At 39.4% G+C, this 72089-nt stretch overlaps 2 protein-coding genes across 2 annotated transcripts; one reads left to right on the top strand and one right to left on the bottom strand.

Moving 5' to 3' along the window:
• Window positions 1-36372: 36372 nt before the first annotated feature.
• LOC137260107 (uncharacterized) lies at window positions 36373-41709 on the bottom strand. The gene is made up of 5 exons (XM_067797811.1): window positions 41514-41709; window positions 40770-40820; window positions 39321-39695; window positions 38774-38870; window positions 36373-38613 (listed from the first exon to the last, which is right to left on the bottom strand). The coding sequence occupies exons 2-5, from the start codon at window positions 40810-40812 to the stop codon at window positions 38352-38354; spliced, it is 777 nt and encodes a 258-aa protein (XP_067653912.1). The 5' UTR covers window positions 40813-40820; window positions 41514-41709; the 3' UTR covers window positions 36373-38351.
• Window positions 41710-48123: 6414 nt separating this feature from the next.
• Window positions 48124-51609, top strand: LOC137259700 (uncharacterized). The gene is made up of 5 exons (XM_067797291.1): window positions 48124-48451; window positions 50195-50388; window positions 50621-50712; window positions 51024-51222; window positions 51484-51609. Exons 1-5 carry the CDS (start codon window positions 48124-48126, stop codon window positions 51607-51609), a joined length of 939 nt encoding a protein of 312 aa, XP_067653392.1.
• The last annotated feature ends 20480 nt before the right edge of the window (window positions 51610-72089 follow it).

Here is a 72089-nt window from a genome sequence, read left to right as displayed (position 1 = left end):
TTCACGCGATTTCGGAATACATTTCTAGTTTTAAATGATCACACAGAAAATAAGCATCTAATTCGCACGGTACATTCTTTTCAGCCTTAGAACGAGACAGTGGTCGGATGCAGGTCGAGGCAAGTGCTTTATATTCATTCTTGATGATAAATATATTAAAATATATTAAAAGTGAAAATAAAATGTTTACAAATCAGAGATGAAGGAACTACGTACGCCTGTGCTTATATTGGTTGAGATCACACAGCTTCTGTGTAATTAGTGTATGTATGTATGTATGTGTGTGAATAATGAAACAAATGAAAAGTGTGTATAGATGCATACACACACATACACACATGAGTATAACGTTAAAGTCACAGTATGTACTTGCGCACACACATACACACATGAGTATAACGTTAAAGTTACAGTATGTACTTGCGCACACACATACACACATGATTATAACGTTAAAGTTACAGTAGGTATTTGCGCACACATATACACACATGAGTATAACGTTAAAGTTACAGTAGGTATTTGCGCACACACATACACACATGAGTATAACGTTAAAGTCACAGTATGTACTTGCGCACACACATACACACATGAGTATAACGTTAAAGTTACAGTATGCACTTGCGCACACACATACACACATGAGTATAACGTTAAAGTTACAGTATGTACTTGCGCACACACATACACACATGAGTATAACGTTAAAGGTACAGTATGTACTTGCGCACACACATACACACATGAGTATAACGTTAAAGTTACAGTAGGTACTTGCGCACACACATACACACATGCGTATAACGTTAAAGTTACAGTATGTACTTGCGCACACACATACACACATGCGTATAACGTCAAAGTTACAGTATGTACTTGCGCACACACATACACACATGGGTATAACGTTAAAGTTACAGTAGGTACTTGCGCACACACATACACACATGAGTATAACGTTAAAGTTACAGTATGTAATTGCGCACACACATACACACATGGGGATAACGTTAAAGTTACAGTATGTACTTGCGCACACACATACACACATGAGTATAACGTTAAAGTTACAGTAGGTACTTGCGCACACACATACACACATGGGTATAACGTTAAAGTTACAGTATGTACTTGCGCACACACATACACACATGAGTATAACGTTAAAGTTACAGTATGTACTTGCGCACACACATACACACATGAGTATAACGTTAAAGTTACAGTAGGTACTTGCGCACACACATACACACATGAGTATAACGTCAAAGTTACAGTAGGTACTTGCGCACACACATACACACATGAGTATAACGTTTAAGTTACAGTATGTACTTGCGCACACACATACATACATGAGTATAACGTTAAAGTTACAGTACGTACTTGCGCACACACATACACACATGAGTACAACGTTAAAGTTACAGTAGGTACTTGCACACACACATACACACATGAGTATAACGTTAAAGTTACAGTAGGTATTTGTGCACACACATACACACATGAGTATAACGTTGAAGTTACAGTATGTATTTGCGCACACACATACACACATGAGTATAACGTTAAAGTTACAGTATGTACTTGCGCACACACATACACACATGAGTATAACGTTAAAGTTACAGTAGGTATTTGCGCACACACATACACACATGAGTATAACGTTAAAGTTACAGTATGTACTTGCGCACACACATACACACATGAGTATAACGTTAAAGTTACAGTAGGTACTTGCGCACACACATACACACATGAGTATAACGTTAAAGTTACAGTATGTACTTGCGCACACACATACACACATGAGTATAACGTTAAAGTTACACTACGTACTTGCACACACACATACACACATGAGTATAACGTTAAAGTTACAGTATGTATTTGCGCACACACATACACACATGAGTATAACGTTGAAGTTGCAGTTGGTATTTGCGCACACACATACACACATGGGTATAACGTTAAAGTTGCAGTATGTACTTGCGCACACACATACACACATGAGTACAACGTTAAAGTTACAGTATGTACTTGCGCACACACATACACACATGAGTATAACGTTAAAGTTACAGTAGGTACTTGCGCACACACATACACACATGAGTATAACGTTAAAGTTACAGTATGTACTTGCGCACACACATACACACATGAGTGTAACGTTAAAGTTACATTAGGTACTTGCGCACACGCAAACACACATGAGTATAACGTTAAAGTTACAGTATGTACTTGCGCACACGCATACACACATGTGTATAACGTTAAAGTTACAGTAGGTACTTGCGCACACGCATACACACATGAGTATAACGTTGAAGTTACAGTATGTATTTGCGCACACGCATACACACATGAGTATAACGTTAAAGTTGCAGTATGTATTTGCGCACACACATACACACATGAGTATAACGTTAAAGTTACAGTAGGTATTTGCGCACACACATACACACATGAGTATAACGTTAAAGTTACAGTAGGTATTTGCGCACACACATACACACATGAGTATAACGTTAAAGTTACAGTACTAGGTATTTGCGCACACACATACACACATGAGTATAACGTTAAAGTTACAGTAGGTATTTGCGCACACACATACACACATGAGTATAACGTTAAAGTTACAGTATGTATTTGCGCACACACATACACACATGAGTATAACGTTAAAGTTACAGTATGTATTTGCGCACACACATACACACATGAGTATAACGTTAAAGTTACAGTAGGTACTTGCGCACACACATACACACATGAGTATAACGTTAAAGTTACAGTAGGTACTTGCACACACACATACACACATGAGTATAACGTTAAAGTTACAGTATGTATTTGCGCACACACATACACACATGAGTATAACGTTAAAGTTACAGTATGTATTTGCGCACACACATACACACATGAGTATAAAGTTAAAGTTACAGTATGTATTTGCGCACACACATACACACATGAGTATAACGTTAAAGTTACAGTACTAGGTATTTGCGCACACACATACACACATGAGTATAACGTTAAAGTTACAGTAGGTATTTGCGCACACACATACACACATGAGTATAACGTTAAAGTTACAGTATGTATTTGCGCACACACATACACACATGAGTATAACGTTAAAGTTACAGTATGTATTTGCGCACACACATACACACATGAGTATAACGTTAAAGTTACAGTAGGTATTTGCGCACACACATACACACATGAGTATAACGTTAAAGTTGCAGTATGTATTTGCGCACACACATACACACATGAGTATAACGTTAAAGTTACAGTATGTATTTGCGCACACACATACACACATGAGTATAACGTTAAAGTTACAGTAGGTATTTGCGCACACACATACACACATGAGTATAACGTTAAAGTTACAGTATGTACTTGCGCACACACATACACACATGAGTTTAACGTTAAAGTTACAGTAGGTATTTGCGCACACACATACACACATGAGTATAACGTTAAAGTTACAGTAGGTATTTGCGCACACACATACACACATGAGTATAACGTTAAAGTTACAGTAGGTATTTGCGCACGGAAACCATAATGTTCACCACTGTTGTTCCAAACTATGACGTCTCCCGCTATTGTCACCAACTGTAACGTCATATCCATTTAAGATATAAACACTTCTTCTTATGAGTATGTGATTATTTCTCTTGATAAGTATGCAATAGAAAGTACAAAGAGATCGCAGTTAAGTATGGAATTTACAATATGGACGTAAGTTTTGGCCAAATAAAAACACATTACTTGGTTATATATTTTTAAACACTTTTCGTTTAATATTGTCTAAATATGTTTTAATCGAATTTGAATTGACGTTATTATCGAAAACAATGATCATGAATCATGAATCGTTTTTGGCAAACGCGCACCTGGTCAGTCAATTGTCATAACTGTTTTCTCTATAAAAAGACACAAACCAATGCAATGAACAAGACCATTCCTTTAAATATGTGTGCCTATATATTTCATAACATGTACAAATCATTTTCATTAATGCCATCAGTTTTACTTATAAGGTTGAATTAAATCGCTGTTTATTTTAATATGAAACTGCAAAAATTGCCCCAAAGTATTGAATGTTGTACATCACAGGAACTAAAGCACCTTCCAGTAACGGCTGCGGGTGATCTTTGATCTTCTAACACGTGTGTTGAGGCTTAAAATGTGGTATGATACAGTTACTGGGTCATTTGCCAATGTAAATATCATTCAAACAATTTAAAGCTTCCATAGAATAGCAACGCAAACACTATATCTACATATGGTATGATTTTGAACAAGGATATATGTAGATACTGAAATTATCTTCATGAAAGAATATCTGACGGACACGCAAAATATACACCACTATACTGAAAGTGCAATGGGAATGATACGGCCGTTGTGTTTACTCTTGTTCACCCGACATTCACCTCAAAGAAACTGCCTATTGTATGCAACAATGTTGACATGTGACATCACTACTGATGACCGATTTGTTTCAAAATGACGGTTTCGCTGACAAGTGTACACGGGATTTTGCGAGGACTCTTTGTTCGTAAATGTGAGATGCAAATAAACAGAATTATTCTGACTATCTATGCATTGTTATATGTTTTCATCGTTTACGTTGTAAATGACGGATGAATCCAGAAAAGCAACGATAAGTACCGTTGACGTGCTGTGTGATTTTGCGTCGGTCATGGCGTGACTCTGCACGGAAACTTTGACAGTTTCTTATGAATTATCAAACGGCTGCTTTGTATATATTTTTAATCTGCTATTTCTTGCTACGATACTCTCCCCATGAATGTTCTAAGCGTATTATGCCATTGTAAGCAATGATTAGATAGCTGGATGGCGGAAACTGTCCAAAAATGCTACGCAATGTAACATCGGAATTTCAAACGAGCGCAGTCTTTCGAGCACACCGTTCGTTGTCATGCCCAGTACCTTTCGTTTTGTTTTACCTAGACAGCTGGTATTGGTGAGGAGACCATTTGCAATGTGATTCTAAGATGTGTGAGGAATTCAAGGATGCATTTGTCGCGGCTGACCATGAAATATACATGATGTAATAGGCGTCTCAATTCCGGCCTTCTCGAAACATGATTTTGTAAACACTATCCAATATGGCGGAAAGCGCACTTCGGCGTTCGTGTAAGTATATTTTCGAAGACATCCCAACCGATTCCGGGTTCATCAGCGACGTTTCAGACTTATCATCACTGTTACATGAAAACGTTGTATTATGTGAAAAATGACAACATTTACGATGAAGCATATTGGACGATGTAACGTATGACTAATTGTCACTAATTGTAACAATCTCGTGACAGATAGAGGAAGAAATAGAGCGGTCGGTGAAGATGAAGGAAAAGAGTCAATTCGTACTGGAAATGTTGGCGGCCAAGAAGGAAAGAGAACTGCGTAAGCACATATAGCGGAATATATTAGGAATAGTGAGAATAATATATACTTTAAATGTGCGTCTCACTTATGATTCCCCTCACTTAATATAATACTGTCATGTACATAAGTCATTTGAAATGTAGCTATTCAAAGGATTCCACAGCTTTCATAAATATGTATTTTTCTTGAGAATATTCAATCTGTTTCCCGAGAACTTTTTATATTTGTGCGCAGTGTCTTCATTCACAAAGTTTGTTCCTGAAAGTAGAATATTAAACATTGCTGCTTTTTCTTCTTGTCTTGGAAGGTGACAGTTTGAAGTTTTACATTCACTCATGCATTCCCTTAACATATTCAGTAATCACACTGAACATTTAAAAACTGTCCACTCTGAAAAAATGCCGTCGACATTCCAACTCCTGTTTATGTTTATCACATTCAGTTGCACGTTCTCGAGGAACAAGATCATACTGAACCTGAGAAACAAAGGATACACACATTTTTTTCCTAAAGACAAACAATCAACATAAAATGATAACACAATGTCTATTCTCAAAGGCTTCAAAGATCATTTGCGTTGAAAGTGAACGCACATACACACTTTCGATATATACTTGTGTCCTATGATAAATTCACTAAACATGTTTTTGTCACTTTAAAGACAATAAGTACACATTTCCCGATTTCAAATATAAAACATTCTTCATTACATCTTATGGTTATCAAATTATATCACACATGCATATTTCCAGAAGAAGAACTCGAACGTAAACTCGAGCGTGAACGGCAACAAGAGGAAGCTGAGGTAAGCAGTTTTCGGCCATTTTGATGTTGTTTACATTTAATCAAAACATGACATATTCATGGACTTGATTTGGCGAAAACAAATTTCTTCAATGTACGTATATTTATTTGTCGCATTGGGGAAACTTTATTCTGCTATGTTTAGATGTTATCTTTACAATCGCGCTGTTGTTTGTACTCAGACACCTAAGTCAGTAAGACGATGATTTCGTTGTCAGGAAAATGTAACACTCATATAAACAGACTGGTGCGACTGCAATATCTGATTCATTCTTTATGAAATGAACGAGACACACATTCTAGAATAATAGTGGGAATTCTCCACAGAAATGAGTTCACAATTCAAACGTTCATGAATTACTTTCACACAACTATGATGCACGCTCTTCTATTCTCCTAATTAAAGCCCCTATATATTAGTTCTAGCTATTGGGGAGGTGGGATATCCTATTTGTTACAGTGAGTAAGTGAGTGAGTGAGTTTAGTTTTACGCCGCACTCAGCAATATTCCAGCTATATGACGGCGGTCTGTAAATAATCGAGTCTGGACCAGACAATCCAGTGATCAGCAACATGAGCATCGATCTGCGCAATTGGGAACCGATGACATGTGCCAACCAAGTCAGCGAGCCTGACCACCCGATCCCGTTAGTCGCCTCTTACGACAAGCATAGTCGCCTTTTATGGCAAGCATGGGTTGCTGAAGGCGTATTCTACCCCGGACCTTCACGGGTCATTTGTTACAGCATCAGGATAGACACCCGACTTCGATTCCTCACATGGTTACAACGTGTGGGGCAGTGATACCGCGGAAATATTGCTAAAAGCAAAATCACTCACCCGCTACTACAAACAAGCTGTGCAGAAGCACTTATCTGTAAAAATTACAATAAAATAACAGTGCAACACGCTCGCGTTTGGTGTCAGTTCGAAGAAGATGCTTATCACGAGGTTGTGATTTTCCTGACTTCATTCACTGTGTGAGTATGAAATCACAATGCAATGTCTTCAGCCCTCGGAGCTTTAACTAACTATTGGCACGGGGAGGACTCACAAAGGTTAGGGTGCAGTGATCAATTTCTTCAGTGTTTCACCGGGTACTGAACAGGCACCAACAAACCGAAATGTTGATGATCAATCCCGATCAGGTGTTTCATAGTGAAAAAACAGCAGGTAGCATTGACTGCCGATTTCCCGAAATGTAGCTAAGCATACTGTAAGTACCTCAAATGGAATTGAGATAAAACACGCCGCCAGTGAAAAAGAATCCTGATTAATCTTAAAAACAATATCAAGCTTGTCACTAAAATGGTCAAAACGCACGGACAAGATTCAGTGTAAACATAACACAGTGTGAATGGATCATTTAAAAAGTGGAGTACAATGTTAAGATTTTGTTCCCAATTGATATTACCCGGAAATTTAATTAGTGGAGATACACATCATGTGTTGGCCAATTTCTGGCTGACGCCCGTGGTTCCAAATTTATTCTCGTGTCTCAAATACTCAACAACACCCGGAAATTGGCCAACCAAATGACGTTTGTCGACATTGTAAACAAAAGAGTAAACCAGAAGGGTTTTACTGTCTGCACTCTTTTACATCAAGTACGGGTACAGCTGTAAAGTGTCATCAGCTGGCCGTTTCAGCTGGTCCGAATAGTAGCATCTGGAGCATGACGTCACAATATGATTTGAACGATGTCACCACTGTTGATGACACAACAAAACAATTGTTTGTGATGTATTTACGTGTCAACACCCAGCGAATAATTGCAGGAATCAAATACCTTTTGATCATGATTTTCAACCAATCAGCTCCCAGTGGTATGAAACTTTAATAAAGCTTTATTATCGTTAATTATCGCTAATTATACTATGATTAGTTAATCATTAGTTAATAGTTTATCATCATGGCAGACACAATTTTGTCATATTGGCATAAACATATTGGCCCATTTTGTCTTGATTTCTTTGGACGTTATTGCTTATCCCTAGGCTATTGATCTCGGACGTTATTTTGTCCCATATCTGGCTCTTTATCTTATTAGGAACAATGAAGATAGTTAGTTTGTTGTTTAACACGCAGATGGGATCTTCAACTAGGACTGTTAGAAATTGTATTTCACAACTTTCAAACATTTTACTACGATTTCTGACGACAGCCATCAAGATTACCCGCAATGCATCATGGATAATAATTAGGGGATTCCCCTAAGTTAATGATGGTTTAATGATGAGACTCTCATTTGGGGCATGGTTAGTTATTGGGTGTTTAAATAAGGGTTTATACAACCGTATTCAATCACTTCATTAACTAATCAAACATTAGGAAATTAATCAATGATTAGTGTTTAATTGATAACTACATAATTACACATTGATACAACCGGGTCTTGGTTACAAAACACAGTGACTTTTGGTTTACAACATGCTTTGTATACTCATAAAGAAGGAACACATGCTGGGTAACGGTAAAGCATGTTTCTTTAATTACAGAGGCAGAAAAGGCTTGAAGAACAGCGACGAGAGGGTAAGCGCTGCAGTGAAATGCTAACAAACACATCATGGAGACGCATTATTAGGAAAACTGAAAAAGTTCAAATGCAAAGAACACCATAGTCCCGTTTATACTGACGCATATTCCATATTAACTTCAATATGAACGTATTTTCCTATGTTCACAAATCACATGGAACGTTTAGAAGCTGTCCACTCCAACAAAACATTATGACAACTTTCCAACTTGTATTAATGTTTTCCACTTTCAAATGCGCGTTCTGGAAGAAAAACCGAACCTAAGAAACAAACCATACGCAATTATTTATCAATACAAACATGCAGCACAAAATGTGCTTTCAGAGCGAACGTTCCTATATGTCTCCGATGATATATTCATTGTGTATGCATTTGCCACTACACAGACAGTGAGTAGATATTATACAATTATTGACTTCTAGTGAGGTTGATTCAAAGATTTATCGACCTTGGATATGTGATAATCTCCGAGGTGAAGTCGATGCGAATATCATATATACAAGGTCGATAAATCATTAGATCAATCAAACTGAAATCAGTAACTGTTTTTGTATATGACATAAGAAGTGACACAGTCATGAGTCTTTGTGGTGTCGTGTCGTTTGCCATTTTTACACAGATGGGAAGTAACTCTAAACCAACATAGTCACAGGGAAGAAGCGATGCCTGTTGTTTTTTTATCTAGCATGACACACAGGGCACGGAGTTCCCAGCAAGAACGACCCAAACCTATTTTTAGCCACGGGAGGTGCTTGGATTGTTACATCAACCTCTCGCGACGTAGTGAAGTTGACATTGCTTTGCTTCAAAACTGTCATGTGACAGAGTGAACCAAACAAAAAGGTGGAAATCTATTCAACATATAATAATTCCCCATATCAAATATAAAACATTCTTCATTATATTTCATGGTTATCAAATTATATCACACATGCATATTTTCAGAAGAACTTGAACGTGAACGTGAACGTGAGCTTGAACGTAAACGTGAGCGTGAGCGTGAACGTAAACGTGAACGTGAACGTGAACGTGAACGTGAGCGTGAACTCGAACGTGAACGTGAACTTCGACGGAAGGAAGCGGAGGTAAGCAGTTTTCGGCCGTTTTGATGTTGTTTACATTTAGTCCAAACAAGACAATCTAAGACATTAATATTAAATGAAATCTTGTCCTAGTTTCTTCAACAGCCTATACGCAATGATGTTTTATGATTGTTAGGAAATTGTAAAGCTGACTAAATAGACTGGTGCAACTGCAGAATATGATTCATTCTTTATGAAATAAAAGAGACACACATTTTAGAATAGTTGTGGAAATTCTCCACAGAAAAGAGTTCACTGTTCGCATGTTCATGAACTATTATTATTCTACAACTATGATGCACGTCCTAATAAAAACCAAAACACTGTGTTCAATTCTCGACGTGTGGAACACTTTTCTGGTAAACCAATAAACAAATCTGATCCAGCATGTTTATCACGAGGTTGTAATAAAAAAAGGAAAAAGAAAACAAACAAATAAGACAACACAGTTCACTCAAGCCCCGCCTGTACTCTATCACGCTTTATCCGATTGTATAGTGAACGTATTTTTTAAGCATTGTATGATGGTTGTGGATTACCGTTAAGGGCACTCGTGAACAGCAGCCCTCTCATGATAACACAAAGAGTTCTTTGCTTGCGTGGACCAGGGGTAAAATAGGTGTACGGCAACCCATTGCTGTTTGCAAGATGCGACCATATTGTGACTAAAACAAGTTGTAAATCCGCCACAAAATGCATGTAAATTATACAAAATTAATATCTGCCAACGAAGGACAATAAAACAAGTTAGCACATTACAGTAATTAATAAGTAAAACTAGCGTCTGTCCCTAATACTTGAGTTAAAATGCAGACAAGACAGTGTTAGAATGGGCCATGGAGTGTCAACAACTGGAGATTGATCACCATACTAGGTACCATGCATACATATATGCTACGATTACAAGCAGTAAAAATCTTGAATGTACATATTCTTTATGTTTAGGATGATATTAAATATATTTGAGAGCTGTCAATATGACGATCGCTTCAGCTGTAAAGATACAGCTGCTATCTGGTATTCTAGAACATATTGTTCTGGATCCAATGACACGTTGCACAAGCTACTGCGCCCTTGACCCATCTCAAAATATTTACCTTTTGATTATAATCTTACTGATATTGTAATTCATTCGTGCCTGACCTTTTAAATGTGGTCAACGTTTGGTCGACTTGTCGTCTACGTAATTGCTAGGGGGAAGAAAAGGAAAACGAGAAGAATGTCCAGCTTAATGAAAGGTTTGTTTCTGATCCCAAGAGGCGGAAGAAGAGAAGGTTTCTAATTACATAGATCCTCATAGAAGGGATCAAAGACACATTAAATGCAAGATGAGATTTGTTAGAGAATAGTTTTTCAGCATATTGTAAAGAAAATTTTCCAGGAGTGGGAGATGGCTCATCTGCCTCGACGAAGAGACTGTCAACAGGAGAAGTTGGAAAGGATCCAAGACATAATCTTAGACCTTGGTGATGGATAGCATCTAACAGTTTCAGGCTGCTTTTACAGGCTCCACCATATACAAGGAACCGTAGTCAAGTTTGGAGCGAATGTGTGACCTGTATAAGTGAAGTAAGGTGGTTTCATCCCCTTTCCAGTTTGAGTTGGAAACAAGTTTTAACAAGTGGAGTGCCTTCACACATTTAACCTTATGGGATTTAATATGCGGTAAAACACGTCAAGTGGGAGTCAAATATAAGGCCCAGAAACCTGCCCCCCTATACAACTTTAATAGGTGTGTCGGTTAGAAATAATTCAGGTCCGTATGTGGTTTGTATTGAGGGCAGAAATATATACAGTTAGTTTTTGACTTGGAAACTTCAAAGCAGTTTCTAGACACCATTTATTTATTTTATTTAAACACAACTGCATTTGCCGTTCGATAGTATGTATAATTGTGCAGCAACATGAAATATTAAAATCATCCACAAAAAGTGATCCATCAATTGAATCGTTTGAAACCTTTGACAGACTGTTTATTTTGATGCTAAACATTGTGACAGACATGATACGGCTTGTGGGACACCTTGATCCCGATTGTAATGGCCAGTCAGGGTTGAACCCTGTCGGACGTAAATTGCCTTTCTTTTAAAAAAGAAAAATGTGATATAAAAAGAGGCAAACGGCCTCTTAAATGAAAATCATGTAGATCCTTCAAAATGTGATGCTTCCAGGTTGTATCATACGCTTTCTCAAGATCAAAGAAAATTGATAGAGTATGTTGCATGTTTACTTTTAACAAAGGATTCTAAACGGACCAGATGATCGATGGTACTACAATATATTTTACAATCACATTGAATATTTGTTAAAAGGTTGTTGGTTTCAAGATACCACATTATTCACCAAACGTTCCATGGTTTTACAGACACAGCTAGTTAGAGATATCGGTCTGTAATTTGATCGGTATGATACCTGTCAGGTTTTGGTAGAGGCACTACAATGGCATTACGCCATGAAGGAGGAAATTCTCCTGACGTTCATACTTGATCAAATATATCTAAATGTGTCATCAGACATGGTTCAGGTAAGTATTTCAGAAGCTGGTAATGGATATTATCATCACCAGTTGCAGTGTCATGATCTTGCTCAAGAGCAGTATGCAGCTCATATAATGAAAACACTTCATTATAATCCTCACCGTTATTTGCGTCGAAATTTAGTTTTGTCTTTTCCTGTTGTTTCTGATATATCTGATACTTAGTGACACAATTCGCCGATGATGAATTTTTGGTTAGAGTTTCGCCAGTTGACAATTTTATACTAGTCAGCAATCAGATTATCACTATCTTCTAAATGGTGAACAGCAGACTTTGAACCTTTGCCTTTAATTCTTTTTACCATGTTCCATATCTTGGATATTGGCGTACGGTAACTAATTTGTTCCTCCATGATTGACGACTGTTTTGTTCATGCTGGGAATAATCATCTGTCCTATTCCTCGCTCTCGTGGTTTGCCTTCAATCGGTTTTAAACCATGGCTTCCGAACATGTGAAGTTGTAGAGGATGTTAGTGTGCACTCATCAGCAATTTCATTTTAAACGTCAGAAAAGAAACTGAATAGGATCACTAAACACTGAAACATTCGGGTCTTAGTTTAGAATTGCATAAAGTTTGAAAGGCGGACCAGTCTGCCTTGAAAAAGTTCAATCTAGTATAAGATAAAGAATCAGAAATTGCTTGAAAGTGGCAAGTGATCACTTCCGCAAAGGTCACTGTGGACTGACGAATCAAATTAATTAAGTAGAGTGGAGTCTGCTAGAGGATAAGAAGAGTTGGTTCCGGTTGGAGGATGCATATAGGTTCTCGAATTATTATTGTACATACACATATCATTATTGGGGATAATATCTTCTAGTGTTTTACCTTGAATCTTAACATTTGTACCACCCCTGAGTAGATTGTGGGTATTAGGATCACCCATTAAAATGCAGGATTTCGGAAGTTGATCATAGAGAGCTTGCAGATGAATTGGTGAAGAAGGCAGAATATACAGCGAGCATATTGTGAAGGCAAAATGAAGAGCAAGTCTCACTGCAACGGCTTGAAGATTAGCTGTAAGTGAGACAGAGCTCTGCTTAACAAGAATTGATGATTCTCCAGTGGCCCTATAACCTGGATTGGAAAAAGAATGATATCCAGTGAACTAACATAAGTTACAATTGTCTGTCTGCTTTAGGTAACATTCCTATAAGCAGAAAGCTGATGGTCGTGAATCCTGAATTAACATTTGTAATTCAATGAATTTGGTAATTATTCCTGTACAATTCCAATATATGGCGAAACTATTTCTATGTGGGGTTTATTCGGGGTCTACACCTTATCTTCTTTTGTGGGCGAGCTGCGAGCCCTACATTGGATGTTTTCAAAGACATCCATTTCTTCGAGAGATCCAAACTTATTATAAATTGGATTTTCTTTTCTGCCGTTTTTGAGGCTCTGCTATTATGGTATTTTTGCAGATTCGTTTATTGGTTTGGTTGTTTTAGTAGTTGCTTCCCATTATGCCCACAGGAAAGTTTGGAGGTGGGCTGTGATGATGGTTGTCCTAGGAAGATGGACGATGTTGAACTTCTGCTCTATCAGTTGCCATTGAGGTTGATACAACAGTTTGCGTTGATTGGTCAGGAGAGTAGACTTCGGATGCAACAGTGTCAAACCATGTGAAATTAGTTTGGCATTGCGTTGATGAAGTGGAGACAGTTGAAGTTACAGTTTGATTTGTTCCTGTTCTCGTAACTGAAACATATGACTCGTTTCGTTCTGGCGTGCGAACAACACGTTTTTTGGCATCAACTAAACTACAAGTTCCTTGCGAATTTAGTTTTATTAATTTCCATTTGCTGTTTCCAGATTAGAGATTCTTTCGAAAAAGGTGAACGAGTTCCAGAGCAGTCGGTGCATTTTTTTAAGTTACCATCACGACCTTCAGTAACATGCTGCAGTGAGCACATGTATTAGAATTGGTGCAGTTGTTCACATCATGACCATACCTTTGGCATTTAAAACATCTGAATGGGTTGGGAATATAAGTATGAACGCTGAAATGACAATACCCTGCTTTAATTGATCTTGTAGCTGTTGAGTGAAAAATAAACAGAACAGATAGGTGTTTGTTGGTTGAGTTTCAGAGTTTTTCTGGGTTGTGAATCCTTTCCCAAAAGTCACTCATTGTTCTTTCATTTCTATGACTGTATCTAACTCACTCATGTGTCCAAATAGGTGATCCCAGCCTCTGACAATTCCTTTGCTAGTGTTCAAAGTTATTTTGGAGATACAGAAACAGGCATTCCAACAAACAGCTGAGTTGACATCAAATTTGTTGATTTTTGTTTCCTGTTACATTCGATGTAGCCCAAGCGCAATCCATATTTCGGATCTCACCTGCAATACCTTGCACTTATTTTGACACTTCAAACAGGTTTATTTTCGAAGGTGACTTGACAAGTGTCTCGAGTACGAACCATCAGTTCAGTTAGAAGTTCTTTGGTTGTCATGGTCACTGTCCAGTTGATGTTTGGTGCTTTTTGGATGTGTTTGTATTCCATAAGTAAGTTTAGAACATTCATCATCAGAGCTCCCGAACCGCCACGGTGCATTACAAGGACAATGCAGCACCAAGGATACACCAAGGAGAGAGAGAGGGTAGATTGAATCGGGCCAATTTAACCACTCAGATAGGTGAAGTCAGTTCCAGGCTGGGCTCAATCCCCACAACTGCCACTGTCTATCGGCTGGTCGAATCGATACACGATACTTCAGGACACTATACAGCACCAAGGATACACCAAGGAGAGAGAGAGGGTAGATTGAATCGGGCCAATTTAACCACTCAGATAGGTGAAGTCAGTTCCAGGCTGGACTCAATCCCCACAACTGCCACTGTCTATCGGCTGGTCGAATCGATACACGATACTTCAGGACACTATACAGCACCAAGGATACACCAAGGAGAGAGAGAGGGTAGATTGAATCAGGCCAATTTAACCACTCACCTAGGTGAAGTCAGTTCCAGGCTGGACTCAATCCCCACAACTGCCACTGTCTATCGGCTGGTCGAATCGATACACGATACTTCAGGACACTATACAGCACCAAGGACACACCAAGGAGAGAGAGAGGGTAGATTGAATCAGGCCAATTTAACCACTCACCTAGGTGAAGTCAGTTCCAGGCTGGACTCAATCCCCACAACTGCCACTGTCTATCGGCTGGTCGAATCGATACACGATACTTCAGGACACTATACAGCACCAAGGATACACCAAGGAGAGAGAGAGGGTAGATTGAATCAGGCCAATTTAACCACTCACCTAGGTGAAGTCAGTTCCAGGCTGGACTCAATCCCCACAACTGCCACTGTCTATCGGCTGGTCGAATCGATACACGATACTTCAGGACACTATACAGCACCAAGGATACACCAAGGAGAGAGAGAGGGTAGATTGAATCAGGCCAATTTAACCACTCACCTAGGTGAAGTCAGTTCCAGGCTGGACTCAATCCCCACAACTGCCACTGTCTATCGGCTGGTCGAATCGATACACGATACTTCAGGACACTATACAGCACCAAGGACACACCAAGGAGAGAGAGAGGGTAGATTGAATCAGGCCAATTTAACCACTCACCTAGGTGAAGTCAGTTCCAGGCTGGACTCAATCCCCACAACTGCCACTGTCTATCGGCTGGTCGAATCGATACACGATACTTCAGGACACTATACAGCACCAAGGATACACCAAGGAGAGAGAGAGGGTAGATTGAATCAGGCCAATTTAACCACTCACCTAGGTGAAGTCAGTTCCAGGCTGGACTCAATCCCCACAACTGCCACTGTCTATCGGCTGGTCGAATCGATACACGATACTTCAGGACACTATACAGCACCAAGGATACACCAAGGAGAGAGAGAGTAGATTGAATCAGGCCAATTTAACCACTCACCTAGGTGAAGTCAGTTCCAGGCTGGACTCAATCCCCACAACTGCCACTGTCTATCGGCTGGTCGAATCGATACACGATACTTCAGGACACTATACAGCACCAAGGATACACCAAGGAGAGAGAGAGGGTAGATTGAATCAGGCCAATTTAACCACTCACCTAGGTGAAGTCAGTTCCAGGCTGGACTCAATCCCCACAACTGCCACTGTCTATCGGCTGGTCGAATCGATACACGATACTTCAGGACACTATACACAGTTGTTGTGTGAACTTATTTCTTAATCATTGTACGATGTTTCTGAATGACTGTAATGTTATTATTTCCACCTTTATCATTGACATGCTCACAGAGTCCGCATGGCTTTTACCGCATCTCACAAGTCAGTATTTTGTTTAGTACGCTGTTTAACATCAAGATCAACAGCTTAACAAAGCATGTAAATGATTCAATCATTGGCTTACCTTTTGCGGATGGTTTTATTACTTCTTGACGTGGTTGAGCATATGCATACCATATTAACTGTCTTGTGAGATTCTTCTGGAATTAAATTCTACTTTTCTATATGGAAACTCATGGCGTACATTTGTGCCGTAAACACAAGTCGCCTGAAGACCCTGATCTAGGCGTCATTGATAAAGGGTCAAGTGATATATAACACATTAAAGCAAGTATTTTTCAGAAATAACACACCAAGACGTGTTATGATAACGTTTAATGTGCCGACAAGAGTGATATACCGATAAAAGTTCAATCAGCATAAAGAAACATCAGTTGTACAGACAAGAAGATGACAAACATGAAACACTCGGTAATTCAGTATCTTGTGTACACTCCTCCGGCGACCACGATGAAAACAAAACACGACAACTGGTACTGACAAAGTGAAATCCCAAATATGACATATGTTGCATTTGACCACTTTCTAAAATGGCATCTGTAATCATAGCTAGTGACAAGCTAGACAATTTACATCTTGAAGGCTGTAACATTAAAACTGTACCTTTTCATAAACATCTTGGCGTAACATTATCCTCAAATGGAGGCTGGTCTCATCACATTAATGATATTTGAAAGAAAACCTCCAAAATGATAAAATCCGTGAGAAAGTTAAACTTTGATCCTGATCCTTTGAACATACATTATCAACTCCTGAAACATTTACCAGAATCCTGCCTAGAAACTCTCCTGAATATTTTTTATCCTAGTTGGACATCGGGTGACTTTCCTCCCTCATGGCGTGACGCCATAGTAGTACCAACACCTAAACCTGCACGTGATCATACGGATCCATCCAATTATCGTCCGATTTCATTAACTAGCTGTGTTTGCAAGACCATGGAACGCATGATAAATAATCGACTTGTTTGGTACTTGGAAGCAAATAATCTCACAACAGATATACAATGTGGTTTCCGTAAAAACAGAAGTACTGTTGATCACCTCGTGCGACTGGAATCATTTGTTAAAAACGCACAAATTAACAAACAACATGCTGTGTCTATCTTTTTTTAACTTGAAAAAGCATATGACACTACTTGGAAATATGGCATTTTAAGAGATTTACATGACTTCGGGTTGCGAGGTCGTTTGCCTGAATTTATAGCCAAGTTTTTATATAACAGACAATTTCAGGTCCGTGTGGGTTCTACCCTGTCTGATCATTACAATCAAGATCAGGGTGTTCCACAAGACAGTATTTTGTCTGTCACTCTTTTTAGAATCAAGATCAACAGTTTATCTAAAGTTTTAAACGATTCAATTGATGGATCGTTATTTGTGGATGATTTTAATATTTCTTGTCGTGGTAAAAATATGCACACCATTGAACGGTAATTGCAGTTGTGTTTAAACAAAATAAATAAATGGTGTCTTGAAAACGACTTTAAATTTTCTAAATCCAAAACTAACTGCATACATATTTGTCGTAAATACAAACTACATAAAGACCCTGAACTGTCTCTAGATGGCTCGCCGATTAAAGTTGTAAAGGAGGCCAAGTTCTTGGATCTAATCTTTGATTCACACTTAACGTTTTTACCGCATATTTAAATCACTTAAAACTAAATGCCTGAAAGCACTTGACTTATTGAAAGTGGTGTGAAATTCTAAATGGGGAGGGGATCAGGCTACCCTTCTCCATCTATATCGATCACTAGTACGTTCTAAACTTGATTATGGCTCCATCGTATATGGTGGAGCCTGCAAAAGCAACCTGAAACTTCTTGATTCTGTCCACCACCAAGGTCTAAGACTTCGTCTTGGGTCTTTCCGAACTTCACCTATTGACAGTCTTTACACTGAGGCCGATGAACCATCTCTTGCACAACGCCGTATCAACTTATCTTTATAATATATCACAAAACTATACTCTAACGAATCTAACCCTGCATATAACTGTGTCTTCAATCCCCTTCATGGGGATTTGTATAGGAAAAAGTCTTCTCTTTTTCCGCCTCTTGGGTTCAGAATAAAGCGGTTTGTTGCTGCTGCTGGTATTGAGCTGGAGTGAGTGAGTGAGTTTAGTTTTACGCCGCACTCAGCAATATTACAGCTATATGGCGGCGGTCTGTAAATAATCGAGTCTGGACCAGACAATCAAGTGATCAACAACATGAGCATCGATCTGCGCAATTGGGAACCGATGACATGCGTCAACCAAGTCAGCGAGTCTGACCACCCGATCCCGTTAGTCGCCTCTTCCGACAAGCTGAGGCGCCTTTTATGGCAAACATGGGTTGCTGAAGGCCTATTCTACCCCGGGAGCTTCACGGGTCCATTGAGCTGGACAATATAGCTCCGTTCCCTCTTCTTTCTTCTCCTCCTTGGCAGTTGATTAGGCCACAAGTTGACCTAACATTAACGACATTTAAAAAATCAGAAACGGATGAATTACAGTATAAACAAGAATATAATCAACTGAAACATAAATATAGCAATTATAAATCCTTATTTACAGATGCGTCCAAGGATGGTGGCGCAGTGACTTGTGCCACTGTCATTGGATCCAGAACAATATCTTCTAGATTACCAGATAATAGTTCTATTTTTACAGCTGAAGCTAACGCCATATTAACAGCTCTTAAATATATTCAAAGACACCCTAAACGTAAACAATATATAATTTATTCCGACTCTCTTTCTTGCCCTGAGACTATTAAAAATATTTCTTGTAAACATCCACTTTTAATTGAAATCATTGAATTGTATAATAATCTTGCCACTGGCCAGTACTTTTGTTTTTTGTTGGTTACCTAGCCACGTAGGTATTTCCGGTAACGCAATGGCCGATCTTGCTGCCAAGGCAGCACTCAACAAATCTGTGACGCCACTTCTTATTCCATACTCTGATTATAAAGTTAGCATTAGAATTTACATCCGTGATCTGATGCAGAAGATGTGGGACACCCAAGTAGGTATTGTTACGGTTAAGAATTTACCGTGACAACAATGAAAGAAATCCCCTTGTAAACCAGCAAAACAGAACAAAGACAAGTTGTTTACGTTCATATTCTGTGATTATTACACCACCAGAGTAAGGTATACAATGTCACAAGTCAATATAACAATGCAGATTTTAGGTACAATTCAGGAGAGACAAAATCTCAGTCAATGGGTCACAAAATACAATATAGCAAACTCACCAAAGTCTTTTTTAGAGAGAATCAACCATGGCAGAATGTAAACTCAGCGATCGGTGCGACAGCAGGTACTGTATGTAGATTCAGGCGTTGACGGGATTTCAAGCTTGAAACAAATGTGAGTGTCACCCTCTGCCCGGCAACTATTACATGACCCATAATATTTACTATGCAAAACACTTAACATTTTGACTCAATAGGAATCATTACTGAATTAATAACAAAATATATGGAAAATACATACACGTAAAAGTATAAATAAATTACATGAAATAAAACCGTATATTGGTTACACCTACTTGGGCTGTCAGTCCAGATGTGAAGAGGTCATACTAGATACACCCATGCGCACCTGTTAAAAGGTGAGGATACTCCGTTTTGTATCCCTTGTGATGACTTGATTGTGTTGAGTATTCCATCACAAGGGATCAGTATTTTAATTCACGAACTCTGAAGGATCTAACACAAGCTCTCATTTAATCATTGCGTATTTAAAAGAATTAGATTTATTGACTGAATTGTAAATAGATAAATATGTTATTATTGGAAGTTTACATTCATAACTGTGCTTGTTAGTGGCTGTATCCTCAAAGGGGGTTGAAGTACTGTAAAACTATTGTCCCCCTGAGAGGGTACGTAAGCCCACAAACATTCAAAGTAAATTCAAGCTTTCCACGTGTTTAATCGTATCATAAGTGTCGTTTGATTTGCGTAGCTAGATTTCTATATATAATCTATAGCCCATTTTTATCTTGTATTGTCCTCTGTAGCTAAATTGTTTTAGGTATAGTTACTAGTTTTATATTCTCATCTGTGATATTCTAGTTGTTTTACTGTCCTTCGTTGACAGGTTTTATAATAGGCATATATTTCATTTCAGTATTAAATGTTCTCGTCACGATATGGCTGAGATATTGCCGATGGGACGTTAAATATTAACTCACTCACTCACTTATTCTTGGATATGTTATTGCCACAAATCCCTGTCGTTACCGTTTTCATGTTGTAAATATGACATATGCAACGTCTTGGATAGGGCATTCCTAAGTTGGATAACTTGTGCCCAATCCATTTCATGTTCGAATAAAATATGTTTAAAACAAAACAACCTGAGATGTATCCAGGCCAAAAATCTGGTCTTGCCGTTTTAGCCAAATTCACTTAATTGCAAGTTACCTCCTACATTTTTTACTAAAATGTAAAAAAATAAGAGAGGCACTTGGGGTAATTAGTAACTCATGTTCATATACTTTCAGAATCAATATGGATTGATTGGTAAGTACTGCTGAAAAATAAATAAATAAAGGAAGCACATCACCGGGCGTTGGCCTTCACACTATTAGCATCTTTTATCGAGCATGTCTAAAATATCTGATGAGATTGATGCAGTGACACATTTCTCATTTCCCTCGGGTATGTAAGCAGGATCTCATTAGCCAGGTTGCCGTAAGATCTGTTGTTGTTTCAGGAGTCTGGTCATTATAGAACCAGCTTGAAATCAGTGCACAATTAATTACTGACCAATATTTAAAACACACCGTACAATTAGGATATGTCTGTTTCCAATGTTATTAAAGGAGTGAGCATTTTCTAATTTTACAAATACCAAATTCGTATGTAGTCAGAAAGTATGCACATTCAATACTCATCAATCCCAAATATATCCCCATATATGACTCACTATATAAACCATATATACACGAAACACCGTCGGCAAAGGGGATCAGATCGAATGAAGCTCAAGTTGAGACTTTGTCCAATCTACAGTATTTGCGCGTTGTCACAAAAATCTACCGAGACTTCAGTGAATACTGGATTGAGATTGGTTAAACCATGTCATTCAGAGGTATATAATCACGTTATATACCTCCGATTCTCCAACACATTATGTATTTGTTTAAAATCGGAATAAAGCTGTTATGGTAGAATGGAGATAAACGTAATGTGTTGGAAAATCAGAGGTATATAACGAAATTATAAGAGCTCTACATTTTGTATATATTATTTCACGCCACGCGTTTGGTTTGAAATCAAATTTAGAGCTATTATTATTTCGTTATATACCTCTAATTTTCCATGACAGTATGTTTTTACTTACACATCACAAAAAATGAAACGTACGCGATTAGTTTCAAGTTAGGAAACACAGCAAACATTTTTCAGTGATGATGTAACACAAATAAGTGAATTAACTGTGTGAGTGTTTTGGTTCTTTCAGGTGCTGTACTGAGTTACGTATGGGGATCTAATCAGTGACAAAAAATGGCCACCCAAGATGGCAGGTCCACTCACTGACCGTATCTATTGAGTTGACATTTGTTGTTGATGAGTATTTGTCCCCATTGTGAATTTACACACACATTTAGTAATATACTGAAAGGCAAAGGAAAAGTCACCTGAGATTGTAAGGACGTCCAGTGTCCCGTCTTTGGAAATAAGTGAACGATTGCCAGTTCATGCCTAAATGCACGCTTGACATCCGGCGTGTATGTTTTTTCCCAAACTGTTAAAATACTCCAGTGCTACTTGTCGCCGTTTCCTTCTCCTTTCAGTATATTCTAAGAAACCTAATGCCCGGATAAGATGTCAGTAGTAACGTGATTAATAATTTTATGAGAATTTGCAGTGGCAGTCATTATTTTTTATTTCAGTAGTTTTTGATTAACATTCTAGTTTAACATTTGTGATGGTTCGATTGTTTTTATTGCCTTTCATCAACAGATGTTACAATACACCTATATGTATTATTCACGACTGCCTTGGTTTAGTCAGAGGCTGAAATATTGCTCATGTGTATGCAAATCCTAAATTAGCCACTCACTCACTCACTCATTCCTGACGTTTGTACATTGGGTTAGTTGTGACATGATCCGTGATCGCAGTTTGCAAAGTCAGTCATTTCTGTTGTTGCAAATAATTGATTCTCTTCATGACAGGTGGACATTGCTCTAAGATTACACAGTTTCGATGAAGGGTAAGAAGTAAACATAGCAATATCGTATTATTTAGAGCATTATATAATGTGTTATTTAGGATTACACTGTCCCAGTTATCTACAGGTTCGGATGCTTCATGTCGGGTTGTGTTTCGAGATTTTCTTGTAAGATTCGACCAACACCCTCCGAGTCATGCACCCATCGCCAGTACACAAGTCCGCCAGCTAAACCACGCAGCCTTCAAGTGTAACACCTTGTCGTCATTACCCTGTTGCTTTCCTTCCCAAGTGCCCTTCATCTTTCACAGTAACGATAGTTACAACGGCATATTCGTCGTTTACTATGCATGGCATGGTTCACATTCACTGAATAGGATTAGTAGCCTTGTCATTTAGAGGGTGTGTGTTGCTATATACCATGTAGTAGAGATAGTATCCCCATGCTAAGAAAACTATATCTTGTGACCTGGAAACCCATTCAGCTTCAGTTTGACATCATATATTTGAGACCGACGGTTCCATCTAATGATTTTACGTATGCATCACCAAGTTAAAATTACAAGACCTAAGATCTTTATTTGATACAACACTAACAACATGTCACTGTCACAGTTTTGGCAAATATGCAAGTATTCATTTTTTAACGGAAGGGTTTTGAACATTGTCGGCACGTTTTACGGCTTCGGAAATGAAGCGTGACTATACTACGTTCATAGTATTTCATTTGCTGGTCACATTCAGTGTCTATAGTGGTGGTAAATGGTTCTTACTTATTGATTTCACAACATTAATGATAGAAAAGAGACCGGCTTAGATCATTCCTAATGTTTTTCAACGAAACTTGGAGCAGAACATTTTTAACGGAAAATATGTGTACTATATATATATATATATGTGTGTGTGTGTGTGTGTGTGTGTGTGTGTGTGTGTGTGTGTGTGTGTAGAGGCAAATATGTATAGAAACGTGTCGTTAAAAAGTAGCGTACCTTCATTGCTTTTTTATTTACGATTCAAATATTTAGGAGATTTATCTGAGTCAATCAATGTTGATATGATTTTATTGAATGTTCTGAGAATACATCACCATTTGTAAGTCCTTTCAACCATAGTCATGTGGAATGTAGTCGCTTTTGAAAGGTGATTGTAGTATGGCATGTAATTTGCATGTTTTCATTTTAAAACTAAGTGACTAGAAACAAACACTAACAAATGTGTGATGCAAAGTGAGTGTCAAAATTCATGTTCTTAGAATTGGACGCCATGCACGTGTATGGAGCATTGTGCATGTGCATATCATGCGTTGTGTTTAGGGGTGGTAACAGAGGGAAATGGCGGTGCTACCATAAGATGTCTGTCCTTGAAACCTTTATCAACGTTTACACTTCCTATCCAAATTGAAAGTTCAGGTTCCCCTATTTGTTTTGAAGAGTATAATACAATGGTATTAGTATACGTGTAGGAAAATTTGAATTTGGCTGAAAAAGAACAATTGGCTATTTTCCAAGTGATAAATGTAAAGTTGACCAATATCGAAAAAAGATAATTGCTTATTTCCCGTTGATACATATCCTAACATATCATAGTGACGGCCAATTTTATGTCTTATATATTCTAACTTTGGTCTGACACCGTTTGCAGTGCATCTGTAAATATAATGTTTAACCACTGATATTATTAATCAGATTGTTGTTTCTTCCCATTATTCCCAATACTTGTTAGCTCCAACTGTAACTGTACTGAGTTCAGCCATAGTTCTATTTCTTTCCATAATTTAAATGCAAATTCATGATCACATTACTATAAAATATGGTTGATAGATTCTCTTTCTGTTCCACAAAATGGACACATTGTGAAGATGTATATCCAATTTTTCAAAGAAATTGTCTTGCTTGGGGGACATTGTGGATAATTATATGCTGCAGCCAGTCTATGCATCGTTGGTAGAGATGAGAATAGGTGGTGGTTAAACTTAGGTAGTAGAAGTGGTTCAAGAACAGTATTTCTTCCGTTCGGGGTTAAGGTACCAACTGACCATATGTTTATTTGTCTTTCAGTATGAGATAGTATGGCTGAAATAAACTACGAGACTATCAAGATCATTGTCGAAATGTATTCCCAAAAGCGTGAAGTCTGTTTGTGACCAGTCAACATTCTATTCATTACACATCTTCTATCGGGCAGATAGTGTTAAAGTATACAAAACTGCATAACGACATTTCCCTGATCCGTCTAATGTAAGTGTTGTATCATCTGCAAACTGAGATGGGAGATATGCTGTATTTCCAAGTTTAATACCTTTTATATTTTTATTGTTTCGTGACATGATACCCAGAATGTCTGCACACACCACAAAAATGGAGGGTGCTTACGGATCCCCCTGGCGGAAGCCCCGATCTATTTTAAAAGGGCTTGACTCAAATCCATTTACCAAGACTCTTGATTCAATATTATTATAGAACGATTCTACTCAATGTGAGATACTAGGTTCAAAATTTAAAGAACACAAAGCCCATAAAGCATAAATACCTTGATAAGGTAGTGTCTATCTACTGAATCGAAGGTTTATGTTAGAAATAATTGAGAAGTAGGCCTGGTATCAGGTAGGCTTCCTTGTATTCTGTTAGGTCAAACATAAATCTAATTACCTTGCCAATATATGTCTTTCCGTGATGAAAACCCTTTGATCGTCATTGCTAGACAGTACCATTTTAATTCTGTTTGCAATTGCTGCGGCTCCAGCTTTGGATGAGGTATATTGTAGGGAGACATTTCTGTCAGGTTTATTAGCTTCAGGTATACATGTTCGCAATCCTTGTTTGTTTGTTTTTTGCGAAATGGATAACGTTCCATTTTCATAACCACAGTTTAGTGAATTAAGAAGAAATGCTCATAAATCATTGCAAAAGAATTTATCAGCTAGGTCCTGGACTTTTTTTCATTTTTCATGTTTTTTTAAAGGCGTGCGATAGCGCGTTCATTGTTTATTTACACAGAAATAGTTTGTTTCTTGAAGTAATTGTTTATTTTCGTCATTCTTTTCCAGAAGGGTTATAGACATAATTTGAAAGTTTCTTGACTTTAAAATGTGTTAGATCTTTAGAGCATTCCGTATATTTTGTAGTTGGCTATTTCATATAGCCCATGTTTTAAGCATTTATTGTAGTCCTTTGTGTCACCATTCTCATAAAGGTCTAGTTTCTTTCTAGTTCATCTAGTCTAGTTTCTTTTCTCCTTCAATTACAATTTTCTCTTTATTGGAAGTGTGGTAAATTGTTTAACCTCTGATCATGAGGAGTAACGTTTCCCACAGTAGTTGGTCATCAATACAGTATTTATTTGGCTCATTAATATAAACAATGCTGTATACCTCTGTATAATACTGGCGAGATTATGGTCACTGCAATAAACCCATACGTGGTTAGCTGGAAGACTGTCAAGAAGTAACACATCCTTACTTGCAGTGTCTAGTACATTCATATTCTGCGTGTATTGTTTCCGGTTTGAATAAAATGTTATATACGATGGTTTCAATATTTTATTCTATCATAAGGTGACACCATGGTTTTGATTCAATACTCATCGTATACTGGCATCCTCACAATTATTCTTCCAAGTCTTATATCCGAACTTGCTTTCTCTTCCCAGCATCATCTGTGTCCAATTCAGCAACGGTGTATTTAACAAAAGCAATCACGTAATCAATACAACAGATTCGTGTTTACAGATATACAGCTTTCAGAAATCTGTTTTGCTCTCGAACACTGTGTCTTTTAGTAATGTTGCTAGGATTAGGAAATTACTAGCATAAAAGGTCCCTTTTCAACTGTATATTACATAAATCATGAATTTACTTAAACTGAATGTACAAGAGGGGTTAAGCAGGTTATGTTCATACAAACAAGCAAATATGAAACCCCTTTCAAACTTCAGTCAGTCAAAAAAAACACTCATTGACTAAAGCTATGAACAAGTTTGCAAAAAATTGTGTAAGGCATATCATAGTTTACAGCACCCTTTGCTGACAGGACCCATGGAAATCCTTGGTTTCAGCAACCCATGCTTCTTGTTAGAGGTGATTGGTGTTCATCATGTTGATCACTCGCTTGTCTGGTCCCGACCTGATTATTTAAAGATCAACAGTGTAAATGATGTTGAGTGCTTCGTTAGAAACAAACTTGATAATACTGAGCGATATTTGCAAAGTATAAAGTAAACCGCTCTCATGTAAGACAAGTCCATCGGTTTTAATCAACGCAGACCGAACAGCAGGTGAGCACAACAAAAGTGTGAGCACATAGGCAGCAGATCAAACAGCAGGTAAGCACAACAAAAGTGTGAGCACATAGGCAGCAGATCAAACAGCAAGTAATCACAACGACAGTGTGATTACACAGGCAGCAGATAAATCAGCAGGCAAGCACAAGATCCGTGTGAGTACATAGGCAGCAGATCAAACAGCATGAAACAGAACATCAGTGTGAGTACATAGGCAGCAGATCAAACAGCATGAAACAGAACATCAGTGTGAGTACACAGGCAGCAGATCAAACAGCATGAAACAGAACATCAGTGTGAGTACATAGGCAGCAGATCAAACAGCATGAAACAGAACATCAGTGTGAGTACACAGGCAGCAGATCAAACAACATGAAACAGAACATCAGTGTGAGTACATAGGCAGCAGATCAAACAACATGAAACAGAACATCAGTGTGAGTGCATAGGCAGCAGATCAAACAGCATGAAACAGAACATCAGTGTGAGTACATAGGCAGCAGATCAAACAGCATGAAACAGAACATCAGTGTGAGTACGCAGGCAGCAGATCAAACAGCATGAAACAGAACATCCGTGTGAGTACATAGGCAGCAGATCAAACAGCATGAAACAGAACATCAGTGTGAGTACATAGGCAGCAGATCAAACAGCATGAAACAGAACATCAGTGTGAGTACACAGGCAGCAGATCAAACAGCATGAAACAGAACATCCGTGTGAGTACATAGGCAGCAGATCAAACAGCATGAAACAGAACATCAGTGTGAGTACATAGGCAGCAGATCAAACAGCATGAAACAGAACATCAGTGTGAGTACACAGGCAGCAGATCAAACAGCATGAAACAGAACATCCGTGTGAGTACATAGGCAGCAGATCAAACAGCATGAAACAGAACATCAGTGTGAGTACGCAGGCAGCAGATCAAACAGCATGAAACAGAACATCCGTGTGAGTACATAGGCAGCAGATCAAACAGCATGAAACAGAACATCAGTGTGAGTACATAGGCAGCAGATCAAACAGCATGAAACAGAACATCAGTGTGAGTACGCAGGCAGCAGATCAAACAGCATGAAACAGAACATCCGTGTGAGTACATAGGCAGCAGATCAAACAGCATGAAACAGAACATCAGTGTGAGTACATAGGCAGCAGATCAAACAGCATGAAACAGAACATCAGTGTGAGTACACAGGCAGCAGATCAAACAGCATGAAACAGAACATCCGTGTGAGTACATAGGCAGCAGATCAAACAGCATGAAACAGAACATCAGTGTGAGTACATAGGCAGCAGATCAAACAGCATGAAACAGAACATCAGTGTGAGTACGCAGGCAGCAGATCAAACAGCATGAAACAGAACATCCGTGTGAGTACATAGGCAGCAGATCAAACAGCATGAAACAGAACATCAGTGTGAGTACATAGGCAGCAGATCAAACAGCATGAAACAGAACATCAGTGTGAGTACACAGGCAGCAGATCAAACAGCATGAAACAGAACATCAGTGTGAGTACACAGGCAGCAGATAAAACAGCATGAAACAGAACATCAGTGTGAGTACACAGGCAGCAGATCAAACAGCATGAAACAGAACATCAGTGTGAGTACACAGGCAGCAGATCAAACAGCATGAAACAGAACATCAGTGTGAGTACATAGGCAGCAGATCAAACAACATGAAACAGAACATCAGTGTGAGTACATAGGCAGCAGATCAAACAACATGAAACAGAACATCAGTATGAGTACATAGGCAGCAGATCAAACAGCATGAAACAGAACATCAGTGTGAGTACATAGGCAGCAGATCAAACAGCATGAAACAGAACATCAGTGTGAGTACATAGGCAGCAGATCAAACAGCATGAAACAGAACATCAGTATGAGTACATAGGCAGCAGATCAAACAGCATGAAACAGAACATCAGTGTGAGTACACAGGCAGCAGATCAAACAGCATGAAACAGAACATCAGTGTGAGTACACAGGCAGCAGATCAAACAGCATGAAACAGAACATCAGTGTGAGTACATAGGCAGCAGATCAAACAACATGAAACAGAACATCAGTGTGAGTACATAGGCAGCAGATCAAACAACATGAAACAGAACATCAGTATGAGTACATAGGCAGCAGATCAAACAGCATGAAACAGAACATCAGTGTGAGTACATAGGCAGCAGATCAAACAGCATGAAACAGAACATCAGTGTGAGTACGCAGGCAGCAGATCAAACAGCATGAAACAGAACATCAGTGTGAGTACATAGACAGCAGATCAAACAGCATGAAACAGAACATCAGTGTGAGTACATAGGCAGCAGATCAAACAGCATGAAACAGAACATCAGTGTGAGTACATAGGCAGCAGATCAAACAGCATGAAACAGAACATCAGTATGAGTACATAGGCAGCAGATCAAACAACATGAAACAGAACATCAGTGTGAGTACACAGGCAGCAGATCAAACAGCATGAAACAGAACATCAGTATGAGTACATAGGCAGCAGATCAAACAGCATGAAACAGAACATCAGTGTGAGTACATAGGCAGCAGATCAAACAGCATGAAACAGAACATCAGTGTGAGTACATAGGCAGCAGATCAAACAGCATGAAACAGAACATCAGTGTGAGTACATAGGCAGCAGATCAAACAGCATGAAACAGAACATCAGTGAGAGTACATAGGCAGCAGATCAAACAGCATGAAACAGAACATCAGTGTGAGTACACAGGCAGCAGATCAAACAACATGAAACAGAACATCAGTGTGAGTACATAGGCAGCAGATCAAACAGCATGAAACAGAACATCAGTGTGAGTACATAGGCAGCAGATCAAACAGCATGAAACAGAACATAAGTGTGAGTACACAGGCAGCAGATGAAACAACATGAAACAGAACATCAGTGTGAGTACATAGGCAGCAGATCAAACAGCATGAAACAGAACATCAGTGTGAGTACATAGGCAGCAGATCAAACAGCATGAAACAGAACATCAGTGTGAGTACACAGGCAGCAGATCAAAAAACATGAAACAGAACATCAGTGTGAGTACACAGGCAGCAGATCAAACAGCATGAAACAGAACATCAGTGTGAGTACATAGGCAGCAGATCAAACAGCATGAAACAGAACATCAGTGTGAGTACGCAGGCAGCAGATCAAACAGCATGAAACAGAACATCAGTGTGAGTACATAGGCAGCAGATCAAACAGCATGAAACAGAACATCAGTGTGAGTACACAGGCAGCAGATCAAACATCATGAAACAGAACATCAGTGTGAGTACATAGGCAACAGATCAAACAGCATGAAACAGAACATCAGTGTGAGTACATAGGCAGCAGATCAAACAGCATGAAACAGAACATCAGTGTGAGTACGCAGGCAGCAGATCAAACAGCATGAAACAGAACATCAGTGTGAGTGCATAGGCAGCAGATCAAACAGCATGAAACAGAACATCAGTGTGAGTACACAGGCAGCAGATCAAACAGCATGAAACAGAACATCAGTGTGAGTACATAGGCAGCAGATCAAACAGCATGAAACAGAACATCAGTGTGGGTACATAGGCAGCAGATCAAACAACATGAAACAGAACATCAGTGTGAGTACATAGGCAGCAGATCAAACAGCATGAAACAGAACATCAGTGTGAGTACATAGGCAGCAGATCAAACAGCATGAAACAGAACATCAGTATGAGTACACAGGCAGCAGATCAAACAGCATGAAACAGAACATCAGTGTGAGTACGCAGGCAGCAGGGAGGAATTGGAACGATACAGTTAAATATGTGCCGTATTGATTTTATTAGTTCCTTCTCACACGGACGATGGAAACAGTAGCATGAAAAGAGAGGAAACAGTAGTCTGCTATTGTTGGATGCACTAACACGGGACACAGATATTGTGCAGGCATGAACATTACACATAGTGTACTTGTACTGAGTCTTATGGGAAACTGTGAATTATCTGCAGGACATACCGACGATGCTGGCGCCTCATGCGTTGCTTTAGATGCAGGATCCTCCTCTCATAATCACCAAATTATTATTTTTGTGTTTCAAAACCACGCAACCACATCCGTGTTAGAGCGTTTGCTCGGAGAGCGGAAGGCCGGGGTTCGATCCCCGGGTGGGTCATACCAAAGTATATTAAAGCAAGGCACTTCTTGGTGCCTGCCTGGCGCTCGGTATTAATAGGTACAGCAGAAAGTGGTCGACACGGAGTCAGTAAATTGTGTCTGAGGTGTCTAGTCGTGATTAACCGTGGTATCTAAGTACGCTACCACTACAAAACCAGCCTAAGTGTTGGCTAGCACAAGAAGCCACGCATAGACAGACGCATGAAAGTCGTCATATCAGCGATAAATACGTTAAACCTTATTACACACGACCTCAAAGCCAAGCTCAAATATAAATGTTTTGTTTCATGCACATGGCTGTTGGGAGAATTAATGCATATGCAGACAGTGTTATTTTGTCACAATCGGTAGGTTTTCGTCGTATCAGGGGCGTTAAATCCAGACAATACAGACACACCCCAATCCAACCTCATACCACACCCGGATTCAAGATAAGTCACAAGAATACACCCCTATGCACTTGTATACTGCATCGCATGTCAGCTGATGACGAACTTTATAAATCTGTTAATATGTTACTGGTGGTCACGTGCAGGAAATAGAAACACGTATCTCAGTATAAATGTCATCCCATTATAGACCGATCTTATATGTAGTATTCAGTGGCGAAACCACGGGTCACGTGACTGCGACTGCATGTGTTTACTTGCTTTGTCAAACAACCGAACTGTTAAATCAGTGATGTGAGCACACGGGGCAAAACAGTACAGCACGACGAAAGAGGAAAAACATAATATATGTGCTAACTCCTGTTTCAGTTGTGTCGCTAATTGTTGGTTTGCAGTGACGTCGGTTGCATGCTTTACCACCATGGTGAAATACCAGCTGACAGGTGTTCTACCCTCGTCACAAGGATTATGACTGACTGAGTGTGGTATTTTTCACTCCGCTTCCTGTAATAGTCAAGATATATCACGACAGGGGGATTGGAAATGGGCTTCATGCATGTTAACCATGTGGGGATTCACACTTTGGCACCATGGTGAAGTACGATCTGATGCCCACATTACAAGGGTTACGAAGACCGATGCATTAGTGTTCGCCAACACATCGGCTTCCCACTCTCCACTGCCAGTCTTTCATTCTCCACACTCTCGCTCCCGATTCCCACCCCCACCCCATAAGCTCAACGCATTTCCCAGCTCTGGGAAGTCAGAACAGTCAGTAGAGGCAGGTTGTCCTTCACAAGGAGCCCACCTTACATCCTTGCTTCATCAACGACATCGTACTGAGAATCTTCTCCTACATCTGGTGGCACCTCCATGTCCTGGGTAGGAGTGATGTACAGCTGGAACCTGCAACATATTTTATATGAATGTTATAGAAATTTATGGTCGACGAATATTACCAAGAGCAAGTTCTCCGATAACTTGCATAAAAAAGTTGTTATCTGTAAGCTGTGGCAGACGATATGCTTGTTTAGACTACATATGTGATCAGGATCGAATATTTTATTTTTGTTTTTATCACTGCAGATACAAAAATATACGTACTATCTTTTGTTAACTGGAAGTTGTGTCTAAATATTATGAATATGTGTACGTGTATGCCTACAGTGGTGAGTCGACGTCCACAGAAACAGATTTGGCACTTGTGTCGACCCCCTTGCGGCCACCCGCCACTAACGACCCAACGTAAAACTGATGGATTCGAATCAAAAACTTCTGGTACAGGTTCCAACCAGTATTTTCTACAGCCTGTACAATTCCTGTCAACAGAAGTGTGTCTGTGAGAGCGACTTCTACACATGTCTTATATCTGTGCAAAAAGCCAAAATTTTCTTGAGATGAGGTGGGATTTCGCTTCTATGGAATCTGTGAAGATGCCAGATGTCGTGTAGATTGATGGGATCTTGTCGGCAACAAGGGCTTCAATGATTGTGATTGAGACAAGATTTTTTCTATGGCGGCTCTATTGTTCTCAACAGAAAGCAGCAAGGGATTCGGTGATTGCGATTGAGGCAGGATTTTGTCTACGGCTGCTCAATTGTTCTCCTCAACAGAACGCCATTGGAGTGACATTTCACAATATACATTATGTTTGAACCTCCTTCGCAATCCTGATGTTGTAGGTGTAGAAAAGGTCCTAGTGAGTCCCGTAATTCAGATAACAAAACAAATGTCTGACTCTGGTAGGTCACCCGTTGACCTCTGCATCTCATAAGGGGTCCTAAGCGACGTTGGCCAAGCTGAAGAGGATCTCCCAGAGGTCTTTGGAGGGGTGCTGTTGCAAACATTTGGTCCTCGACAGATGGAAGAAGAAGATTCGGGTGAGAAGGTATCTTCTGTAAACCATCGGTCGACTAACGTGATTAGGAGATCACGCTAACTGACGTGAATGAACCATGTAATCGTATCCTAACTGCGTAGATCGATGATCAAGCTTGTAATCACATGATTCATTTACATTCATAGATTCCCTTACTCACCTTCCTGTTCTCAGACGTTGACAGTAACAGCAGCGCACGGCCAGGAGGACCATCACACTACAAAGGAGAGAAGCTGCGGCTAGCCCTGTAGACAGTATTGTAGCCAGTTCCACGACACGAACCAAAAAACAAGTCAAAACAATATGGAAAAGGCTACACCTGGCCTTGTAGATAGTGATATAGCCAGTTCTACGTTGATGCCTGCCATGTAACGGGGATGACGAGTTACTGCCAAAGGTTGTAGCTTTACTAATAATACAAACAATCATAGGATAATACAAACCTGACTTATAATTACATATCCCTTTCATCCTGTGTCAGGATTTACATCGACTGGAACACGAAACTACCAGACTTCTCATTCCATGATGCTACAGACCTGTTGCATGTCCTACATCCGCCATTCTATGATAAAACAATAACTAAGTTGTACCTACCACCTGCACAGTCAGTCCCGTAATGGGTGTCTACACATCCAGACACACAGGATGTGACCAGCTGACAATATCCTCCATCACAACCTCCTGGACATGCTGTACAGTTATCTCCTGGACATGCTGTACAGTTATCTCCTGGACATGCTGTACAGTTATCTCCTGGACATGCTGTACAGTTATCTCCTGGACATGCTGTACAGTTATCTCCTGGACATGCTGTACAGTTATCTCCGGGACTGTCACATGGTATGTTGCAGCCAATGCCATAATATCCTAGTACACATCCCTCAGTACAGTTACCGCTACCGTATTCTGAGAGAACACACTTGTTATTCATACAGTTCACGCTGCAGTTAGACTTACACTGTCGATCATAATACCCAGTGTCACAGTCAGTGAGGCAGTCCTCCGTCTCTCTGTCACAGTCTGAACAGTGATGGGTGTAATGACATGGGACGGCTGAAAACAATTATGGGGATATTATATTATTGTTTCCTGAATGAAAATACAGTGTTGTTTCCTTATCAAAAACACAAGATACGCAACCGCTGTAAACGAACAATGAGTTTTATCCATACACAATTTCTTTATAAGCAATATGATTGACATTTTAAAGAAGGTGCATATCCCTAGAATTATCCCCGTTGTTTATCTCATCAGCTTTTAAATGACACACAGAAGTTATACAAACCTATAATGCCTACATTAAAACCAAAAGGGAAAGTTATGTCCTGTCCTCTTGGAAGTGTTCTTTTAGCATAACTTGATTACCTGCCCTAAAGCAACTATTTCTATTTAGAAACTTCCTCATCATGCCTAACATATTACATACGTATTGCATAGGCATGATGTAGTGTAAAACGTTTAACACCCTCGCTACGGTAGTTATTAAAATAACCTCTGCTCGGGGAAATAACTACCTTGTAAGGGTGAAGAACCTGCACATTTGCAGAGACACAGTGTGGGCTGTAGTGAAATGAGTTTTACTTTAATCATCCCCACATTTGCACACTCACTGATACGTCGACGTCAATGTCTTGTTCACAGTTATCTTGACTCAGGTTTGAATATTAACAAATGGAATTACGAGATAAACAATATGAACGATGTACATTCGTTGATAAGTCAATGACTCAGGTGTGAATATTAACACGTGAAAATAACAATATTAACAATGCAATGTTCAACCTTCTGTAGCCATTACCAGGCATGTTATCCACATAATAACTAGACATCCATTCTGTTCTCAGGGATTTGGTCTGAAAACATTTCCTGTTTAGATTCAAAATGAAATAATGAGATTGGAGTGAGCTGAGAGTACTTCAATGAACCTACACAAATTGAAAAGTCAAAGTCAAACTATATACTAGTATTCCCCAAGAAGGTGAGAATAGCATAATGACTAAATGTGGACTCAGGCGATCTGGTAATATTTGTTTTTATATGCACAAAGTGTAAATCTGAACTTCACAAGACATTGCTTATTGAGTGGCATGAAGGAAGCTCGAAGGTTCTTAACTCTCCCATGTTCTGCGAAGGTTCTTACTCCAAGGAAAGTCAGTTAATTTTCCTTTAATACCATGTAGGGTACTTACATTTTGGTGGAACTTCTACATGGAATCCTGTTTATAGTGTATGAAGACACGAATCATATCTATCACGGATATTCGATGAAGATGGTGTGTATCTAAGAACATCTTGTGCAATAACAGCATGTTTTGCGTCTAGCTCCTACATGTTAGTAAAACAAACCACTTCCTCCTCACAGCCGAATTGTCCCTCACCAGGAAGGTGAAAATCTCCACACGAAAGGGTATGTGGCAAATCTAGATTCCCCTAGTATCAGGTCTGAAAACGAAGGAAGTGTCAGGGCTCCATTTCATTATTTATTTTTGTTTACCCTGAACCTTTGTCAATAAAATATGTTCAGTTCACAGACTAGTTGTTATTCTACCCTATAGCAATTATTTCTATTTAAAGACAATAAAATTGTACTTATTTTGAAAATCCTCATCATACCGAACCCATTACACACGTGTTACATAAGCATGCTGTTGTGATGTAAGCTACGGTAGTTATTTAAAAAAACCTCTTCTCGGGCAAATAACTGCCTTGTAAGGGTGACGAACTTGTACATTTACAGAGACAGAGTGGGTGCTGTGGTGAAATAAGTTTTACTTTAATCATGCCCACATTTGTACATTCATTGATACGTCAATGTCTTTTTCCCAATTATCTTGACTCAGGTGTGTACCTGCGTCTGTGTTTCTGTCTGTGCCTGTGTCTATCTGTACCTGCGGCTGTGCTTTTGTCTGTGCTTATGTCTGTACATGTGCCCGTGTCTTTGTCTGTGCTTGCGTCTGTGGCTCTGAATTTGCCCGTGTCTTCCCGTACCTGCGTCTGTGTCTCTGCCTGCGATTGTTCCTGTGGCCTTGCCTGTGTTTGTATCTGGGTCTATACCTGATGTTTGATACGTTGTGTCAATTGCAAAGATTACACACATGATTCAACTGTGATGTTATTCATTGTTTGAGTAAAACAGAAAAGAATCCTGCAACTGGCATGCTGGGAACTTGAACAAGTCACAATTTCATTATACAACATATTCCGGCACAACCAAACATGTGACGTTCGAGTCGTTCAAGGCATCCAGATCGACACGGGTACCGATTCCCAAAGCCATACACTACGCTACCGAACTCAACAAACTCATCAGACTATTGGTGAAGGAGTGACGAATCATGGACATATCTCATCTCCTTGCTTGATGGCAAATGGGCTGCATCCATATCATTTTGTCGTGTACACGTCTCAACCGAGGTAATCGTCGCTGGTCACATGTCATGTTTCCAGGTGTCTTGATTATGACTGGACTTACCTGATCGGCAAGTATGGCAAGGAACTAACTTCTCGCCACGCACAAATCATCAGTTCTCACCTAGGCAGCACGTAATCAAAGAGTTAAGACATTTTTCAACATTGGGAATGACTCAACGTCAAAGGGCGTCGACAGGGAGACAGCAGATTCAAAATCCACGTGCGTCGACAGGGACACGTCAGGGTCAACCTCACAGGGTACCGACAAGCTGATCGAGCTTGGCTTGACGCTGTTAGAAGAATCGAACCGACCATGTGTCAGTGTGACTGGAGAAAGTTTGACGTTTCACCACTATTGATCCAAAAACGTCAAAGGCCAAAGGTCCATTATTAACCCTATTGTCCGTAAAAATCGACGGCGTTAATACCATCTACAGGTATATTTATCAGCCGTTCATGTTCTCAGTTCGTTGATTTTTAACTGCTACGTTGCGTCATCTACATACAGGGAATCAAAGCCACGTTTTCCAAACTCTAGAAATACAAACACAGGGAAAATGATAACTTATTAATTATTTAAGCCGTTCACTAAGATTTCCCTGTGACACAATGTTACACAGGACGGAAATTATCCAGTAGTATTGGACATACTAAAGGCAACGCAGCTATATTCCAGCTGTATGGCGGTGGTCTGTAAATGATCGAGTCTGGACCATATAGTCCAGTGATCAACGCTTTAGCATCGATCTACGCTATTGGGATATGATGACAAGCGTCATCAAAGGCAGAAAGCCTGACCATCCGATCCGACAAGCATGAGATACTGAAGACTAGTTGTAGATCTTCACGGGCTGCGTAGGAAGAAAACTACGAAATAGTATAGAAAATATGAAAAAAAGAAGAACATGTATTTGCCGCTTAACACACCGCGTGTAGTATGATCAATTACTGTGAGTTTATAAACATCACTGACAAAATTCATATCCTGAATACTCGACAGTCTTATGTTGGATTTCTTTCAACTCATGCTCAATCTCACTACGTCACCTTCGTCACGTGGCTCAAGCACAAATCTCACGTGCAAAACACCTACGCTGCAGTAGGCAAGCTCTACCGTATTAAACCCAAAATAAATTCATTTAACTAATGTATTGTAGAAGAAATATGTAGCGTTGAGAAGGCTATTGTCGCGTGACTAATACAGAAATAAAAATCGGAGAAAACTGGGGATTGGAAGTATACAGTAACTATGTGCCGGCAAGTCGACCTTCCCTTCAATGTGTGGGTTCAGAGTCCATTTCACGGGGCAAAAGAGCTTTTTCAAACTAATCTGTTTTTAAGCATGGAGTATGTGTTGTGAACAGCAACAACTAATCCCTGTTGTCTTCCATCTGCAACGTCATACACGTCATTCGCTACGGCAGCAACTTCTCCTCCAGCCTCGCAGTTGCCCCCAGGTGACCTTGGCTCGGTTGCCATGGTTATGTCTGTGTCTGGAATCTCGGCGTACCATTCCAGCTCCTGAACAGTAGCATCGTCCACCTCGGCAACGTTGTTGCACATCTCTGCTGAGTTGGTGACACTGTGAAGTAAGAGTGATTGAGTGAGTGAGTTTAGTTTTTGTCGTCGGTAGGCCCCATTTTGCAGTCATTACCTACGACATTCACGTTAGTGTGAGTCCTTGCGACAAACAATGCGAGGGCACGCATGCACGTACTCAAGCACGCGCATCATTCTCTCACCTGTTCTGCTTCAACCGTTGACAATACTTGCACCACAGGACCATGAAGACGATTAGGAAAGCTCCTGACAGCCCTGCAGAAAGTTCCAGTATTGAACCTGACAAAACAAGTTCATCAATATAAATATCTCGTTCAGTAGAATCAGATGGTCGTACTTAAAATTCCTACTTTCATTTACGCAAAAGTAAAACAAACAACGAACAATCATAAACATTTTCTGCTGCGAATGAAAGATAACATTACATTTCAGGGTAAACTTTGGTCATCTGTTCGGCAGCGAGCCAGGAATAGTCTCAAGAGGGCGTTCGCTCAGTCTTACGCGTCATGTAGAGTGATCAAGTTATATTGGATAAATTCTGCTGTTGTGTTTAGTTAATACCTTCATATACCGATAGTAAAATATGCAAGTTCTAAATGACATATCTAGGTTTGCAGACTTAAGGATGGCGCTGCTATAATTATGTCTATCAGACTTCTCATTCCATGCTGGCAGACCCGTTGCATGTGCTACATCCGCCATTCTATGATAAAACAAAGTTTTACTTACCAGCTTCACAGCCAGTCCCGTAGTAGGAGTCTATACATCCAGACACACAGGTTGACCCCAGCTGACAATATCCTCCATCACAACCACCTGGACATGGTGTACAACCACCTCCGGGACTGTCACATGGTATGTTGCAGCCAATGCCAGAATATCCCGGTACACAACCCTCAGTACAGTTACCGCTAGCATGTTCAGAAAGCACACACTTGTTATTCCTACAGTTGTTGCTGCAGTTAGACTTACACTTTCGATCATAATACCCAGTGTCACAGTCAGTGAGGCAGTCCCACGTCTCTCTGTCACAGTCTGAACAGTGATGGGTGTCATGACATGGGACGGCAGAAACAAAGTGTGGAAATATTATTTGGTTGTTTCCTGAAATGGAAATACAAAGTTTGTTAAAAAACTCAAAATACAGAAATGAGATATGATTTACTTACAATACCTGAACATGTTCATGGTGGAGGTTATTCCTTAGAAATATAATCAGTGCTTTCAAGATGTATTGCCACTATCTGATTTTGAAAGCTATACAAAAGTGATGTACCTGTACATTGCCCGTTATATTGCAGCTCACCCTGATACCCGACAAATATGTTTTTTTCTCTTTCAAAATAAACTTAACATTTGGAAAATATGTTGGCATCATGTACACTGTTCTGTTACTGATATTCAAAACACGCTGCATTTTCTTTCTTGAAAAAGACAACAATCTAGCAACTATGTACTTTTTGAGTTATTGTCAACAAGTCAGTGAGGATAGCGTAATGCGGGAAATCTGACACGGTTGACTTGAGTGGACACACACATCGAATACACACAGACCTATATGTATATATAGTACACAGAACAGTATATATATATATACAATATTAGTTTGCAACAAAGTACATGTATAGCAACAGGCAGGCATGATTTTTTATAGTTCGAGATCAGGTGGCATGTAAGATGACGATGATGATGATGATGATGATGATGATGATGATGATGATGATGATGATGATGATGGTGATGATGATGATGATGATGATGATGATGATGATGATCAGAAGACACAAGGGTGCGATTCTTTACATCGCCAAAAATCACTCTTCATTTGTTTTCAATGAAAAATATTTATCTCTGCACACTGCATTGCAATAAGATTTGCAATGCATCGATGTCGTAGCATTGTGAAGTCATCAACCTTGTGCCGTCATAGCATTGTTAGTCGTGTAATTAATGATTTCAGGGCATTGTACAAATCTATCTATGATATATCGTTTGATCTCACACATGCAATGTCTCTAGTGGAACACAGTTTTGCATGATAAAATAATTACTTCCCCTCCCCGCATTCGCCATTAGCTCTTTCATTGCTACTGCAATGTCCTGGTCCCAATTATCTGCTCTAAAATATGATTACTTACAAATTTATGTAAACACAATAGTAAACATGCAACGCTTTACCTTCTATAGCAATCATCATGCATGCTGTCACCCAGGCAGTCATTCTGTTCTCTAAAACAAAACAAAACAATTAAGTCACTAACAGTATGACATGGGCACTCATATAACATCCTCTATGTATGACATGGGTACTCATATGACAACCTATATGTATGACATGGACATATATAATGTCCTCGACGTGGGCACTCATATAACATCCTCTATGTATGACACGGGCACTGATATAATATCCTTTATTTATTACATACAGCGACTGCGGGTAGCCAACCCGTGTTTGAAAGTAAATTTGGGTATGTTTTCCTCAATTTGTTATGAGGGCGAACACATGGGGGTTCATAATTTTTATGCAATGCCCTAAGGCCAAATATCAATTTGTCATGGTGACGTGACGTCATGAACAATACCACGGTTGTTATGTGACGTTGCATTCTCACTGTAGCCAGCCCATGTTTGAAAGTAGACTTAACGACTTCGGTAATAAAGAGAAGCAACATCGGGTGTCTGAGTGGTCTCCGCTTGCATACTCCTCAGGAAGCTCAGAACGTAATAATGACGGCACTGAATACGCTGCATATTATGGAATCTAGTGATCCATTTTTTTTCAAAAGTTGCATTATGTAAATAAGGCACGTCCAAAGTATAGTTAGAAGCAAGCTTCATTGTTCACAGCAAATCTGGGTCCCCTTGTAAACAAATTTCAAGATAAATAGTTAGTCAGGTTTTGAAACAGCAGGTACTTACGTTATAATCCCGGACTTTTATATGGAATCCTGTTAATAGTGAATGGAGACGCGATGCTTCCGAGCTAGATTACATATGTGCGGTTGAGTTGGTGTACAAATGTCACCTACTACTGCAATCACATCATGCTATGCAGCTAGTACTCTTCTCAGTTACATTAATCGTCCGCTCCAGGCCCATTTGCACTCAGGAAGATAAAAGTTTCAACTCTCACGAGAATCCAAACAGGCGTGACGTTTAAGTAGTGACGTTTACGAAACCACACATTGCATATTCTTAGAATCACATTAATCAGGTTTTTCGAAGCAACAACCTGCAATAACTTTGTAATATCTCTGTTAAAATGTGACCGGTGTGAGTGACATGATCCACAAACAACGGCAAGTGAGGGGCACTAGAGCTGACTGTCTGAGCTTCCGAACCCTCATAATGTGACGTTTCCTGTTGAAGATGTACTGGTTTGGCAATGTACTCTTGGATGTTTACATGAGATGGTAACTAAAGCTTGAACTCTATCTGCAGATACCAGGTTGTCAACATATCGTGGTGAACGGACCGGTTGGTGTTGGGGTGGTGGGGGTGAGGTATCTAAGCGCACAGGGTGGCCAGTGTATGTTGGGCACAAGGTTTTCAATGTATCAATGTGCAAATATCGTTCACTGTATCTAAAAGCACATGGTTAGTGCTGTATCCGGGGGCATAAGGTTTTGGATGTATCTAGGGAACAGGGTTTTTGTTGCATCTTGGCGCACAAGGTTATCAATGTATGTAGGGAACATGGTTGTCACTGTATCTAGGAAACGGGGTTGTCACTGTATCTAGGGAACGGGGTTGTCACTGTATCTAGGGAACGGGGTTGTCACTGTATCTAGGAGCACAATGTTGTCACTGTCACAGTGTTACCGCTCTCTATAAGGCACATGTTTATCAATATAAGGCACAGTCTTATCAGACTGTCATCCTTACCTGATGGTATTGTCGAGATGTTACTCTGCGTCATAATGGAAAAAACGTATTTATTTAGCCGAACGTTCAATTTTACCCATGTCAACTGCTTTGAGGCAGACGCATTAGAACATTTGTGTCCCGAGATTCGTGGAGCTACATTTTGCTATATATTATGTTTCAGTAACAGACTTGGGATCTTTACAGGAAGGTTTCATAACCATGAAGGTTCTGAACAATAACAGATGTCCTCATAAACATTGTTAATGTGAAACCAAATACACGGACACTGAAAGTAGATGTAATATGTTAAGTCACGTCTTCCTTTCTCACACAACGAGAACTTAAAGGTCGGTTGATTGTTGTCTGGCCCTCCATTCATAAGTATTCAAGCTATCTCAAGACTATTGTCTGAGTGAGTGAGTGGGTGAGTGGGTGAGTGGGTGTCTGGGTGAGTGGGCGAGTGAGCGAGTGAGCAAGTGAGTGAGTGAGTGAGTGAGTGGACGGGTGAGTGAGTGAGATGAATCGGACCCCCGTGACACCGTGAGAGGGAGACTCTATGTGGGTGAGTGAGTCAGACGAATCGGGCCCCCCTGCCACCTTGAGTAGGAGAGTCTGTATGGGTGAGTGGCCGTTTGCTTTCCCTCAATATATATATATATATATATATATATATATATATATATATATATATATATATATATATATATATATATATATATATATATATATATATATATATATATATATATATACATATACATATACACCTGGAAATTAATCAAGCAACACCCCAATTTTTTCTATTGGAGCAACTTTGAAGTGTTCTGACAATCAAAATATGCCGGGTTGATATAGTTTGACACTTTTTTATTCAACAGACGATCTCTGACAAACAACTTAAAGGGAAAAAGTATCAAGACTTTGCTTTATTGCAACGAAATCCAAATTCTTAAAACTGTCTTAAATTCATGAAAAAATGGACACAATTTACTATTCATCCACAGACGTTGTTGTCAGGTGTATTAACACAAATTCACATGGAAAGAAAGAACAGTCATCTGAGAGTCTGCACACCGACTTTCATCAATATCTAGTGTGTCCTCCCTGCGCACGCACCACCGATTCCAGACGCCTCCTCATTCCTTGGATGAGTCTCCGGATCTGATTCTGGGGGATCCTGTTCCACTCCTCATGCAGGGCAGCCGTCAATTCGTTGAGATTATGGACTGGTGGGTCTCTCTGCCTCACACGACGGCCAATAAAGTCCCACAAATGTTCAATGGGGTTGAGGTCAGGGCTCATGGCAGGCCATGGAATTCTGTCAATTGCATTTTGCCGCAAAAAATCATTTACAGCATGCGCCCTGTGAGGTCTAGCATTGTCGTCCATAAATATGGGTCTCGTTGCCAGAGGATGGTTCTCAAAATGAGGTACCACAGCCCTGTCAAGAACCTCCTGTTGGTAACGAACACCGTTAAGGTTGCCACGGATGGTAATGATATCCAACTTGCAGTTCATGGAAATGCACCCCCATACCATAACGGAACCTCCCCCAAAGGCCACAGTCTCCTGGATGTTCCGTGGAGCCATTGCTGTGTTCCTCTGCCTCCAGACCCGAGTACGACCGTCCACCATGTGCAGCAAGAACCGGCTCTCATCTGAGAAATGGACCTTCCTCCAAGAGGCAATGTTCCAGTGCAAACGGTCATTACACCAGGCCAGTCGGGCTGCCTTATGGGCTGGAGACAGTCTGGGTCGCTTGATTGGCCTCCTTGCCCGGTATCCTGCAGCTTTCAGACGATTCCGAACAGTCCTGTTCGAGATGGGTCTCCCTGGAAGCCACTCCTGTCTCAACCGAGAGCTCGAGTCGAAGGACCTGCGCCGTACAAGTCTCAGTAAAGCTCTGTCCTCCCGGACTGTGGTCTTCCTGGGTCTTCCTGGTCTAGGCAGGTCTTTAACTTCATTAGTGGCCCGGTATTTTTTCAAAAGTTTTGAAATTATGGAATGATGTCGTCCGATTTGAGACCCGATTTGTCTTAGAGACATACCAGCATTCCTCATGCCGATTATTTGCCAACGAGTGGCCTCTGATAATTTCCTACGTGCCATGACATTGAAATGAATGAAAAACCGAATGCAATCGACAACCTGCGCTTGTAAACACCCCAGGGAAAAAGTGCATTTTTCGAAAGTTGAGGTTAAAGCAATGCACGTGCGCTGTGCAAGCTTCACGCGCGTCATATCAACCCATGAAAAGCTCATGCTGTATGTCAATACATCAAAATTGAATAATCAATCATCAAAATTACTTCGTTAAACTTTGTTAAGTTTTTATGTGTCTTTGAATTTGGTGTTGCTTAATTAATTTCCATATGTATATATATATATATATATATATATATACATATATATATATATATATATATATATACACATATATTACCTTTTCTTCTACAACACCATGAACACTGGCGTGTTCTTGTTGGAGAAGGTGAAAAGTTTCTCAGGCATCAGCACGTCACTTTTTTTGTGCGCGTAACATTTAAAGAAAATGGACTTTGCCAGCTGTCCACTATAAGGATGTGCGTCTGTAATAACATGTCATCAACATGTCCTAGGCTTTCCAAGCCGTAGAGAGGTACAACTTAACAAAACAATGTGTTACTCCCTCGTCCCTTTTTTCTTCTATCATTTTTTTTTTTAAAAAAAGGACTACCTCCCTCGTCTCTTTTGAAAAATATGTGCCCAAGAAACATTAACCTTTTCTTGTTGCCTAAGTCCAGCGGATCTCCCATGTCTTGCTTGGTGCAAGCAATGAAGCTGCGCTTGGTGCTGGCAACTGGCACATAAGCACGGTCCGAACAAGGCAGGAGTATATTCTACATGAAACGCATTACATTGATGAAGGCTTGGTGCGATTCTTTTTATTTAAGCTAATGCTTGAAATGTCTGCAAGTCGAATGCAATATACGTGTGCAAAGATTATAGGCATTTTACCCCAACAGGTAGCTATTGCCACTATATACTGCGCGATACGAGGAGATGTCAATAAGTTTTGAGCCTTGCATAGAAAAAAACAAAATATTGGTATGAACCACATGTATTTTTCAACATAGTCCCCTTGTGAGTCAAGACACTTGTTCCATCTTTTCTGCCAGTCGCTGATGTCATCTCTGTAGAAGGCGCCATTTTGGTCCTCAAACCAAGCCTCAGTAGCAGCAATACGCTCATTATCATCCTGAAATCTACGACCCTGCAAGTGTTTCTTGAGATCTGGGAACAGATGGTAATCACTTGGTGCCAGGTCTGGAGTGTAGTGGGGATGCGGCATGATTTCGTACCCGCATTCCTGGACAGCAGCGGCTGCAACGCGAGAGGTGTGTACTGGAGCATTGTCTTGATGTAGAAGAATACCACGTCTGATCTTGCTCCGGCGCTTCTCCTTGATTGACTGTCGCACTTGCCTCAACAAGTTAGTGTAATATTCCCCATTCATTGTTCTTCCTTTTGGTAAGTAATCTATGTCGATGATGCCTTTTCTATCCCAGAAGACTGTCGCCATTACCTTCTACACTGATCTGGAGGCTTTGAACTTTTTGGTCCTGGGAGAAGTGACATGTTTCCATTCCATGGATTCTTGTTTGCTCTCAGGATCATAGTGGTAGATCCAGGTTTCATCACAGGTTACTAGCCTAAAGTGAAAATCTTCTGGATTCTTGTTGATTCTGGTTAGCATGGAGTTGCTTATGGTGACCCTTGTTTGCTTCATTTCATCTGTAAGCATTCTTGGCACCCATCTTGCGCACACCTTAGACATGACGAGATGTTCATGAAGAATTGTCTCGATGGATCCGTGTGAAATGCCTGTGGTCTCCTCTAACTCGTGGAGTGTGATTCGACGATCTTCCAGCACAAGTCTATGCACTCTGTCAATGTTTTCCTGACTAGTGCTTGCTGTTGGGCGACGTGGACGGGGGTCATCTTCAAGACTCTCTCTACCATGCTTAAATTCATTCACCCATCGTTTGATGATAGCAGATGAAGGGGAAGACTTCTGATAAACTGCTAAAAGCCTTTCTTCAATGTTCTTCGCCGAGTTTCCTTCAAGAACTAAAGACTTAATTACTGCTCTTTACTCAATTTAATTCATTTTCACTGCCGTGAGGGGGGTCTCTTTCTGTCAGTGTGAGCTGTTCAATAACTTCTGAGAGTAGGATACCAAAACTTATATATCACATCAGCTACACCCCAAGGTTCAATGTCGTACCATAGGCTGTGACACCTGGGTATGAAAAATGCTCAAGGCTCAAAACTTATTGATATCCCTTCGTACGTAATTTTAAAGTTGTTGCTTAATACTGCCATATTCCAGCTTGAGTGAGTGAGTGACTTTAGTGTTACGCCGCACTCAGCAATATTCCAGCTATATGGTGGCGGTCTGTAAATAATCGAGTCTGGACCAGACAATACAGTGATCAACAACATGAGCATCGATCTGAACAAACTGGGAACCGACGACATGTGTCAACCAAGTCAGTGAGCCTGACCATCCGATCCCGTTAGTCGCCTCTTAGGACAAGCATAATCACCTTTTATGGCAAGCATGGGTTGCTGAAGACTGAAAGCTGAAAAGTCATTCCTGAAGCAGAACATACTTTGATCGTCACTGTAAGCAATTGGGTTAAGATGACAGGATCAGATGATCACGCCCAGCAAATACATTCCACATGAATAATTACCAAAATAGTATTGATACTTGACTGTTAGACTTCCAACTTTATCCATTTTCTATACATGCTGGCGGAACTCTTTGTTTGATGAGTTTCCTGAGAGTCATTTCGAAGTTGGTAGATTAATTAAAAAGCACATATTTTTGATGACAGCTTCTTTTCTGCATGTCACAACTCTTCTGGGCTATTCCATGCTCCTTCATCAGGTGAATTGAAACGAACGAGATACATAATGAGTATATGCACTAATTGTACAAGAACGTAGTGCCGTATGCATAGACATTAAATTGCATAAGAAACATGAGATCGACGAATGAGATAAGCAGCCAACATGCATATTGTTCACACAAGGGAAGAGTTATACAAGTAGTTAGCACTCTGTATAAGCCATTAATGTCCTAATGCACTTCCCATTCTCTGGGGAGGAACACTACTTGCTCCCTCTTCAGCTGCCGCTGTTATTGTCTCATCGTTAACGACTCTGTTAGTTCTCGCTGGATTCATTCATTGACATAAGTGGGTAATACGGCTCATTGTTGCCAGTCGTTGGCGTGAGAGGAATTTTTTTTATGATGTGCTGTGAGAGAGCTACTTTTTGGTCCTGTTTGTACAGATGCTCCCACATGCAGTGTGGAGTGTTGCTGTGAACATCGCATACAAGACGCTGCTCCTACAAGTCATATATACATGTGCTGTGTATGATGTGTACATACACACAAGATGTACAGTAGGGACGAGCAAGTGTGTAACACGCAATCAATCTGCCAGACTGAGATTTCTTAAGGCGCATTAAGTGCACATGATTCAGTTTCGAAGTAATGCTTATTTCTAAAGAGATATGGCTTATCTCACAGAACTACCAACGGCAGGACAGGAGATGTGTTACACTGAATGAAACACTGGGTTGAGAGCCTAGTCGTGATCAGAAAACAATGTTACCTAAACACCCTACCAGGATCGTTTTTCGAACGGCTAACATTTTGTCGTTAATCGTCAAGTTAGTTTTATCACAGTCAGTCAACAATATAGACACTTGCAAGACGGTTGTATTCTACAGGAGACCTGAGATGGATGATGTGGTGTTTACCGGGAGCCTGATAGAAGAGGTGAAGCAGGTGGACATGAGGGCTGACTGTTTCTCCCAATGTCATCGACAGAAGTTATGTAACCTTGTCTTGTACAACCAAGTCACAAGCAATTGTAGATTGTACTCTCACGCCTTGGGCTCGAGCAATGAAGCTGGATGGCAATATTATGGAAGTGAGTATTGATGAATATTTAGTGAGTGAGATTAGTTTTACTCCTCACGCAGCAATATTCCAGCTATGTGGCGGCAGTCTGTAAATAATAGAGTCTATTATGTGATCAACAACATGACCATCGATCTGCGCAATTTGGAACCGATGATATGAGTCAGCCAAGTCAGCGAGCCTGACCACCCTACCCAATTAATCGCCTCTAACGACAAGCATAGTCGCATTTTATGGCAAGCATGGGTTGCTGAAGGTCTATTCTACACTGGACCTTCACGGGTCTTACGAATAATTAGAAAATACCTATTTGTATTTAATGTGATGTGTGGAGTTACCATTTTAGGCAACCACACAATTCCTTTTTTCAGGTTACTACTAAGTTCCACTTGTTTTCATATTACATATATAACAGTCTTTCATAATATATTTCAAGGAAAACACTGTCTGTTGTCAACGAAATGTTATGTTAGTCAAGCAGATGTTTTGGTGGTGAACTGTTCCAAATGATCTCGATTCGATATTAGTGCAGGTTTTGTAATTATTTTTACTTTTGCTTAAACGGTATGTTTGACTTGGAATCGGTATTGCTCGTTTTATTTCTGAATTATATTCTTTTCATTCCATGAATGTAACAAAATAGCATTTCTAAATGTGACATATGAGAATTTTGTCCAAATGTTCGTTACACAGATAATCCGATGATAAACGCACGTAAACGGTTCAACACATTGACGTTGAATGAATTTTCAGATCAAGAGTCCTTCATTGATTGAAATTAAACATGCAGGACCATCTTGCCTCAATCATGTCTAAAAGAAATGTACTCTCTCCTCGTTAAAGAAAATGTCAGATGTGTTGCAAGAAGCAAAGGAGAGTCATGAAGACGCAAGTCAATGATCTGATTCCTTGTTTGATGGTCGTAATTCGTTTAGTTTAAGCATGGAAAATATATTTTCGAGCAAAACACTGTTACGGTTAAGTATTTACCGTAACAAACGATGTAAGAAATCCCCCCTGAACCAGCAAAAGAGAACAAGGACAAGTGGTAAACATTAAAAAAGTGCATTATTGTGCAACGAGAGCAAGGTATACAAGGTCACAAGTCAATTTCACCAGGCTGATTACAAATTCAATACAAGTGAGACAAAATCTAAGGCGATGGGTCACAAATATAATGTTGTAAACACACCAAGTCTTAGTGCGAGAGAGAATCAACTATGCAGAATGCAAACACAGCGATCGGTCTGACAGCGGTTAATGTAGGTCAGGCGTTGATGATCGTTGGCGACTCCAGTAAATATGAATGAGTGTCCCCCGCAACACGACAAGCAGCCTTTTTATATATACTAAGCCATTTCCCGAAAGTTCGGGCACTTATGAACATCATATCTGTAGAATGGTCTCGAAGTCTCCCGGAAGAAAACACATAGAAAACTAGAAGCAGATAAATTCCGGAAAACCAGAATCCTAAAAGTGTTGACCATCTATTAAAATGAAATGTGCCCATCACAATAATTATTCCAAACACTAAATGTTGTGATCAAATAATAATTATTACTTCGTCAATAACAAAATACACAGAAAATACACACTCGTAACAACACATACTTGTCAAAACTGGATTACAAGGCATTTGTGTGATCAACTTCACAACTGAAATGCTGCCCACTCGCAACAAGGGACATACAAATTCTTGAAACTAAGATGCCTGCGTTGGTGATGTTTACGTGTGTCCCTATTTCGTTTCCAGTTTCATGTGACAACTTTAGACTTGACAATGCAAATGCAGACGTTGACGTCATCAACACTGTCCCTCAAGATGTCTGCAACTCCAACTTCATTGCCTCAGACGACAGAACATCTTCCTGTTACAAAGGTGCTTCATGGGAAGTGGTGCCAGTCAAGTGTGTGTCATGTTACATTGGACTACCAAGACAATACACAGTAGGTTGAGGATTATACATAATGTATACATCAGAATGAAATGGTGCCACACGGGGCAACACTGATAACTAAACTAAGATATTAACGAATATTTAAGCTAAGGTTATATATCTGAGAAAACACATTAGCTGTGGATTTGGTATGCTACGGTGTTGTTAGGAGACCTTGCTTTACGTTCATTTTTTGCTAATGACTGAATTTATTCTTTAGACATTCTTTCTTTTTCAAACAGTATCCGAACTGGGACCATGAAGAAACACTGACCTTTGACCTTGCTGCAGGGATGAAACTAAAGATGGAAGTATCTGGAGCCACAACTAAACAGTAAAGTGACGTGTTATAATGAACTATAACATTTTTTGTGTGAGGATAGACCACTTCAATAAGATATTTGCTACACGTACACAACGCTGACATACACAAGCAAACAATTGGTGGCAGCAAGAGCCATACCATGAAGATAGTGATTAACGCTCCTGGACCAAACTGAATGTTGGGGTTCATTCACAACCAAGCCATTTACAACAGTTTTAGATGCGACTAAACGTCCAATTTGTTTTCACAGATACTTGTATATGGCATAAATCGTATTCTATTACAAGTACATGGATACATGTCTATGTCGTCTGTTGCAGCAACAGTGTATGGATTGCGAACCTAACCGAAGACCTTGTGTATGTGTTGTCGCTGAGATGGAGCTACAACCCAACTGTAGCCATCTTCAATACTCGGCAAGGTGGAGTATTTGGTGCAGAGGAAAGAGTGTATGGTCTGTCAGTGACCACCATCAGCAACTATAGTATTGAAATTCACTTCGGTCAGTCCGCATTCGAGGTATGCAACACAAGCATTTTAAGGTGTATGTAGATAGATAACAATTGACTTATTGTTGCAAACACTGCAACAAAAAATATAAAAACAAAAAAGTGTTCCACTGTTGGTGCAATAGACGTTCATCACAAGCTCATAAAATCTTAGATTTACTCTTTTGTTGAAAATAGAGGTTTGCAAAGAGTTTGAAAGCAGTAAACTGGTAGCACACATACGACTTTCTAAATTTACGGATATCAGGTTTTATGTTGTGCCTCTTTTCAGACCTATGTAGATGGAATTCTTTGGATGACCAACCAGATGCGTCTCCCGTTTGTTGGTATCCGACGTGTAGGCGCTGACGGTTTCACCGCACTTCACAGTTTCCGCGTTGGCTATGAGACGTGCTGATGCCTTTCACTTTAACTAAACACAGTTTTCACATTGACTATGAGACGTGCTGATCCCTTTCACATGTTACTTCTGCTCAGAGATGTATGCTCGCTGGTTTCGTGTTTGGCTGATATCAACTTTAACAGACGTTCAAACATTAGTGTGAGATCGATTTCTGAGCCCGTGATTGGCTACTCCAAACCTAAGGTCAAGTTATGACGGATTACTTTCTTGATTAAAATTTCACTGATAAGTTACTTGTCCTTCAACTGAACAACGAACACAATCTTCTGATGACGACAACCACGAAGCGTTTACAATGACGTCACATGTTCAAATATTTTATGCCTGCAAGAATTAAAATGATCCACCTTTACATGGTAATCATCAGAGTGTTTAATTAATTTTCTTGGATCTGGCTGCATTATCACTATTGCCTTGATGACGCAAATATGTGGAACACGTCACAATTTAATTCTGGACTCACAAAAGTCCAGAAACTCTCAGCACTGTGGCCACTCTCGCACAAGCGATTTCGCAAAATTAAACAGGCAGCTGTTATGTATGTGTGCTAAGGATGAAAAAATGAAAAAATTTTTTTTCGAAAACTCAAAATTTAAACTCGCTCGCCCATGGGCACGCCCATGGGCGAACAGTGGCCAATGGGTAGGCCCATGGGCAGGCCCATGGGCGAAAGTGTTTCATTTCATCCAGAATGAATGTTTTGGAGGTTGTAAATGAATGAAAAAATGTTAATAAGTATCATGACACAAATTTCAGCTTGTTGTGACTTGACTCTGCTAACTGACAGCGATTTTGAAAAATCTCGCCCATGGGTGAAAAACATATTGGCCCATGGACGAGAATAATTAATTTCATTGAAACTACATGTTGTTTTTTTTCCAGGCTGTGCAGTTTTTCAATAAATGAACGTGTATTTATTATTGTCTTGACACGAAATTAAGCTTATTTTGACTTAATTCGGCTAATTAAGAGCGATTTTTCAAAAAGACTCGCCCATGGGCGAAAACCATTTGGCCCATGGGTGAGAATATTTACTTTTACTCAAAATACACCTTTTCCCATGTTTTGGAGGTTGTGAATGGATGAAAGTATGTTCATAAGTATCATGTCACAAAATTCAACTCATTTTGAATTAATTCCGTTAATTTAGAGCTATTTAACAAAATCTCAGCCATGGGTGAAAAACATTTTGGCCCATGGGCGAGAATATTTCCTTTTACCCCAAACACATCTTTTCCAATATTTGGAGGATGTAAATGAATAAAAGTACATTTATGAGTATCATGACAGAAATTTCAACTCACTTTGACTTAATTCCTCTAAATGAGAGCAATTTTGAAAACTCTCGCCCATGGGAGAAAGACATTTTGGCCCATGGACGAGAATATTTGCCTTCACTCAAAATACATCTTTTCCTGTGGTTTGGAGGTGTAAATGAATGAGGATATATATATGAGTATCATGGCACAAAATCCAACTCATTATGACTTAATTCTGCTTATTGAGACCGATTTTCAAAAACATCTCGCCCATGGGCGAAAAACATTGGGCCCATGAGCGAAAATCTTTCCTTTTCACTCCAAATACATCTTTCCTAATGTTTTAGAGGATGTAAATGTATGAAAGTGCCATTATGAGTATCATGACACAAAATTCAACTGATTTTGACTTAATTTTGCGAATTCAGGAAGATTTTTAAAAATATGCCAGAATAATCACTTTTACTCAAAATACATCTTTTCCCGTGTTTTGGATTTTGTAAATGAATGAGGATATATTTATATGTATCATGGCACAAAATCCAACTCATTTTGTCTTAATTCTGCTAATTTGTAACAAGTACAAGAATCTGGACTTCCACTTAAATTTTCATAGCTTTTTTTATTGTCTTGGAGGTTGTAAATATATGAATGAAAGTGTGTTTATAAGTATCACGACAAAAAAAAATGAAATCATTCCGGTCTTAATTCGACTAATCTCTCTCGTGGACGAAAATATATTCGTTTGCTCGTTTTCTTTATTTTGCAAACATATGGTTTAAAAATAGATGAAATTCTAATGACAATTCAGTTTAATTTCGTGAGTTTAGTTTTATGTTGCACTCAGTAATATCCCAGCAATATGGCGGCAGTTTGTAGATAATCGAGTTTGGATCAGACAATCCAGTGATCAACAGCATGAGCATCGACCTGCACAATTGGGAACTGATGACATGTGTCAACCAAGTCAGCGAGCCTGACCACCCGATCCCGTTAGTCACCTCTTACGACAAGCATAGTCGCCTTTTATGGCAAGCATGGGTTGTTGAGGCCCTCTTCTACTCCAAATCTTCACGGGTCCCGAACACAGAGCTTTACTTCCAGCAACATATACAATACACTTAGAATACTAAGCCTTGAGATTCTTTTGAATTTAGGTATTCTATAAATATACCAAAATTCAACCTATATCTATGAAGTTGAAGTTATTTGTGAAAGCCCTAATCAAGAGTGACCAAACTTCAGTGACTATGCTGGGACACAATAATAAATGGTGCTGTGAGATCTTTAACCTGTATTGAAACATGTCTTGCCAATTCCGCTGACATTCACCAAATGTATCTACCTAGTAGTTTTAAGTGTACCTACCCAGTTTAGCATGTTTCGTTTTAATAGTGTGGTCTCCATTTTTAGTAATTCCCGTTTGCCCGTGCCGGTTTTTCCTCGTCCGAGGTTTTATGGGGTATTCTCCTATTTGTCAGACCAGAAATTATCTACAACAGGGGTAGGTCACTCGCTTGTTTCCTTTACCATTTGTACTAATTAGTATGCGCCTCCTCATGCTCCAATGCACACAGTGACCTGATTCGTCTCCATCGCAACTTAGGCTGCGTTTAACAGTACTTCAGCCAGTTTATTGTATCAGTCGAAATCTTACAATGAATGAATGAATGAATGAATAGCAAGAAGTATATCTGAATGAATGAAAGAAATGATAAAAGAAAGAAGTGCATATGTGAATGAATGAGAAAGATATAATAAAAGAAAGAAGTACATATGTGAATGAATGAAAGAATAAATGATACATCACGGCCATCCCTTCCAAAACATGCTAAAGAACGCAAAACTATCGTTAGATCACATGTGTTAACATCAGCTTGTTATTGTCTCCCTGGTCAGGCGTAACAATTGTCAGACAGGTTAAAACAACAAACTATCTGGTTGACTGCACAGCTGCCTGTTGACGTAGTATACCCACAACACCTACTTTTCCTGCGTAACCTTCATCTACATCACCACCCTTAATATATTGAGCAGAGAGCAAGGAAGGCCCTACAGCTGTAACCAATGAACCGTGGCGTCTCTCTGCTCCCAAGTTCCCAAGTGGGGGTGTCCTTCTCTACCTCTTCCATTAATCTTAAAACATCTAACACGCTCAACGCATGCATCTTTTTATTAAAATGTGATGTTATACATAATCATAAGAGTATTTTTATGTATTATTCAGTTGATAAATTATTATTCTATGATATATATATATATATATATATGTATGACACGCTGGACAGGTCTAGGGCATTTTGTGTTAATTTACCATTCCCATTTTCATAATGCTTAAAAAAGACACTCATTAATCTATCGCAGAGTTTTGTCATTCCTTCACTCCAACATGGTTGCTAAATCCCCTATGATCATAGTATATCGACTCTGCCATACCCAGTTCACCTAATCCTGAGAAATCAACCAGTCATGACATACCCACATCGCCTAATTAATTTTCCGTACCTATCGAGTAAAAAATACATAAAATGGGAGGACGCCTTGTTAACTAATGGGAGTGAGCCTTGCAGGGAGTACCCTCACTCTCACAAACCCACGTATTGAGGAGAAGCGGCCGTGTTTGTCGGGGATTTTTCTGGCTTTGCTAAATAAATCGTACATAAACATGTAAAATATTTTGCTTTGATTCTGTAACTACCCACATTATGACATTGAGACCATTTTGATTTATCTAGTAAAATACGATTGAAGAGTTTTGAGTTTGAATCTTGCCACTTTAGCGCTCTATCTTTTTTAATGGGGCGTGCATACTAATATTTAGGTTGTTTTTAGTATTCCATCTATTTGTTTAAATTAACTGATTTACCTGTTTTTGCTTTGTTTGGGTTTTTTATTGCAAGTGGCCCAGCGAGTGAGTCTGCTTTGATACCTGTAAATTTATTCTGACGTTTGACGAGCGGGACGTTAACAAGAACATATATATGGAGCCCCTGCATCAATACGTACTTAAGACTAAAGTGTTTGAAACATTATTCTAGACCAGTATTTGTACACAAGTGATGAAATGTACCTGAAAGATCAAGGTTCATAAGAACGTACAAGGCACATTTCTCCTACCTCATTTAAGAATGTCCATTTCTGATTGGTTCACGTGGCCTTGCGAGGGAGAATAGATAATTTTTACCCCGCCACGTGGGAAAAGCCTGCATCCAGTCAGTGAACTGTAAAGCAGTGGTTCGAATCGACTATAGTTAGTACCATGTTAATATAATACATGAAGTCTTTGAATGTCATTTAGAAGTGAAAATACATAAGAATGAAGATTATTATGGATATCAACTTCTTTATGACAGAACACAACACCTGATGAAGGAGTAAGCATTAACTCCGAAACGTTGTGTTCTCTCATAAAGAAGTTGATATCCATAATAATCTTCATTCTTAAATATAATACATGGTTTCAGCTTGTTTTGATGCTCTTTTTACATAAAGTGATATTTAAACATTCGTTATGGTAAATACGGTGTAGCAATGTGATGAAGAGTATGCGGGTTTCTTCATCCCATTTCATCCACCGATGAGAATGGTGGTATCCTCTTTTGGTTCACACCCGGATTGTCGATTGTTTTATCAAATACACAACAGGACTGTCGAAAAGCAGTGGAGTGTGACAGTGCTCAACACTGTTCTAATGACACCCGGAGCGTCGACTACCTTGGAGAACTTGTGCCCGAGAATGCCCGTGAATAGCAGAAGACTCGTCTCTACGCTAATTAACGAGCTAAAACACATACACACAGACTTCGGTGAAAGAATGAGCTGCGGAACCAATTCCTGAATGATAGTCGTCGCACGAACAGTAGTCGAGAAAGTTGGCGTCATCGTGAATCGAGGGTCTGTGAGCAATGTAAACTGCATATTGTGAGACAGTGGCCACAATAAAGAATAAAGAAGAACTTGACAGAAGGCTTCAGCGTCTCAACGAGCAGCTCCAAAGACAAGAGATTTCCGTAATGAGCTGTGCTCATCAGACTGTCTGCCTCGCTCATAGTGACCACATTACTGTACTTTATAACGTATTTGGTTTTCCTTCATGTCCGGAGCGTCGAACGCCATAGTGTTGACACCTGATTACCTCCTTACGTATTACCCGAGACCTCGAATTTACAAAAATTTCAATTCAATTTTAGACAGCCCAGGCAAGTCGTTTGTTTAAGGAGTAAGAGGATTAGGAGGCATGGTCGACTAGATTTCTTTGTTTAACTAATCCCACACGGCCTTCACCAATAGAGGGAATGATTTCTGTTCAGTTATGACATTGCTGTTCTCCATATGTCTCTATTTTCTCCACACATCTCCATGTTGTATTTTTGTATGTTTTGTAACTCTGATAGGGACTGGTGAACAAGCTTTACAGTACCTCACCCATACAGCATTTAATACAAAATATAAATGAAGCATGTGTCGTCATCCATATGAACTATCATATAATAACATATGCATACATATCATTACATCAAATACATCTTTCATATAAGTAAACATGAAAAATAGAATTATGGTTTGTTGTGTCTGACTAGCTCTTTGTAGAAACACTGAACATTTGTGAGAAGGTTTTTGACAAGTTAATTAGTTTCCTGTTAAAAAATTTAAAAAATCAAGCTTTGTGTTTTATGATAAAATCGTGGACGGATCAACTATTTTCTGGTTTTCACAGTGAATAAGTTCTTTTCCGTTCACCGAAGTCATCATAGACCACAGTGAGAAAAGGTCGATCTTCAAGCAGTAAGGAAGACCATGATAGCGTATGGAGTACGTGTGTCTTGGTCATCTCCTCCGCTATCCCCTCCCCGAATCCACACCCCACCAGGGCGTGTAGGACTTGTCTCGGTGAATAAAAAGGGACTCCTATAACCCCATATACCCCTAATCACAATGCTATAATTTGTCGTTTTTGTGTATCCGGTTTTGTGTATTCTGTAATATTGTATAGTACTGGTGAAGTGTTAATCAAAGCAATATTTTGCTTGCTAAACGAACCACATTTTTTGAGAATCAAAATATGTTTTAAGCACATTTCCAAAATTGAAATGCAGCATGCACACAATAACTAAATTGGAAGGAATATCGTGCCGGACAAGGTTTTCCAGAGCACCTGCACATAAATGTCAATGTCTTTCAAAGACTAATATGTGCAGGTCTTGCAAAAGGACAAAGCAGGTATGCTTGACAAAGTTCTTGCAAAGGAGGTTTATACACAACACCAAAACCAACCGGTCAGCTCGACGCCTTATAGAACAATCAATTCGAGATTTCCTTTGAATGTGAGATATTTGGCTGCGCGTCTTGCGCAATCAGTCTTTTTCATCCATATACACTCACGAACACCTGTTCATTTCAAAGCTGGTGTCTCCTAATGACCTAATGTGATCCATGGATGAATTTTGTAAATGACAAGTAAAATACACATGAAAGCGGCAGCTGTTATACTCCAATAAACAAGACCAGCGGACGAGACATGACTTTTTCGGTGCAAATTGTCGTAGGCGCTTTGCGGAAATTACGTAAGTGAACGCGGAAGAAACAGAAAGCGTCATCGTTCCGCTCAGTTTCCATTGTCTTTGCGAGTTATGCTGAGATACTCAACAAACTGAGATAAAAGTCAAAATGATGAAAAAGTGGAAATCAGTGTGTGGATTAGAACTTGAAAATCACTCATGAAGTCTCTGACAAAGTAATATCTGTTCAGGTCATGATCATTTGGAAAAAAATACGAAAGTTCTATGGATATACAACTTCTTATAAGGTAAGCAGCATTTCGGCGTAGCTGTTAAACTCGTTATCAAGAAAGGAATATCTTACAGGTAGTCCTGTAAGTTAAACCTTTGTTTTGGGTCGAGGTCAAAATCGTTTGGTGTAGTGACAACGGTGTTGATTTATGGGATTAGACACGGCTTTTCTATAAAAAAGTAAAATGTGTGTCCTCAGGAAACGAAATAAGACACGTGTACCAGAATGTAAGTGAATCGATGTTAGCGAGTTCAATCAGTGACTTCAGTTAAAATGGGCTTTCAGTTCACTCCTTCCAGTAGTAATGAGTTATTTAGTTTCTTGGTAAAATTGCTTGCAAGGTGAATGTTGAAAATGACAGTTTTCAGGATCATTTTAACAACTTCAGTTATGGCAAATGCGCTGCTATGCTTCACGTTTCGTCCTACTTATTTTACGGGAAGATACCTTTGTGTAAACAGCTATATGTTCATTCTGAGAACTGGTAAAAAGGGAGAATATATCTCGTGAAAATGAATTTTGAAAGACTGCAGATCAACTGTTCCAGTTGTCTCAACAACATAATTTCTAAAATACTTAGAGACAACAATCACGGAAGCCAAAGTAAATCTGTGTAGCAAAAATAGTGAAAATTTATTTAAAAAATAGAAAAGTAAACGCAAAGTCAATCTTGATTACATTACGTATTCCTCATAGCCCGATATAATGATTACACATTAATAGTATGGATACGTTAATGTATAGTTTAAACTAATCTCCTCAAGTAATCGGGACTGGATTGTCAAGCATAAACATACATATCAATGCCGCTCCATACCAATAATATAATTACATAACATACATGATAACAACACTTCATGTTCCGCTCGTCAAACGTCAGAATAAATTTACAGTTATCAAAGCAGACTAACAGGCCCACTAGCTGTAAAAAACAAAACAAAAACAAATAAATTAATAAATCCAAATGAATAGATGGAATACTAAAAACCACCAAAATATGCACGCCCCCTTTAAATAGGTAGAGTGCAAAAGTGGCAAACCGGTAAAATATGCCAAGATTCAAACTCAAAACTATACAATCGTATTTTACTAGATAAATCAGAATGGTCTCAATGTCATAATGTGGGTAGTTACAGAATCGAAGCAAAATATTGTACATATATGTATCATGAAATAATAATTTATCAACTGACTAACACATAAAAAATACTCTTATGATATGTATAACATCACATTTGAGTAAAAAAATGCATGCGTTGAGCGTGTTAGATGTTTTAAAGATCAATGGAATAGGTAGAAAAGGACACCCCCACTTGGGAACTTGGGAGCAGAGAGACGCCACGGTTCATTGGTTACAGCTATAGGGCCTTCTGTGCTCTCTGCTCAATATATTAAGGGTGGTGATGTAGATGAAGGTTACGCAGGAAAAGTAGGTGTTGTGGGTATACTACGTCAACAGGTAGCTGTGCAGTCAACCAGATAGTTTGTTGTTTTAACCTGTCTGACAATTGTTACGCCTGACCAGGGAGACAATAACAAGCTGATGTTAACACATGTGATCTAACGATAGTTTTGCGTTCTTTAGCATGTTTTGGAAGGGATGGCCGTGATGTATCATTTATTCTTTCATTCATTCACATATGTACTTCTTTCTTTTATTATATCTTTCTCATTCATTCACATATACTTCTTGCTCTTCATTCATTCATTCATTCATTCATTCATTGTAAGATTTCGACTGATACAGTAAACTGGCTGAAGTACTGTTAAACGCAGCCTAAGTTGCGATGGAGACGAATCAGGTCACTGTGTGCATTGGAGCATGAGGAGGCGCATACTAATTAGTACAAATGGTAAAGAAAACAAGCGAGTGACCTACCAAGGTAGGTACACTTAAAACTACTAGGTAGATACATTTGGCGAATGTCAGTGGAATTGACAAGACATATTTCAATACAGTTTAAAGATCTCACAACACCGTTTATTAATGTGTCCCAGCATAGTCACTGGAGTTTGGTCACTCTTGATTAGGGCTTTCACAAATAACTTCAGCTTCATAGATATAGGTTGAATTTTGGTATATTTATAGAATACCTAAATTCAAAAGAATCTCAAGGCTTAGTATTCTAAGTGTATTGTATATGTTGCTGGAAGTAAAGCTCTGTGTTCGGGACCCGTGAAGATCTGGAGTAGAAGAGGGCCTCAACAACCCATGCTTGCCATAAAAGGCGACTATGCCTGTCGTAAGAGGTGACTAACGGGATCGGGTGGTCAGGCTCGCTGACTTTTGCTGACACATGTCATCAGTTCCCAATTGTGCAGGTAGATGCTCACACTGTTGATCACTGGATTGCCGCCGCCATATTGCTGGGATATTGCTGAGTGCGACATAAAACTAAACTCACGAAATTAAACTGAATTTTCATTAGAATTTCATCTATTTTTAAACCATATGTTTGCAAAATAAAGAAAACGAGCAAACGAAAATATTTTCGTCCACGAGAGAGATTAGTCGAATTAAGACCGGAATGATTTCATTTTTTTTGTCGTGATACTTATAAACACACTTTCATTCATAAATTTACAACCCCCAAGACAATAAAAAAAAAACTATGAAAATTTAAGTGGAAATCCAGATCCTATACTTGTTACAAATTAGCAGAATTAAGTCAAAATGAGTTGAATTTTGTGCCATGATACTTACAAATATATCCTCATTCATTTACAAAATCCAAAACACGGGAAAAGATGTATTTTGAGTAAAAGTGATTATTCTGGCATATTTTAAAAAAATCTTCCTAAAGTCGCAAAATTAAGTCAAAATCAGTTGAATTTTGTGTCATGATACTCACAACGGCACTTTCATACATTTACATCCTCCAAAACATTAGGAAAGATGTATTTTGAGTGAAGGCAAATATTCTCGCCCATGGGCCAAAATGTCTTTCTCCCATGGGCGAGAGTTTTCAAAATTGCTCTCATTTAGAGGAATTAAGTCAAAGTGAGTTGAAATTTCTGTCATGATACTCATAAATGTACTTTTATTCATTTACATCCTCCAAATATTGGAAAAGATGTGTTTGGGGTAAAAGGAAATATTCTCGCCCATGGGCCAAAATGTTTTTCACCCATGGCTGAGATTTTGTTAAATAGCTCTAAATTAACGGAATTAATTCAAAATGAGTTGAATTTTGTGACATGATACTTATGAACATACTTTCATCCATTCACAACCTCCAAAACATGGGAAAAGGTGTATTTTGAGTAAAAGTAAATATTCTCACCCATGGGCCAAATGGTTTTCGCCCATGGGCGAGTCTTTTTGAAAAATCACTCATAATTAGCCGAATTAAGTCAAAATAAGCTTAATCTCGTGTCAAGACAATAATAAATACACGTTCATTTATTGAAAAACTGCACAGCCTGGAAAAAAAACATGTAGATTCAATGAAATTAATTATTCTCGTCCATGGGCCAATATGTTTTTCACCCATGGGCGAGATTTTTCAAAATCGCTGTCAGTTAGCAGAGTCAAGTCACAACAAGCTGAAATTTGTGTCATGATACTTATTAACATTTTTTCATTCATTTACAACCTCCAAAACATTCATTCTGGATGAAATGAAACACTTTCGCCCATGGGCCTGCCCATGGGCCTACCCATTGGCCACTGTTCGCCCATGGGCGTGCCCATGGGCGAGCGAGTTTAAATTTTGAGTTTTCGAAAAAATTTTTTTTCATTTTTTCATCCTTAGCACACATACATAACAGCTGCCTGTTTAATTTTGCGAAATCCCTTGTGAGAGAGTGGCCACAGTGCTGAGAGTTTCTGGACTATTGTGAGTCCAGAATTAAATTGTGACGTGTTGTGGGCAGAAACCGTTTGGTGGAAGGTCACATCGAGGAAGAAAAGTTCATTCGGAAAGCAAGGGACGTCACTCATGAGCCAACATTGTGTTCTGTATTTCCTCGCAGCTGCTATGAGAAAATGTAACATTTGAATCTGTTCGACCACAAAATGGTGCGATTGTGTCTAAGAAACGTGTAAAAATGGTGTGTAAGAACAAGACCAGATACCATCTGCCTTACCCGTTGTTTCAAAATGCTTTTGCTCGTTGACTACGTCATGAAAGACACCTTTAGTCACCTGCATGTGACAAGGTGCATTCCTGTAACGAGTCTCTAAGTTTGTCTTCAAGATAACTTTCTGTTATTGAGACCTTCAAAGACCATGTCTGTAACAGCTACAGATAAACCAGAGCATTCACAAAACACTGAAACTATATTTTTACATAGCATGCTGATTTGTGATGGTTCATCTCTCTTCAACAAACATTTTAACAGTATACTAATCTGTTTGAGAAAAATAAATAAACAAATAGAGGCACAGTTGCATAGCTGTACAAAGCAAAATATATTTTCCAAGCAGTGTAGCGGACTGAGCCACCATGGCTCATGTGGGATGGGTATTCAATGTTCCTGGTCTGTACAGAGAGAGTCAAGTCTGATGTGTCTATTTCACCTGGTTATTCAACGTTTATAAGTGAGGCAATCTTTCTCTTTAAGCTGACTGAGCCACAGCGGTCCTGCTCAGTGGGTAGTTATGTCAATATCAAGGATACAATTTGTTGTGAATCTCTTTCTACAATATGTGTGTAGTTTTTTTTTGGTTTCTTTTTATAATTTGCTTCCCCTGTTTGTTTGTTTGTTTTTTTGTATTTTTTTTTTTTGCTTTCTGATTGTTTGTGTGTTTTGTTTTTTTCTTTTAAATGTAATGCTCGCCCTAGCCCTAAAAATATTAAACTGGTTTTCAATGAATCTCCAATTCATGTATTTCAAGTAGACAAAGGTAAGGTTTTCATGAAGCTGAATAGTCCACAGATGAATGGGTCTTGTTATAAAAACACGCACCTCATTTATGCTTGTGACGGGGGAATGATACTGGCCGATACTGATACGACAGTGTCAGTGCGTGTTTCTGTCATTCCAGGCTATTGACAATTCGTTCAAAAGTAAGAAATCCCTGGAGGGATCATTTACGAGATACCTCTTCAGTATGAGTGTGGTGTCTAATGTAATGCTATTATTTAAGAACTACAGCAATCCGGCATGTTGGCCATTAATACTGCATCCGTGTTGGTGAGTGCCAGCATTTTGCACGTGTGACCCATAAAAAAACTAGTACAGTATCGTCTATTGTTGGAACAAAATATGTGAGAAGTACCCAGTCGTTCATCTCTTCAGAAACATGAAATATGTTAAATGTATGGGATGAGGTGAGGGTGATTCTGATCTCTTTAAAATCTGCCAGTGACTCTCGCCCATCGTTTCTTAAGTGCATGACCTACAAGGTGTTTTCTTCACTAGGCAGATCGAATACCTGCACGTTCCTAGATCGTGTCTTCTACGGACACAGTGATTCCCTGCTAACTGGTGTGGGCATTTACGTTCTCCTACACGTAATCAGGGCAAATGTGGTATTGTTCTTGTATGGACCACCAGAGTTTGATCCCTTTCACGATTTGGATGTCACCTTTGACAGCCAGTGGTTTACAGAGATAGACTTAATGGCTAGCGTGGAATCCGCCAGCAGACTTTCCAGAATGTCGCTCACACTGTGGTATTCTGACACCATCTGCAAACCTACGTTTCGAGTCCTCATTCGACTTGATAGCATGTGGGATACAATGTACGACAGTGGACGGATGACCATGCTGCATCTTTGTGACGGAATGTAAGCCAAAAACAGCGTTCCCTTGTGCACGACTTTTTTCAGATAGCGATATTTGTGGTCCGTGAAAACGTGGGGGGAGACGAGTTTGATGTTGACATTCCAGTCGATCTGAGATAACATAAATGCCCATTTGTTGTTGTTGTTGTTGAAGATGATACTGTAAGGCTTGTTTTGGATGATGACTCCGGGTCGTCGTCCGGGTCGAACAGCTTGCTACTGAATGCTGGTAACATCATCCATTCTTCCTCATTGTTGCAGCTTAAGCGTACCACGTGTTCTTTTGGTGTTGTTGAAATCCCCTAGGATGTTGTTGTTGCCGGATCCACCAGTTGTGAGCACTTTGATGCCTTTGGAAGTGCTGTTTTGCAGTTGCAAAACATACAGTTTGCCATCGATTCGGGGTTCGTCAAGTCCACGTGTGCCCCCGAGCTCAGAGATTGCTATGTTGAGACATTTCCTAATGTAGTATGGTGTTCCTTGACATTAAGCCTCAGTCATTGTATGTGCTGTGTTGCGCTGAGATATCTTACAATATCGGGATTATGTTTAATGTCTAAATTCCGTGATGGTGTCTAGGAATAATTTTTATACTGCCGATTCTGTTCTGCCGTCGATGTACTTTTCTGTTTTCACCAGCCCAGCTCTCATCACCATGGGAGATTGTTTGCCTTTAACGTTATCTGTTGGGCTCAATTGAAAAAGAAGAATGCACAGTTCACGACACGTAACGAGTTTAGGAATTTTTGTGTGGTGGTTAGGAGGCGTTTGTTGTTGGTATTGTTGGTCAAGTAGGTACAGCGTAGAGTACAGGGTAGAATAGGCCTTCAGCAACCCATGCTTGCCATATGCTTGTCGGAAGAGGCGACTAACGGGATCGGGTGGTCAGGCTCGCTGACTTGGTTGTCACATGACATCGGCAGACCACCGCCTTATAGCTGGAATATTGCTGAGTGCAGTGTAAAGTTAAACTCATTCACTCATCGCTCACTAATTAGTATGTACAAACCTGGAGTCTCCTACCAATAAATAAATAACGTAAATGATTTAGATCTCATGCACATGAAGATTGTGTGAGTGAGTTCAGTTTCAAATCTCTGTTTGTCGACGTCTTTCCAAATCACTTGGTTTTCAAAATCCAATCAGTTCGGGCTGGACCATTTCAACTGCACTTCACTGTGACTTTGCTTTGTTCCTGTTTCACTTATACCACCAGACCAGATGCACATTGAAAGAGTATGGCGTAACGCTTCCACAGGTTACAAACGCATTTGCAAAAAAAAAAAATGAAATCAATCCAATGAACATGCCTCTCGTGGAAGTCAACACAAATCTGAAAACATGGGGTGGTGAGGCCTGTGTGAAATCCTGCGTCATCAGTAACGACTGGGGGGATGACCTCATGTCTTCAGAGAACAACAAGGACCAGAAGACTATTGGAACAACTTGATGCTGGAACCGTTGAAAGTGTGTACTCGTATAAAACAGGCACCAGTAGGGCTTGATGCTTTGATTGTTGGTCAACAGAAGATGTAATAGTCGACTGTTGATCAGAAATCCAGTTATTGATAATACTGGGAATGGAAGTGTTTTAGCCGTAGGATGTAAAATATGGTAATGGTAAGGTTACTGTATTTTACCTCTGTTACGCTTACAAAGTGCCGTGACGACAAAATGTATAAGAAATCCCGTCAAGTCTAATATATGCAGAAATATCTACAGACCAAAGATCAAAATATAAGATTCACAATGGAGCTTTCTACTCCAGTCTTTCTAGTTCTAAGTCAAGTCTAAAGTAATTGGTAACAGATATAATATCAACTCACCAAAGTTTTGAATTCAAGTGAGAAATATTTCATAGTGAGCGATCTAGAACGTGGGTCAGGCTTGACGAAGATGAATGATGGCCAAATCTGAGTGTAAATCCGGATGTCACTGATTCTTAAGCATTCAAGCGAAGTATCGAATCATGGCGGCCAGTCAAGAGAAATCAAAGGGAGGCAACTCTAAAACGCTATTACCAGTTATACGAAATGTGACCCATAGTAACTGTCACTCAAAACTCATTGCGACGAAATAATAACGATGACTTAGTCCATAATGATACAAAATTACAGATAAGACACATTCGTAGCACTTCCTAGGTAAAGTTAGTCACAAAACTAGACTAATTAACAAAATTAGCAATAACTTGGAATGTGGCTTATCCATAAAAGAGTGCGGGTCTTATCCATCCAAACGTCCGTAGCTCGCTTGGAGTGGGCCACAAACCTTGATGTTGAAACTCTGTTTCATTCTGATTAATTTATGGATCGTTTAGCACGATTCACACACTCAGTTTTAGTAATGCTAATGCCTTCATAAGCGTATATTTCCTCATAAAATGTTGCTGTTGACGTCAAGACATAAGATATTTGGCATGACGCCTCATTCATCAACGTGCAAACTGAATGATGCTTTCTATGAATTAAGTCTGGATCACACAATCCAATGACTGATAACTGAGCTACAGTGACTTGTGTTTTGCAGCTTAGCTAATCCGAACAGCTACTTCCACCTCTTATGAAGAGCAAGCTTTGATGACAAGTTCTAACCCTGATCTTCACGAGTGCGTTACCTTGTTCAAGTTGTTGTGCAAAGTGTCATCTACCTTTAGCTGCTGGTGATCTGTACCTGACAAGTATATCGCATTGTTCTAAATAGTTAAATAGTCAGAGACTCACTCGTCGAATGAATGAACGTTGAACAATAGCATGCCGATACTACACACACCTCCCACCTGCATACAGACAACTCACAGACACCATCAAGACGATATCCATGGCAGTCAGAATGTCCAGTGTCACAAAAATGTGAAGCTGTATTTTAAAATTCAAGATGGATGGATGAATAGATAGATATCATTGCGTCTCTTATCTAATGTCACTATTTATCATCTAGGGGGATTGTAAATAGAAAGAAGTTGAATACAACAGGACGTAGGCTTAAAACCGCGAATTCTGTATTGACCTGTTGTCGACATTCCCCCAAATAAAATCAGTTCATCTTCATTCCCCCCTGGCCCCTTGTACGGTAATCAACCTTTCGCTGTTGGTGATCAATAGCCCATATTTACATGGCATTGTCTAAAGTTTCATTTTCTAAAAATGCATACTAAGTAGTTTCAACTCTTTTTGGGTTATTCTACTTACGTTTATTGTGTGACTACAAAATTTCTCGTCAATATATGACTACAATATTGCCGATGTGACATTAGATTTTAACTCACTCACTCACTCATCTCTATTGCAAACTTCTGTTACTGGAAGTATGTAATTGAAACAATCAAAGTCATGGGAACGGATTGTAATTTCTGTAGGATTAATAATGTCAAATCAAATGAAAGCCTGTTGACAAAAAGAGGATTAACAATGTATTTCTCTCTGAGGTTCCATGTGTTGTATATTGTGAACGTTAATCTTGATCAGGAACAATTACTGGTAAGTATGTTTCTGGTTTACGATTCCTGGAAGCTACATGAAGTGTTGATGTAATTGCAGCAGAATCCATGGAGAGTACCAGTATTCTGAAACAGATGAAGAGAATATGAATTAGCTTCATGCAAATGCGAATATATATTCTTACACGTTTTAGGGGAATGTAGTTTAACTACATTGCTTCAGGCAACTATAGTGTTTTCATTGTGTACAAATCTCACTTTCTCACAGCGGGTACGAAGATATCGTGTCCATCAGACGTCATGCCGGCACACTTTACGTTAGCCAGAGATTCCACCCGAGACGATACATTCGTGTTGACGTTGTAGCGGTACAAATAACGGTTGCAGATGAAGACGTTCCAACCTGATGACAACATCAGAATACATTTCTATTCCTGGGTTAAAAACGCACAGGCAGAAACACGCAGAGACACCGCCTTCAATGACACTAGAGAGAGAGAGAGAGAGAGAGATAGAGAGAGAGATTGAGAGGGGGGGGGGGCTGGAAGGGAGGGAGGGAAACTCACATATGCACACAGACAAATAATATTAAAACATGTAAGCTTGCACATTACAAAACATACGCTTCTTTAAAACGTCATGGGGTTGATGGTTGCAGGATAAAGTTATCAGAACAGACTCCAGTGAGTTTTATCAGACAGAGTGTCTTAATGGTGACCAGGTTTGGCATCAAAATGCTTAATAGTCACTTGCATTGATAAAAGTAAAGATAAACAGAATGATAATAATTCCAAACATCAATCGACAGGTATTCATTGGCGCTACGACAAATCAAAAACCTAATCTATCCACATATACACACATTCCGTAAAGGTGCAACATTCCGTCACATGCAACGTAAGACACAACTTTGCAGATTCGCTCGTAACGCGTGCGCAGTGAATAGGGTCGCAGGGCTTGAAACAGAATGCTTGCCCGGAGTACGAGGTCGTGAGCAGTAGCCTACCTTCAATCACTGACCACATGCAATTAACACTTAATACCTACAGGGCTTATAGGTCATAAACAAAGAGCTGACTAAACGTATCGGCAAACGATCCGGTGGCCAGCGACAAGGCTTCGTTACACTAGAGTGCACACACACACCGGCTCTGACTGTGTTTGGTATCGCGGGCTGCTTCGTTTCGAGGGACGTAAACCCAAGTACAAAATATTGCACTTTTGATTTGCGATTATACGCTTCTAATTGTTTATATTTTTCTTCTTAATCAGCAATGTATTTTAAATATCACGAACAAGTAACAATTGTGTTTTAACTATGTTTGACTGATTGTAGCATGTGACCCTTAACGTCAAGTGTATGGCCTTAGATGGTTTGGGTTTAAGAAGACACTGAAAAAGGTGTTTGCATTTGTTGTGTCTCCGAAGGCAATGAGTTCCATATGGTAAACTGATATTTGGGAAAACAATCCAACAGCATTATGTATACAAGTATAGCAGGCACACACCTTTGTCATCAACAACAAACGACTTCATGCTAGTCAATCCTTGTATTATTCTTGTATTAAACTTCCCATCGTAGCTGACACGCATCAGGTCTAGTCGTGATCTGCTCGTGCATGTGCAGGTGTAATACAGACGCCTGAAACAGATTCACGTACAGATATGCGACTTACAACTTAGAAATCGAACGTTTGCAATTAGGTATTGATGTAACTTTCATCAAAGTTGAAATAATCAGCGTAAATACCATTAGGTTCATCACAAACGCAAAAATATAAATATCTAAAAAATGTACAAGCGTAGAAAGCGTCTTCTTCAGGGCAAGCTTACGTTCAAGTCATCAATTCTAAACAAGTGTTTGAGCACATTAGCTTGTACATTTTGTAACGAGTTTACAGATAGGACTGATAAATAACTACAATATTGTAAACGTCTAACCTGCTATATTTGTCTACGAAGATACTGTTAGAAATGTAAAATCGTCCTTGAGCTAACATTTCAAAGTCCTTTGTTGAAAGGCTACCTCTGTGAAGGGCTTTGTCAGACAATACAAAAATGTAGTTGTCGTCACTGTCGATATCAAACGTGATTACCCTGACTGAAAACAAAGAAACAAAACAAACATTTATGATAGTGTTTAAGTGTGAGAATTCTGATTCCACAATATGTATCACACTGTCAAATTGTGTCACAAAATGTTTGACCTGTTCAGTCAAAACAACAGTCCTTCAATCCGTACCCGCGGCACTCCCTTTCTACAACACGTGGAAGGTGTGTCCTGAGCCAGTGTCGAGGTCTTTCAAATATACAACAGTGATAGCTTTACCTGAATATATATTGTCTGACTTGGCCCAAGAATAATCTGATGTCGAGTAATAATCTGACATTGTCAGAAATATTCTGAAATCTTGCCTGTTATAAGACCAATAACCTAAAAAGATGCCACCGGAAGTGCCCTTGGTCACACCTGATACAAAGTAGTTAATGCAAATTATAAAGGTTGCTCCACTTTCGCTTGACATTAAAATATCAGAGTTTGATTCATACGCATGTGGAAATGAAAACGATATTTTTCAACAGTTGTCTAAAACTGTACTTTGTTTAATATCAAAATAACTCACACGGCATTTTTCTGTGGTGGTATGTCCTACTGCCCGCTGTTGTCGAATAGATTGTTGTACCAAATAAACCTTTCTTCCAGAAAAACATGTTTAGTGGTTGGTGATATCTGGCATCCAGGATGTCATAACTCATTCCAAACGAGGTTATCTTAGTGGTATTGACGTCACCTGATCCTGGTATGAACGTGAACTCACACATGGCCCCGTGTCTGCATACCATGAACAGAATCTGGGGAGGAGAAAATAAGGAATGTCGTATTCAATGCACCACCACCAGGTTGACTGATTACACAGTGCCATTTAGAAAGTGGCCGAATGTAAGATATGTTGTATTAGGGATTACGCTTCCGTCAGTGGGTGTTATGACGGTAAAGACTTATTTGACGGGTACACAGTATCCGCAGTCTCGATTACCAGTTGTCCAACTTTCACTTTTTTCACAAGTTGCGGTGGCTGAGCGGGTTGGACGGCTAACTATGTGTGTTGGCGATAAGGTGCCTGACTCTGAGGGTGTGCTTTCGGATCCCGAAGGGACTCAACTTAAAACGTGTACTGTAAATTTGCGCTTTACTAGGAAAATGTAATCCCAAATGTAACTTATGTTACATTTTGTTGTTTAATACCACTCCAAGAAATGCAATCTGTAAATAACCGATTCTGGATCAGATATCAAGGGCCTATAACTACGTAACGGGACTACTATGGGATGCGAAGTGTTGTCAAAGATTTGTCGGTTGCAGGCAGGAGAAAGAACGGAAGACAATGTCATATTACCCAGTAGCATGCACATTATGTAACTATTTGAATTAAATGTTGATGATTAGAAGAGATGAGAAGATGATTTCTCAGATTGCTTGAACAAAAGAGTATGTATGTATCATGGATGCTCCTGTTGTTAAAATAGAAGCGGTGTATGGCACTGGAGCAGATTGTGTTCTGGAGCCAATGATTGTGACCCAAACCACAGCAACAAAGGCCTTAGATCAATCTGCCCATAAGGAGTTTCATGTAGTGAATTTATGTCATAATTGATTAAATTCTTATCTATTGTAATTGATTGGTTTCTGGTTTCTGTACTTTGCCTGTGTTAGGTGTATTTGTGGCCTCACTATTTGCCAACGAGGGGAAGTAACCAGTCGGGAAGCAGATATATTTTGTTCAGCTCAGTGTTTCACTGGTATTGCTGGAGATAAAATGAGATATGACGTCTTGCTGTACACATCTTCATATAGGTGACTGAAGGTATAGAAATGTTCTTTTGTCCAGTTCCAGCAAACTTAGCCCAGGGACTGAAATCTCTGTGGAAAGCTGTCACCGTTGTAGGCATTTTTAGCACAGAGGGCAATCGATGTATCGTGAACTTTAGGCTGAGCCATTGTGGCAAAGAAGAATACAGTCGGACACAATAGCAGTGGTGTTCATATTACTAACATTGTTAGAGATAAATCGTTGTGTCGAAGATACATGTATAAGTACTTATCCGTGTTTCGAAACAACCGCTAGATGATGAATAATTCTTGAGCAAGAAAAAGTAACCTCGAGACAACCAGGAGTTCGACTGTGATGGCGTATGGAATGGTTTTCCGAATATTAAACGGTTGAACTGCAACTAATATGACTTCCTATTCGGT

Source organism: Haliotis asinina, chromosome 13 (genome assembly GCF_037392515.1).
Source record: "Haliotis asinina isolate JCU_RB_2024 chromosome 13, JCU_Hal_asi_v2, whole genome shotgun sequence".
Taxonomy (NCBI): Eukaryota; Metazoa; Mollusca; class Gastropoda; order Lepetellida; family Haliotidae; genus Haliotis; species Haliotis asinina.
This window is presented reverse-complemented; position numbering and strand designations above follow the sequence as displayed.

Excerpts from the sequence above, each read along its gene's own strand:
- LOC137259700 (XM_067797291.1), top strand. The coding sequence starts at position 48,124 with ATGTTACCTAAACACCCTACCAGGATCGTTTTTCGAACGGCTAACATT. Across the intron at positions 48,452-50,194 it reads TGGATGGCAATATTATGGAA|TTTCATGTGACAACTTTAGA; the intron begins GTGAGTATTGAT and ends TTTCGTTTCCAG. Across the intron at positions 50,389-50,620 it reads GACTACCAAGACAATACACA|TATCCGAACTGGGACCATGA; the intron begins GTAGGTTGAGGA and ends TTTTTCAAACAG.
- LOC137260107 (XM_067797811.1), bottom strand. The coding sequence starts at position 40,812 with ATGACTGCCTGGGTGACAGCATGCATGATGATTGCTATAGAAG. Across the intron at positions 39,696-40,769 it reads CATGATGATTGCTATAGAAG|GAAACAACCAAATAATATTT; the intron begins GTAAAGCGTTGC and ends TTTCCATTTCAG. Across the intron at positions 38,871-39,320 it reads CGGGACTGGCTGTGAAGCTG|GTTCAATACTGGAACTTTCT; the intron begins GTAAGTAAAACT and ends TTGTTTTGTCAG.